At 39.8% G+C, this 72,089-nt stretch overlaps 2 protein-coding genes and 1 non-coding gene across 7 annotated transcripts; 1 reads left to right on the forward strand and 2 right to left on the reverse strand.

Annotated features, from left to right (window-relative positions):
* The first annotated feature begins 5,942 nt into the window (after positions 1 to 5,942).
* On the forward strand, positions 5,943 to 23,130 carry LOC133142148 (T-cell differentiation antigen CD6-like). 5 transcript variants are annotated; one of them, XM_061263186.1, is made up of 18 exons: positions 5,943 to 6,197; positions 13,016 to 13,093; positions 14,238 to 14,525; positions 14,678 to 14,989; positions 15,797 to 15,841; positions 16,387 to 16,545; positions 17,278 to 17,397; positions 17,520 to 17,639; positions 18,095 to 18,169; positions 18,297 to 18,431; positions 18,615 to 18,689; positions 18,892 to 18,969; positions 19,685 to 19,765; positions 19,966 to 20,055; positions 21,154 to 21,234; positions 21,380 to 21,493; positions 22,227 to 22,396; positions 22,495 to 23,130. In XM_061263186.1, exons 1-17 carry the CDS (start codon positions 6,146 to 6,148, stop codon positions 22,376 to 22,378), a joined length of 2,055 nt encoding a protein of 684 aa, XP_061119170.1. In that variant the 5' UTR covers positions 5,943 to 6,145; the 3' UTR covers positions 22,379 to 22,396; positions 22,495 to 23,130. The 5 variants fall into 5 exon arrangements, with proteins under 5 accessions (XP_061119170.1, XP_061119179.1, XP_061119161.1 ...); XM_061263195.1 differs by having other exon boundaries at positions 22,227 to 22,388; XM_061263177.1 differs by having other exon boundaries at positions 22,227 to 23,130.
* On the reverse strand, positions 22,574 to 33,063 carry cfap418 (cilia and flagella associated protein 418). The gene is made up of 6 exons (XM_061263226.1): positions 32,842 to 33,063; positions 30,145 to 30,241; positions 29,941 to 29,999; positions 29,562 to 29,627; positions 27,163 to 27,258; positions 22,574 to 26,361 (listed from the first exon to the last, which is right to left on the reverse strand). Exons 1-6 carry the CDS (start codon positions 32,973 to 32,975, stop codon positions 26,202 to 26,204), a joined length of 612 nt encoding a protein of 203 aa, XP_061119210.1. The 5' UTR covers positions 32,976 to 33,063; the 3' UTR covers positions 22,574 to 26,201.
* A 175-nt stretch (positions 33,064 to 33,238) lies between these two features.
* On the reverse strand, positions 33,239 to 33,320 carry trnas-aga (transfer RNA serine (anticodon AGA)). The gene has a single exon. It is a non-coding gene; the product is annotated as a tRNA-Ser (tRNA).
* Between the last annotated feature and the right edge of the window lie 38,769 nt (positions 33,321 to 72,089).

Consider the following 72,089-nt stretch of genomic DNA (forward strand, 5'->3'; position numbering starts at 1 on the left):
GGGTTGCCATGTCACAGCAGAAACAAACCAAACACTTGATATTGAGTCCCCAAGTATAACTCAGTCTGCTAGTATACTTTCATACACTTGATGTGGTCACCATAGTGGTGAATGTGTTGCCAGACCTGTTTCTCCCTAACGTACCCTGAGGCTTTTAAGGTCTTGTGTTTATCCGTGAGCAATTAACTCAATTTTAAGCAATGCCAATTTCTTTGAGGTTTTGTATCTCCTGTTTGAAAAAATGAGATTCTCTCCCCTTTCCCTCCTCAAAGCACTTTTTCTCAGATGAGGAACTACTGAAAGAACAACCCTTATTTCTGAATGAACTTTTCTCTTTCTCTCAGCAGAAATGCACAGTGGCCACTTTAGTAGGTGAACCTTTTCTAGTACTGGGTAGGATCTGCCTTTGACCCCAGAACAGGCTGAATTCTTCATGGCATGGATTTAAGATGCTAGAAACATTCCTTAGAGATTCTGGTCTATTTTGACACGATAATTGTAGTAGGCCTGTGAAATAGCTTTGAGATTGGCTTTGAAACAGGTGAGATTTTGAGGTTCAAAATGTGCTATTTCGAATGGAAGTGCCAACCAATGCAAACAAACATATAGTGAGTGTGGTAGCTCTCATTGTTTGACTTTGGTTGGTTCCGTTGGAACATTAATAAAGTACAGTATTTTTCACATGTTTAGAATTTTGAGTTCATGTCAGTAATCATATTTTTTAAGTATCTGTTGGGAATTGCCAGTCAGGGGTGCCAATTTTTCTGGAGCCCACTGTATATTATTATATGTGTTGTTTATTATATGCAGCCTTTTTTCATTTATTTGAAGGGTGCCAATAATTCTTGAGCCCACTGTATGTCCCCTCACCATTACACCACCACCCTGAACTGTTGACATAAGGCAGGATGAATTCATGTTTATGCCAAACTCTGACCCAATCATCATGTTGCAGCAGACATTGAGATTCATCAGGCTGGCCAGTTTTGGTGAGCCTGTGCCCACTGTAGACTCAGTTTCCTGTTAATCACTGACAAGAGTGGAAGCCGGTGTGGTCTTCTGCTGCTCTCATTAATGCATATTTGCCCACAGTGGATGTTTTTCCCTGTAAACTGTTGAGACTACCCAGTCTGGCTTCAACAAAAGTCACAAAATAGAACACATATTTGGTCTGAACAACAATTGAACCTCTTAACCATGTCTCATATCGTGGGTATATCGTGAATGTGCAATCTGAGATCAAGTATGCCCAATGCATATGAACTTTTGTAGAATAAATTAGCCAAAGGATTCAAAGAGTAAAATTCAATTGGTTTTAGTTTTGGCATAATACGTCATAACTGATGTATTTGCTATTATTTGTATTTATTTTCATTTAATAGCCCAGTGAAATTGGTTGACAAGACTGAAATAAAGAAGTGTGTTTTTATGTGCGTTCTTCGACTTATTCAAGCGCTGCAAGATCTGAAACTTGTGAAGGGTGCACATGCAAACAGTCAGGATGGCATTCCTGCCAGCAGGGGGAGCTCTAGACCAAGTTATGTCAGCAGGATTTAGACTGGGATACACTTGATTTTATCATTTATTTAAAAGAATTCACATATCATTTATATAATTTGATTATATAAAAGATGAAGAAAGATGGAGATGAAGAACTGACATTGATAATAGTTTGGCATATTTGTGGTTGAACAAAAGATAATTTTACCAATTTTACTATTTTCTAATACTAGTTGTTATATAAACGAATTGTCTTAATTTTAACTCCATTATCTATCTATCTTTCTCTTGACATTTCTTGGAGGTTTGTGCTGCCCTGCCCTGTTCAATAACAGTAAAAATTAAAGCATTATTTACCTTCAAAAGAAATTTTTAACGTTTGATTGGTGTACTTTGTGTTTAAGTAATACCATATTTTTTCACTGTGTAGGCTAATAGGAATTTTTTTTTGATGAAAAGAAAGCAGCAAAAACACAATATAAAATCAATAAACTGGTTTAGAAGCATTTCCCAACCCTGAGTTCAAAGCTCTTCACACAGCACAATAGCAGTCTATGTGGACCAAACTGAATGACTTTTTCATTGTGACACAAAATGCATTCAATGCATTCCATAGATTTCAAAATTCTTGAAACTCACTGAAACTCAAACACCAGCACAAACTGTATTTATAGCCCATTTTGCAAATCTTTACTTACTCTGTTTTTCTCATCGGCATCTGTGGCAAGGGCACGGTTTGTGGGAAGGAAACAGGGCAATCTGAGGATCACAATCCTGGTTGTTAAATGTGTGCTCCTTTCCGCAGTAGGCACCTGAGACCGGGGAACCACGAATGAGAGAGCTTCTGTATGAGAGAGAACTTGTGTGACCCCTTCTCCTTAGCAGGAAATGCGCAGGGCACAACTGTCAGCAGAAACCCTCTATGCATTTTCGCCAACCCCAATAATAGTAGCAACACAAACAGTATTTGCCAGAGCAGCCACAGACTCCTGGTGGCTTCAAGCTGGCTGGAGAGACCAAGGTTTCAACTGCTTCACAGGCTCCTCTATGAGATGCCGTGGCAGCTCCCTTACAAGTGTAATACCCACATCCCTGCCACGTACAGCGGCAGCTATGGCCCTTGAAGAGCCTATCACCCTCTCGAGTGTTACCACCCTCCCAAGTGTACACCATATTAATGCTAGAGCTCCCTCAACTAGGTTGCTCTCTGATTGTTGATAGAGACTGTTCTCTGAATGGTTCATCAGAATGAGCACCCATTCCACTGCTCAGTCACGGTGTTGCTGCACTTCCTCCAGACCTTGCTGGGCTCCGGGCGGTCAGCCTATGCCATGAAGGTACGCAGCTGCCATTTCAACCAAGCACATTGAGGTTGATAAGCAGATAAGCAGGCAGTTGGCGTGCTCGACCCCACAAACTGATTTCTAAAAGGGATGCAGCGAGCACGACCACCATGTCTCGCCTGCATGCCAACATGGGGATTTACCTTTGGTACTTGATCTTCTGTGTACCCCATTTCAGCCCCTGTCAAGGATGGATATGAAATGGTTGTCACCCAAGATGATTTCTGCTATTATCACTTCTAAATGTGTCGGTGAACCCCATGCCTTATCTGGGAACCCAAGGTGGTTGAGGTGGATTCAGGAGTGACACTCTGGCCCCACCCAACATTCCTACCAAATGTTTTATCCGCTAGCCATGCTATTGAGATAGCAACTCACTACCCTCCTCCTTTATATGATATGGAGGTTGAAATGGCTTTTCATACCAATTAAAGCACTCAAGGACTGAATCGATACAACTTTTGGCCTACGGAAGGCTGACCAGCCATTCTTCTGCTATGTCGGATATGAAGAGGGCCTCACACTCTCCAAAAAGAGACTTTCCCACTGAAAAGTGGATGTGATCTCTCAAATGTATAAGAGCAAGGGTTTCCCCTTGCCTTATGTGTGAAGAATCACTCCATAGGAGTATTTCCACATCATGAGCCATTTCCAAATAGGCCTCACTGGGTGACACATGAGCTGAGACTACCTGACCGTCACCATTCATGTTCCCCAGAGGCCATAAGGTTAACATTGCTGCTCTAAATCCTGTGGAGGCTGCAATTCTGCAGACCATATCTCTTCTGAAGGCGTGTGCTGCTTCCTCGTGACCGTGTTTGTATGAGTCATCCAGTAGTTGGCGGTGAGGCCTCTGGCAGTCTGGAAGAATGAAGTAGAATCTGAGTTACGGATGTAACTATGATTCTATGAGTTCCGGAGAGTTCTCTATCTCCGTTCTCTTGGGTGAAAAGATAGGAGCAGAAGGCAGGGCAACCTGGGCTTTTGTGGGCCACATTGCACAGCCCAGGTCACTCTGTTCTGCCCTGTTATGCCCACATCATATAATTCTCCTCTTTAGGTTTTCCTACTTTTCATAAAGTGAGGCAAGATGCCAGCTATTGATTCTACAGTTATGCCAGGTTGACCTATTGACTGACGCTGATGGCTATTAGTCATAACACCTTTTTTTGAAAACCCCAATAATGTTCTGGATCATTTTACTTTGAGTCTGCTTGACATTAATTTGCCTGAACGACGTTGAATTCCTGTCAAACATGAGATGTAGGAAAACGGCAGCTGACATTTAAATACAACACATCAAAAAAAGCTTTGTTGTCTTTCTCTTTTGCCATTGCACTCACCCCCGCACTAGAACATTCTATATCCTTTACTCACACTCCCCATCACCTTTGTCTCCTTTGCCTGATTCACTCACAAATTCCTCCATATTTCAAATACTAACACTGTTGATGTAAGCACATCTCACATTTTAATTTGATACTATTTGTGACCATAGTAAACTGTAACATAAAGGGCCCGAAATGTTTCTGATGTCAATGATGCCAATGCCAATGCATGTAATACTTTTAACACAAATTATCGACACCCCTAACAATTATTGTACATAGAATCTAAGTGAAATTGGCAATACAATTTTGCTTTCATTTTGTTAATCTCAGTCTAAATTAACTATATTGTGTCATTCCATCACTTTCTATAAAAATTTGTATCAAAATGAGATAACAAGCACGCAAAATCCCTTTGTCAACCATCAGCATGGGAAAAGCCAATTCAAAAGACAGAGGGGCAATAATTAAAAGGTTTAAAACATGGAATGTTTGCAGACTTGCCAGGGAGAGGATGCAAGTGGATATTATCCCCACATATGATAAGGAAAATGTTGAGAGAGGCCATAATTAACCCAAGGATTGCATTTTAAGAATTGCAGAAAAAACAAGTCAGCCCTTACTGAGTAGAATAAGCAAAACCGACCATCTTGAATTCCCCAAACCTCATTGGAATTATGACTGGAAGAGAGTGCTATGGTCAGATGAGACCTAAATTTAATGTTTTGGCCATACGCACCATCAACATGTTTGGCGGCAAAATGTAATGCATACAAGGTTCTATTTCTGATTCTTCACCTGATACCTACTGTCAAATATGGCCGTGGGTCACTGATGTTTTGGAGATGTGTTGCTGGCAGTGGTCCAGAGACACTATTTAAGACCAATGGCACAATGAATTCAACAGAGTACCAGGAAATCTTGGCAGACAATCTGGTTGCCTTTGCTAGGAAGCTGAGTCTTGGTCGTTTTAGTTTGCAGTACTTGCCAGTACTTAATCAAGGGTGCCAATAATTCTGGAGCCCACTGTAAATCAAATACAGCTCCCACCTCCATTACACGCATATCCTCATAGTTTTAAACAGAAACTATCAGCAGTGATGGTTGAAAATATGATTAGAAATGACAGTGATGTTACTACAGCATTTAAACCAACTGAAATGTTACATATATTCGTAAATTACTGATAAATTACTGATACTGATAAAGTATATTCCAATAATTTATCAATCAAATCTAACAATACAGGCGTACTTTGGCAACATTTAGCCCTTGCATGCATGACACTTCTGGGATCTTTAACTGTTTTTGCTTGTTTGCGTTTTTGCTTGTGGAACAGAACTTGAGCTGTTGAATATTTCAGATTTTGGGAAACACCCTTTGTTTATATGAAGCTATTTGTCTTAGGATAAATGCCATAAATTTAAAATGGTTAGCTAAAACCTTTTTTGAAGTGATTTCACACCTCTGTTATTTTGACCTCATTGACCCCACATCTGACCTTTAGAACAAATATGTATTGTTTTGCTTTCTGAATAGACTTGCTAAGTTTTTGCTTTTATTTTTAAGCCACAAGGTATAATTTAAATTGAAGTTAAGGCGAAAGGTATGCTAGTTTCCCCCTTTATTCGTTTTTCCAGAGGATGCCATGTTCATATCACCACCATCATAACAGAAACAAAACTTCTGAGGGAGAGAGAGAGTGAGACCGAGAAGACTGTACTAATTCTTCCAAAGGCACATGCATGTCAGTGCCTACGTGAAGTGCACACCCACGACAGCACCAAGCAGCGAAAGGAAACCACATGTTGCAGTGCAGACAAGCAGCAGCAGCAGTTGCTCGTTCACAAATGTTTTTCATGATTAAACAAAGGATACATTAGATCACGTCTTTTGTTGACTATTTTGAGTTTCAGACAAATTCTCTCACGCTAACAACAAATAGGGCCCCTCAACTGTCACGCTTGTTATCAGATGGAACTGCTGAAGGTGGCAATTGTTCTCCAAGCTCTAAGTCTCTGTCAAGGTAATGCACCCTATTTGTCAGGGGAACCTTTAATGATTTAAATGTGAATGTTTCTGTTCAGGCTGGTTAGTTGCTGGTTATTAGTTACTAGAATTGTCATGCCTCAACAAGTACATGATGACCATGGTGATGCTTGACTTCTTGAAGGTAGGAAACATATTTTCATTACTGGTTCACTACTAGTTTTATAAAACCTTCTGTTTTGGCTGGGAGTCTCCTGGGATGATGAGTTCTGATCTACAGTCAACTAAAGAAATCAATCTGGCAGAAGCTGGCAATATAATGAACATATACAAAATATACTGTGTATGGATGACTTTAATAGTTGAAGCACAAAGTTGTTACCAAACTCCCTTTTACATCCCCTGAAATCACAGTGACAAAATTCCAGACTAGATATATAGGTTAAATTGCTTTTTGAAATGAGTGTGTTTAAAAACATTTTTTTTTTTACACAACCTTCTTTCTTTGCTTTCTATTCTACATTCTTTCCTATTTGAGTCTTAGCCTACTTTCTCTATTTGCATTCATTTTTACTTCTGTATATGAAGTTGCACTACAATGGTCTTTCTGAATATTATTGTGCACTGTGTTGTAAAAAAAAATGGGTACTTACTTTTCTAACTCTTCTAAAATATATAAATATATAAGAAATTGGGTGTATCATTGCATTACCCAGTTCTGAACTTTTCCCAAGGTTTTTGTCTCATCTGCAGTACACTGTGCCCGATTTCCTCATTCTAATGTACCTGAACCTGAGACCGAAAGGTAATAGTGACCCAGGTATATGCATTGCAAGGATGTATACTGAATTCAATTATTTTTTAATTATTGTTATTTTTTAATAGTGTATTGGTTGGTCTTGGTTCGAATGGCACTTACTCATCATCAAACACAATATGGTACAAAACACCACCGATCAAACAAGAACCAGACCTGGCAATAATTCAGTAGTGAGCACAATTCACAATGTTTTCACAGGTGTCAGTTACCTAGCATCTGAAATATGCTAGGATGTAAAACAATGGCTGCTCAAGTGATGACATTCAAATTTTTCCCATCAAAATGGTCAAACGTGCGTACTAATGATTTCTTTATCACGCGTTTATGATTTTCAGATGATATTCCCTACATGTTTCAGATTTTGTGGTGGGACAGAAGGGAGTTATATTTTTAAATATATATTTAGAGGATGAGATTTCATAGCTTCAAATTAGATTGAGTAAAATTTCAAAAACTTCTTAAAGGTTTATGGCACCAAGGTGATATAAATTATGTTCCATGAGGCCTCAAGAATAATAAACTGCAATAAAACAGCACCCACTTTTACTCGACAACGGGGAATGTTATGTAAATTATGTAATGTGTTGGAATTACAGTGTTAAATAGCTGTTATCTTGCTCTTCATGCACCATTCATGAATCATGGCCTTTAATAATAATAATAATAATAATAATAATAATAATAATAACAATAATAATAATAATACTACTACTACTACTACTACTACTAGTACTACTACTACTACTACTACTACTACTACTAATAATAATAATAATAATAATAATATTATTATTATTATTATTATTATTATTATTATTATTATTTTATTATTATGTTATTATTAAACCTCTACAATTATTATTATTATTGTTGCCTGCTTCAATACTGACTTGATTGAATGCATCTGGAAACAGAAGTGAACAAATACAACTAGCCAGTCCATTCCATGAAATATATTGAAAGTGTATTGTTTTACAAAACTTCACTGTTATATGGGAAATATACCAACATAATTTTACATTGCTGTGATATATCTACGGTCAATTTTCAAAAACGTTAATGTACAGTATTTCCAAAATACTCAGTATATTCCATTACTGTAAGGGAACTGACAGAAAAACAGACACGATGAACAATGTGGATACTAGGCTCTAGAAGCATTTTTAATGGTGAACCAATATATCAGTCAGATAATAGTATGCTATCATAATTGAATGAGGAACTGTTGCAGTTCATCAAAAAACCCTCTGTAAAAGTGGCCAGGTTCCTGAAAAGACAGGTGATACCGTGTACAGGGAATGAGGTGACCTATTGAAATTACTTTGAACTATGAAATTATATCATATATCGAGCATACAGAAATCCGATTTGGTGGCTGTATTAGCAAACAAGGCATTGGACAATCATGCGTGGCTTTCATGAACTGGTGTGATTACAGGGGACTGATTGCAATCGTGCCGTTTGTATTATTGTCTCAACTGTAACACTTTTCTTAAATCTTCTTAAATGACACCAGCACTGGTACCACCAGCAATAAGCCAGGATGTGATCTTACCTATCATCAGATCTTACAAATAAACAATGATTATTCATGGCAAAATGACCTGTCTAATAAAAATACAACACATTTGTTATCATTGCATTTTTATTTAGCAATTTCGTCAAGAAAATGACATCATTAAGATATTTTCCCCATTTTAAGAATAACATACGCTTAAATACAACTAACTACTTTGGATATACCAATGTTATTATTGCCCTTTTAGCGTACATATTTAGAATTATTTTATAAATACTTATACTTGAACTAGGCCTTTAGTAAATGGAAGGCTATTTCAACTCTGAAATATAGTATATGCACCTTTACAATGATTTTGTGACTTTGAGCGCGAAGCCGTATTGTGAAAAAGCCTTAGTTCATGAACATGGCAAAAGATAATAGCCACTGGCTAAACATCAAATTAAAAATGAATTATAATACAAAAGTAAATGATTGATCATGGATACTTCATTGAAAATAATTATCTAATTTAATAATGAATTATTAAAGACTGACCTTCTGCTTCAAAGACTAAGAGAAAGAGGCCGAAGTGAAAATGAACAGCGACAAGCTGATAAAGATATTCTATAAATTCTTATTCTTCCATAATCCAAATGTACAATCATTTGTTACTCAAATCAAATCTGAATCATAAGTAAGGACAAGCATTAATGGTTTAAATTGATTTATTAAATAAATGTACTTTATAAAGGCTGCTATCGCATCCAGGCTGCTATCGCATTCAGATGGTAAATAACAGATGAGTTATTTACCATCTGTCGGGTAAGTCTGAGCACCTACATGCATTTTAGATAGTTATGGTCAAAAGTTTACATACACTTGTAAAGAACAGGTATGTCATGGCAGTCTTGAGTTTCCAATGATTTGTACCACTCTTATTTTTCTGTGATGGAACGATTGGAACACACACATCTTCTGGAAATATGACCGAATCTGCTGGGTCAAAAATGTACATACAGCAAGTTGAATTATCAATTTTGATGATATAGTAAGTTGCGTCAATCAAATTTGCTTTGTGGCAAATTCAATCATTTCTACAACTCTTATTTTTCTGTGATGGAATGACTGGAGCACTTACTTCTTTGTCACAAAAAACATTCGTGAATTTTGGTTCTTTTATTAATTTATTATGGGTCTTCTGAAAATGTGACCAAATCTGCTGGGTCAAAAGTATACATACAGCAATGCTAATATTGTCCCTTGGCCATTTTCACCTCAATTAGGTGCTTTTGGTAGCCATCCACAAGCTTCTGGCAAGCTTCTGGTTGACTTTGACCACTCCTTTTGACAGAATTGGTGAAGTTCAACTAAATTAGTTGGCTTTCTGACACAGACTTGTTTCTTCAGCACAGTCCACATGTTCTCGATGGGGTTTAAGTCAGGACTTTGGGAAGGCTATTCTAAAACCTTAATTCTAGCCTGATTTAACCATTCCTTTACCATATTTGATGTGTGTTTGGGGTCATTGTCCTGTTTGAACATCCAACTACATCCAAGATCCAACCTTCTGGCTGATGATTTTAGGTTTTTGGAGGTAATCCTCCTTCTTCATTATTCCATTTACTTTCTGTAAACTCCAGGTCCACTGGCATCAAAACGGGCCCAGATAAATTTTTGTTTCGTCTGACCACAGACCTTTCCTCCAGAAGGCTTTTTCTTTGTCCATGTGATCATCAGCAAACTTCAGTCAAGCTGCAAGTAAGGGCTTTCTTCTTGCATGGCAGCCCCTCAGCCCATGGCGATGTGAAACACGCTTGACTGTGGACACTGACCCCTGTGACCCATCAGCTTCTAATTCAGCAGACCTGCTTTTTGGTGGTTCTTGGCTGACTCTTGACCATCCTGACAAATTTTCTATCAGCAGCAGGTGATAACTTGCATTTTCTTCCTTATTGTGCAAGGACACAACTATGCCATGTACTTTATACTTTTTGTTTGCACAGTTGATCTTGGGACCTGTAGCTGCCTCCAAATGGCTCCAAGTGACTTTCCTGACTTGTTCAAGTCAATGATCTGCTTTTTCAGATCTGTGCTGAGCACACTTTCCCACATTTGTGGCTGAGTCTAATAATAATGTATCAAACAAGCCCTATTTAAATGGGCTCAGAGAAGTCACCTGCTGTAGTCACTAATAACTAATAAGAAGTAAAGAGGCCATGCCACAAAGCAAATTTGATTGACACAACTTACTACATCACCAAAATTGATAATTCAACTTGCTGTATGTACATTTTTGACCCAGCAGATTCTGTCATATTTCCAGAAGATGTATGTGTTCCAATCATTCCATCACAGAAAAATTAGACGAATCATTGGAAACTCACAACTGCCATTGATATACATGCTCTTTACAAGTGTATGTAAACTTTTGACTTTTTGTATTTTTGAAATAACAAGTTGTTGCGATTTAAAGCAAAATGCCTTTCCATAAGACATCTTTGTCTTATCTAACCATTATCCTGAAATGGTTCTGACTCATGCAACTCACTTTTCATTATTTTCAAGTGGGAATTATAATCTTTTCATCAGGATATGGTCTACGCATATATAGGGGTCCAAAAATATATCCAAAACCTATGCAAAAATTTATACAATGCTTTTTGTCCATTTAAAATTTCAGTATTTATGAAATGTAGAAATTTTATCTGTTCATATGTATCCTCGCTAGACTTCATGCTTCATTACGTAACATTATTGCCATTTGGCAGACGCTCTTATCCAGAGCGAGTTGATTAAACTAAGCAGGAGACAATCCTCCCCTGGAGCAATGCAGGGTTAAGGGCCTTGCTCAAGGACCCAACGGCTGTGATTGGGGCGACATGGCTCAGGCAGTAAGAGCAGTCGTCTGGCAGTCGGAGGGTTGCCGGTTTGATCCCCCGCCCGGGCTGTGTCGAAGTGTCCCTGAGCAAGACACCTAACCCCCAAATGCTCCTGATGAGTTGGTCGGGGCCTTGCCTGGCAGCCAATTGCTGTCGGTGTGTGTGTGTGTGTGTGTGTGTGTGTGTGTGTGTGTGTGTGAATGGAGAAGCATCAATTGTACAGTGCTTTGGATAAAGGTGCTATATAAATGCCTGCTGTGTGGATCTTATTGTGGCTACATCTGGGATTAGACCCACCAACCTTGCGTGTCCCAGTCATTTACCATAACCACTACACTACAGGCCGTCCTACTCTGTCCCTCTGCACCGCTCCCCAAATCCATGTCGTGTTCTTTTAAATGGGAAGCAGTCATATTTCATGATAAAGGAGTTCCACAAGGGTAAATCCTGGGACCACTGTTATTCATTAGTGACCTCTCTGTTAATTTGTTCTGACTGTAGTATTACAGACGATACAATTATTTATACATCACATTCACAAATAGCACAAATTCAATCCATTCTTCAATATGATATAATTTGTAATGCAGTGCAGGGCTGGCTTTATTCTCATAAACTCATTGTTAACGGCAACAAGTCGTGTAATATTATTCATATTAAACAGCATTTTAAAAATTCCTAAAATAATCTGCTGTAATGTTTAGTGTTTTTTTTTTTTTTTTACTTACAATTGACAATAAAATATCTTGCTGTTTTTCTGGTGATTCACATCTTTAATTTAGTATACATATTGATGCTGTTGTGAGAAAATTTTTAAAAACATTTATTTCTTTCAGTATTACAAAAAAATGTATCACTCATCTTACTGCCTATTCTGGATAATGCTGACATTGTTTATCAAAATATGACTAAATCTCTTCTTTCTTCTTTGAATAGTGTTTATAATATCAAATGCAACATGGATAGAACTTATTAAGATATTGGACAAAATAGTACTGTATAAGTGGGGATTTACCTATAAAATAAGCCCAAATTAGAAGCTGTTAAATGCCTGCTTACATTCGCTATGGCCTATATTCACTAAACATTTGTCTTTGGCTTTCACTTACAATTAAATTAAAGCATTTGTTTTTTCTTCATGAACACAGTTTTCTCAGTTAACATTGATTATTACTGAACTTACCTAACTGTGTTGGCGAATATAAAAACAAACATTTTCTATGAATTGCTTTACAGAATTAAACAAATATTTATTCCGAGCCCAAGTGTTACGGAATGTATGAATGACAGGCGTCGAACATGTTTTTTGTTTAGTCTCATTCTCAGAAGCAGTGGTACACAATCCTTTTGAGAGCTTTCCGAAAGGATTATGAGCAAAGGATAATATCTCACATTTCTCAGGTCTGTGTTACAACAATGTGGGTCTCCCTCCAGCGCGTTTCTTTTCCACAGGATATTACACAACATCCTTTTAGAGCGAATGACGTAAAGTTTTGCATCCATAACATAAATTAGTTGTGCTGCGTTGATTACTCAGATGTAAGGTTTTGGTAGGAAGTCTGAGCCACAATTCAAAGAAGAGTGTGGAGGCGATCGTAGCTGTAAGCCTACTATAGTCTCAAACGTGTCTTGTGTTTGCTTCTCCTGTCCTGTAGGCCTTCAGATCATCATTTCCCCTTCACAAAAGAATGTTTCACAGTCAGAAGGGACTGATGAACCTGCTATAAATGAAAGTGAGTCTGTTTTTGTTCAGCTATAACTTATATTAAGCATAACACCCATCTGTTAACCTCCCACTGTGTCTGTCCAGCACAATCATTCCATCAGTAGTGCTTGCCAGTATTCTTCCTCAACCTCCCACCACTTCAATTCATTCCTATTTCCCTCATGTTCAAGATTTTGTGTTTATTACAGGCTTGTGACACATGCAAAGAATACAGTACATGTGTGGAATTGCTTATCTACAGAAAGTCATGAATGCTATATTTTGTACAGTTTTGCCTGCAGTTAGTAATGAGGATTGCTACTGATGACATACAATACACCTTAATTGTTTATGAATATAAACTCATCTACAAATACGAATTTGGGGGGAAATTTCCATTTTGTATTTGATTCACAGGGATGACTTGTTTGAAAAAAAAATTGGATACATTATGGAAAACCATAAGAGGTTTGAGAAGTAAAATAATTGTATTAATGAATTATTCACTAATTATTCAGTAATTCATTAATAACATTATTTTATCTCAAACCTCTTCTCATGGCTTGCCATGATGTATCCCATTTTTATAAAAGAAAATGGACATCAATGTCATCACAAGAACTGGCAATTTGAACACTCCCAAACAGAGCACAGGAAAAGCACATTTGCTAAACCGCATTGGGGTTATTTGGTGCAGGAGTTTCTAAAAACAGCTCCTCTCATCGGGTCCTCCTTGGATCTAGGGTAAATTCTCACATTTCCACAGGAAGTGAGTCACAGGATGTGGCATGTGCTGCTTTGCATTACTGTGCAGCAGTCTAGCACAGCAGGGTTTCTCTGTGCGTGTTTCCAAGCCATGCAGCAGTGTCTAATGACTATGCCTCCAAAATATAATAACCAAAATCCTACCATATATTGTTTTTACATTAGGCAGGCCAAATATGACCACTAGGTGATTCACACTACTGACCTATTAAAGGCAGTAGTGGCAGGTGGTTGGAGAAGCTGGCTGTCACTGGGGTTGGGGGCAAATTTATTCTAATCCAATCTACTGAACTGAAAATCTTCAGTTAATTGAATTTAAATTAAGTTCCTGAATTGGCCGATTTAAAATGGAATTGATCCCAGGTCTGGCTGTTCCTTTGATTCCCGTGTTAATTCCTCTCCTACAGTTGATGCCTTCACACCACAGCTATCCGGCAACTGCTCTGGGACACTGGGGGTTTTTAACCACACGGAGTGGACTGCGGTACTGCTGACTCCTCAATCTGTCAGGAAGGTGGCCGATAAAATATGCAGACACCTTGGATGCAGGAAAGCATTTTCAGTCAGCCATACTGCACTGCACAATGCCACCTGCCTCACCAACTGCACCTACAGCGACTCCAAACTGATGAACTGCACTGAGGTCTCTCAAAGCAGCTGCACCAATGTGACCGAGATCGTCTGCAAATCCTCATGTAAAAGCATCTCTACTTCCTCTTTTTCTTTATATAATGCAGAATGACTCAAAACATCCTTACATAAAGTATGTTGGCTATTTTTGGTGTTGAGAATTGCATCAGGTTATGACCTTATGGTCATCTTATTGGCTGACGAATCTGCCTTTCAGTGAACAAGACTGTTCGGTTGGTAGGAGGCTCCAACCGCTGCGAGGGACGGGTGGAGCTGTGGAATGCTGGGAAGTGGGGGACGGTGTGCAATGACAGCTGGGATCTTGAGGACGCGAGCGTAGTCTGCAGACAGCTGAACTGCGGTTCTGCCTTCCGTGTGACGGGAGAGGGCGGAGGCTTTGGAGTGGGGAGCGGCCCCATCTTCCTGGATAAAGTCAACTGCACTGGAACGGAGAAGAACCTATGGAACTGCTCTGCCCTGAGGAACTCAAGCTGCACACACAGGGAGGACGCGGGGGTTGTTTGTTCAGGTACTACTAAAATTCAACAGAATGTTATCTAATTTTAAGATTCAAGTGCTTCTCTGAGACAAATGATGTATAAAATGCATTTGTCAATCAGCCTTGTTATGGTAGTCAGTACAAACAGCAGAATGGGGAAGAAATGTGATCTAAGTGACCTTGACAGTGGAATGATTGTTGGTGCCAGACTGGTTTGTGTATCCTGCTGGGATTTTCACACACAACAGTCTCTGGAGTTTACAGAGAATAGTGTGAAAAACAAACAAAAGACAACCAGTCAGTGGCAGTCAGAGTGGCATAGTCTTACTGGTTCAAGTTCAACAGGAAAAACACAATGGAAAATATTGTGTAAAATATTGATTGTCCATTTTTTTCATCTCTGCCCCTGGTTGGTAGGCCCAACTGTGTTTTTGCTCATTACAAACAACCCCTCTCTCAATTCATCAGAGCGCAGACAACAGTTACCCCAAAATGTGATATCAGCCTGAAATTATTTTCATACATCAGTCTGCTAGTCAGACTTTCACAGACATTGAGTCAAAGGTCACTTTATATCTAACTTGTACAGACAAACTGTTTGTACCCAACTGTCCAGACGCAATGGTACGCAATGAGACAGAAACTGGGATCCCTTCTCTGGCTGAATCTAAAAAACTTTAGCCATGTGAAATCCAAGCACACTAGTAATATAGTAATGGGCACATTAGCAAGGTTCACATCCTCAGCAATGCCTGATAGTTCATTTTGGACGCTGGGGTTATGTTTTCTGTTGGTCCTGTAGATGTTTCATAAATTTGTACATTTGTTCCTCTCTAGAGTCACCTGGAGCACAACACACAAGCACTGTTGCTGTGACCACTGGTAAATACCATCTCAACTGCAAAACATATGCACATCACTCATGTATAAGGGTATTGAGCAGCAAGCAGTATGACATGAGACAGAATAGCACTCACACAGTATTTATCCAAAATGTTTTCACCTTTTTAAAAAATGAAAAATGTTTTGTGGACCTGTCCCTTCTCCCAAGGTGACTTTGTAAACTTATACAAATTACAGTATGGACCCATGTTACATGGCTGAATTCAGCTTGAAGCTCTGATAGTTGAAGAGTGATAGTTGAATCTTCAGTAAAGTGCCTTACTTTATTTAAAATACTTTAGCTCTTTACACACTGGTTAACTTCCAGTAGATTACTGACAATAATTTGGAACCAAAGCTTTTTTTCATACAATTTTTTCAAACGGTTATTTTGAAATTGTTCGGTTAGTTTACTCAACTGTTTTGCTTAAAATGCTGAGGGATTGGTAGAAGTAAATGTATACTTCTTTAAATGTAAAAATGTAATAAGATAAAGAGTTGAAGTATTCCAACATGCAGGTCTGTTAATCTGTGTGCTTTCACAGGCGTCTGGTCTACCACCTTGAGGACCACAGTGCCCCCTTCCCAGGGCCCCAGACTTGCCCCTGCGGAGGTTGGCTGCATCATCCTGTCTGTCCTCCTGGTGATGGCATTGGCTGTGAATGCTATCTTCTGCTGGCGTTTCAGGAAGAGAGAGAGAGGCGGTGAGTCATCTCTCACACAGCCTTGCCATCAATGATCACGATTCACAGTGGCCGGGCTACATCTGCCCGCCACGCATGCATCACTCAACAGCACCTGACAAACGTTTGTATAGGATCTGGTGAGCATCATAGTCACCACACGCATCAATGTACAGTGTGTGGTTTATGAGTCACAACAGACAATGCATTAATATTACCATATTGAGCATGAAAGCATATTAAAGTAACAAAAAGCTGCTAGGAGTAAAGCTACCACTATTCATAACAGCTGTAGGAAAGTTTAATTCACATTCATAGGCTCATCTATAGACATAGGACTAATTCTGTCGGCTAAGAGGAAATGTAGTAACATGCTTCGTTCTTCCATCGTTGAGCATGTTACCTGACCCTACTGAACCACAGCCGGGATCAGCAACACATATACATCATGTGCAGTGCATTCATGGTGTGGAGTTGTATTTGGGACTAATGGCAGAATAGATTCCCTGCCAGCTAATTACAGGTTTGGCCAAGGTTACCATGCCTACCAGATGTTTGTCTGAATCGTCTTTCTGTTAGCGTGCAGGAAGCAACCTCTTAGATACAGACTGATCTGTCAATGTCAAGGACATTGTGCTCTTCTGTCTTTCTGTGACAGTTTCAACTTTTCCTGTGTGAAGGTATTTTCCCTTAGACAGACAGATTTTGGTCTGAGCTTTTTAAGGTGGTATGAACTGTTCTAATTGTTTATAGTCTCCGGAGCTGTGGAGCAGAGCAAGCACAGCCTGCATTCATCCACAGGACAGCAGGAGAATGACTACCGGAGTGCAGACGATGCCCACAAGCTCCCCACTGACACCACAAGAAACGACGGTCAGTCAGTGCCCCTGCAATCCTGCCCCCTGCTTGTCTCTGTGTTGGCTTTCATATCGAATGGAAGAGAAGTCATCCTTCTTTTCACATAAGCTGACACATTTGCATTTATTCACTTACAGTCCTCCTGAACCCAAGAGCCCTGTGTGCCCAGCAAAGCCTTGGCAACTACTCCATTGACTCGGACTACGAGCCCTACGACTTCAGCGTAGAGCCTTCCGTTGCCTTGGCCACCTTCAAGAGTGAGTTTATGCTGTGAATTCCCTGCTCTGATGCTTCAATAGGTCCCCTTTTAGTATCTGGCATTTTGGCCAGCTGTCAAATAATGTCAGCTTTTACAGGTAGTTTTATAAAAGCTGAAATTATAGTGGGTGGTGTATACTGCTTTAACACTAACCATTTGACAAATGATCCACTCAGCAGTTTGTGATTAAAACTGTAACTGGGTCGTTGCCCATGATGGGAGTCTCACAGGGCAATGTACAATTGCCCATAGTGATGCCCAGAGAAGCAGGTTTCCAGTCAGCAAGCTATGCTCCACTGTATTGCCCCAGAGCAACTCCATTGGAGTACTGTGAAATAGCAACCAACTCTCTTAACATAACACAAAGATAAAAAATGAATTAACTGGTTAAAATGGCTGCCTTCAAGTCACCCTTGAGCTTTTCTTTTAAAGAAAATGCCCTCTTTCCCAAAGATTCTCTACGTAACAGAGGTGACGACAGGAGCCCCACACTGAAGCCTTCATCCCTATATTGTCTTACTGAAGAAGGTAAGACCTGTCTGTTCCACTGCATAACAAATACGCAAATGGGTCAGCTTCTTGTCCAAAAAAACCCCAAACAAACAAAAAAACGAATATGGTGATGAAGATTTAACCATAAAAATGTACATTTCAGGGACTGATCACACCAGTGGTCCAGCTGACAATGCAGGACTTCCTGGATGCCACGAACAAGCAGGTGGACCCCCAACATTAGGGGAAAACCACATGAGCGGAGTCAATGATACAAAAAACCATGCCATCCCAACTGGTACGTATTTCCGGGAGGAAATATTACTTAATAATATGACAATACAATACAGACAAATTTCTTTAAAGCAGTAGCTCGTTTTTGAGATGTTGACATGCAAGAGAAAGCTAGAAGGTAAATGAGCAGTGATCGCTGATCAGCCATTAACAAAATAGAATCTAAAGGCTTGTATCATTGTTGCAGCGGACTCTTTTGATTCCTTCCCGTCTTCTGAAGAGTGCTATGAAAACACAAGAGAGGCAGAACTGCACACTCAAGGTCTGTCGCATCATCACTGAATGTCTAACACACTCTGCTGGACAAGTGGTCATCACTGACCCCAGCTAAAACAAATCTATAGTAATTAATAAATTCATGAAAGGAATCTGTTGACAATGTGACATCAGCCAAGTGTACAAATGAACAAAGGTCACCCCCTCCACCTACACCTTTTTGCATTTTGCAAATGTTTTTCTCCAAGGTGATGCACTTCCTGTAGAGATGGCAGAGAGAGGGGAAGCCTTTCAGCCACAGAGAGCAAAGTGTGGCCCTGAACTAGGTCGGTGGATGTTTCATTTTTTGCCTTCATAAAAATGTAAAATATCTGTATTCAAATAACTTGAGGTTTAAATGCAATAATGAATACTGCCATGCAAAATCTCTAGTGAAAATGACATACAATAGTGTTCAAATAGCCGCAGTTAATATAGAACATTTAAATGAATGCCCATCGAGTCCCTTCAAAAGCGATGAAATCATTCCTTGGAGAGATTTTAAAAGATGATTCTGTAATATACAGTAAGCTCCGAAATGTTGGGACAAAAACTTTGATTTTAGGCTTTTGATGTCCGACCGTGTGAAAATGCAGCAAAATGAAAAAAATTTCATGAACCTTTATCCCCATTGCATCGTGTTAACATTAAAACACATAAATACAAGTAATGTGGGATGAGGTATGTGTTTAGATGGCCAATATGACACAGTGAAGGAATAATACTCTTTGCCTACCTTACCTACTCTGACCACATATTATTGGAAAAATATATATTATTTTTGACCAGCAGTTGACATCGTTTGAAATGCATTTTCACTGAATATACCACCATAAAACATCAGAACATTTTTGTGCATGCAAATCCATTATTGAGAATTAAGAAATCTTTGTAAATAATGATTCAGACAAAAATGAACAGCACTAACCAGGGTACACTGTTGTAGGAAAACAGGCCTGACGTTACTGATAGGAGAGAATAAAGGTTGTGTCCCTATTGCAGACGACTCGTTTGACTCCTCCAGCACGTCTTCTGGAGAATGCTACGAGAACACAGGAGAGGAAGCTGAGCGGCACGTACAAGGTATGTCGCATTATCCCCGTGTGCACCCCCATTTCTGACCGCTCAAAATTGAGATTATTGCATGATTTTATAAGTAGCTCTCAACATTTTCTGTTGGGTGTGCAATTTAAGCCAATGGAGATGGCATACTGCCTAAGTACTCACTATGTTTATTGTCACTGCTCGTTGTATATGTTTGGATTGTGATGCACTTCCTGAAGAGATGACAGGGAAAGAACCCCTCATCCAGCCACAGAACAAACACTATAACCCTGGCCTCACCAACTTCCAACCAGACCGGCATTCTCAGGGTAATATACTTTTTGACTTATTTAACATAATGTGACTTATTGTAGCAGACAAGTGTACGGTAAGAAATTCAGTAAGGCATTGTTACAATTGTACAATTATCCCCTATTCAAAACTTTTTCTTGTCCACAAGTAGCAATGATATTCTGTGACCATCAGTAATTACAAATAAAGTATACAAGCCAAATCTTTTATTTTCTATTCAATGCAATGTTATCACTTTATGTACTAGACTAACTACTAGACAAAGAAATTAACAATTATGTTGGTATGAAGCAATATATAATAGTAGGTGTAATGATTACTTGTTTAAAACAAATCCTAATTAGTTCTGAATTTTATTTTTGTTTTATGTTGATATTAAATGTATTACATATTACATTTATTATGACAAATGGGAAATAGTTGCAAAATATAGCATTGTCAAACTGTTTATAAATGCAGCCAATCCATAAACTGTGCCAGCACTGTAGCTATCATTTTAACAATTCACTTCATTAAAATGATTTAAATGCTTCATTCTCCTTACAGACAGATGTAGGAAACATAATGAAATACAGTACCCCAGGGACCACAATGTAGTATAACAGCCATAAATGATTACAAACACAAATAAATACAAAAAAAAAAAAAAAAAAACAAGTCTGCATTTTTCCAGCTTGTGGGATTTATATCAAAGACAACCTGGACAGCATATAATCCATGAAAACCATCGATTGGTTTTAGAATAGGCTGATTGAATTGCACGAGAAAGCCCCGGAATTAGCAGTATGTCACACACACCTTGCATATCACGGTCAAGACTATTTCCTGGTGTCATTTTTACTATTTAAAGCATAATGGCTGGCCAACCTGTCATGACCCATATTGTCAGAACCATATGGACTGCAATAGCTTGCATTTGAGAGTGCAAAAAACACAAATTAATTATATCTGTTAGAAATACAAAATATTTGAAGTTGTACCCATCATCAACTTAAATGTTTTATATGACAGACAGAAAAGGTAAATGCCAAACTAGGAGACAGCAAGGAGTCAGAGAGCTGGGATTGTGGTGAGGGACAGAGAGAGGGAATCTAACGCTTGTGTCACTGTTGTAGTGGACTCATTCGATTCCTCCAGCACGTCTTCTGGAGAATTCTACGAGAACATAGAAAGAGAGGCTGAGCTGCACATACAAGGTCTGTTGCATTGTCAGTGAATTTGATGCAGTGAGCAAATCCAAAGCCTCATAACCAACCAATTATCAAGCTGAATGTTCACTGCCAAATAAACCAACATTCACTTAAATTAACCAAGAAATACCCTGTTCTATCTCCCTACAAGGTGAAGGAACTCCTACAGAGCTGGCAGAAAGAGAGGACCCCATCCAGCCACAGACAGAAGACCAAGACCCTGGCTTCACCAGCTGCCATTTCCAACCAAGTCCCCAAAATGACGGTATTTGCTTTTATATAGCTGTGCAGTATTAAAAGTAATGGTAGAACTACATCTGAGATTGCTTCTGTAAACATTTGTATGTACACTGCCACTTAATCATCTTGTAGTATAATGCATGCGCCATTCATACTTAGATACAAACTCATTAATACTAATAATGAGAATATAAAATAAACTAAAATATTGAAACTAATTAACAGGAAGTAAAAACCAGTGAAAAGAAACAAAAGATTGGTGGGGGGTTTTTTTTTTGTTTCCCCCTGAGAGTGGGTGTTGTGTGTGGCTTTAATAGAAAATTTGTCACAAACAAACTGAACATAATGAAAACATTCCACCAATGAAAGAATATTAGTTCACAGCTCTTGGGCAATAAGCAGCAAGAACTGCACTCAGTTATGTTTTATTTGAAGATTAAAAGTGCATTTTTTCATAGCTTCTGAAGCCAGGGGGGAGGGATTTATTGTGCTATGTGGAAACAAGATTATAAACCTGTGTATCGTGTGCAGACAGAAAGCCCAGCACATCATGGAGGGCTGGTAGTAATGTATCAGTTCTCACACCAGTCTGACATGAAACTCTGTAGAAACAGACTGTGAAACGAAAGCAGTATAATTGAACATGAAATGTAACCCAACATCTTTAAAGTGCTGACAGATTTTTGATTGCTTTACGACGTGATGTTCGGTGCTGTAGGTGAGTGTAATAACATGCCAGAAATGTGTTTTTACCTCAGGGGACTCGTCCAGCACGTCATCTGGAGATGACGATGATGATTACGACATTCCTGAGGGACAAGCAGAGCCACTATGCCCAGCTGTGAGGGAAGACTTTGACCAATCGTCTTCAGACAGCGACTATGATGATGTTGCAAACTATATACTGTGAAATGCAAAATGTTCAAAAGTAAGATTGCTTATAACAACCCAGTGAAGCTGTTTTAGTGTTATTGTGTTGCCAGCTGTGATATATGACTGTGTTAACCTTAAAATATCTATTTTTAGGTTTTAGTGGAGGACTTTCCCGATGTCATGTCTTTCAGCAAATGCAGTCTCAAGATATTCCGCCACATGAACGAAAACATGACAAAAGGAATGCTTTATTTATTTGATTTTACACAATTTATACACTGTAAAGAAACTGACACTGTAAATACATTTTGTACAGTTCAAACTAATTTTGGTGCCCATCCTGACATGGTTATTCACACAGCCATCGGATATGAATTCCGATCAGACATACATCAAAGCAATATGCAATACAAATGTACAAATATTTTACATATTTCTGTCAGAAAATACCAACCCATTCTTTGAAGGGCAGGAAATCATTTCACCATTTTCTGAAAAATAAATATTTGTGAAAAAAATGTAATACAAATAATGAATAATGAATAACAAATCTCTTATACCTTTCACACCACTGCATTTTTATCTGCGGTAAAGCTGCGTGTATAGAACTGCCATCCACCTCATACAAATGATTGATGCCAACAAGAACCCAGACAGCCAAATACACTAAGGGATAACTTGGCTACCAGACTGAGAATGTGATTTTTAATGGCAGCACTGATTCAAAAGGTCGGGATTCAACTGTTTTCAACTTTGTCTTGCTATTAAAATTTTATTATCTTTTGCTTCAGTTTGAGGGGTCATTTTGCTGATCGCCATTTAATTAAGAGTCAATGTCCTCATCACAAGAGCGTTACTTTTCATTAAGACTAAAGGGGAATATTTTCCCTATTGTCCACTAATGCTACTTTCAGAAGAATCCTGTTGAAAGTTTCTCATTCAAGACCAGACTTAGCCCAGACTCACACCTGGATCCAATCACATTACCCTGTTCAAGGGCATCTGCAGTTCAATCAAACCAAAATTAACCTTCCCAGATTAATTTGGCACCTTATGTTAGTTTTGTCCGTTTTGCCTGCCGTGTGGAGATCTAGCAGTGGAAATTACAGCTTCTTGCCAATGAGGATGGATGCCCCCCCTACCGAGTCTGGTTCCTTCCAAGGATTCTTCCTAAATGTCTGCCAAGGAGTTTTTCCTTGCCACTGCTGCCTCTGGCCCTATGGGGATCAGGCCAAGGTAAACTCTGAAGCTTATTGTGACAAAGCCTATGTAAAATGCCCTCAGTGCAGTCCATATGTATTTTGACATTTGGTACAATTTCTGTTCTTTTGGCTCTGTAGTCCAGCTCTTTGGATTTGAAATGAAACCATGAATGTGAGGTAAAAGTGCAGACTGTCCCCTTTAATTTGAGGGAATTTACATCCATATTGGGTGATGTGTGTAGGAATCACATTCCTTGACTGTCACTGGCACAAATCATGTTGACAAACACCAATAACCTAGAATCAAGATACTGAAAGCTTTCTTATACCTGCACTAAGGAAGCGAATAAATACACCTGACTATTCAGCTGAGAATTGACAATTACTTTTGGTGATCACCCGATTTGGATGTAAATTCCCTCAAATTAAAGTGAACAGTCTGCACTTTAACCTTACATTCATGGTTTCATTTCAAATCAATGTGCTGGACTAGAGAGCCAAAAGAACAGAAATTGTACCAACTGTCCAAACATATGCGGACTGCACTGTAAGAAAATCTGATTGAGAGACGCTAGTAAAGATACCCGCCTTTTCCTGCTTTAGTATAATTTGTTTCTGGTTCCACATTTCTAGTCAAATCCAGCTTTCGGTTTACATTCCCGTTGCAAAATATTAATAAGATATCAAATGATGGGAAACAGAAAGTTGTAAAGGAATCTTCCTGCTTCGAAATGACCTACTACCATCCTGGTAATGCAATTAAAAAAGGTTGTGGATCTGTTCTTGCTGTGGTAATTACAACAGTAATGGGTATATTATTTTGTATTTGGACCCATGCAAACGAGGCTGAGAGACGCTATATCATACAGGTATGAAAAGACAACATAAAACACATATTTTGGTTTTATATGTTTCTCTTGTTGCAGTAGCTACCAGTTGTTTTTTTAAAGTTAGTTTGGCAGGAAAAAAACTAAACCTGCAAGTTGTATTATTGTTGCAGTATTATTTGGAAACATTCTAGTAACTTCCAGTCCTTTGAATAGCCTGTTTTGCTTTTATGTTATATAACAACCAGGCAAGCAACTTATATTCAGGAATAAAAAGGCACTGCCCCAAACCATGAATAGTACTCCACTAACAAACAACTGATTTTTAATTTTCAAACAGCACGGTTGATGTGTGGTATTCTTCAGGAGGAAATGATAACAGTTTAAGTTCTAGACACAAGCTACATTACGTGTATGTGATGCCTGCATTGAACTTCACAAAATACTTGAATTACTGATGAATTATGCGGAATACTCACCCAATGACATTTAATGGTAAATTCTAATGTTAGCAATTGAAATATCTCTTACTCTGTACAACTTATTTTCACATAGCAATGCTTTTCCCTCCTATTTATTATTCCACAAAAAACAAACAAATTCTATATACCATATACCTCAAACATTAAAGTTGGAAGTAGGAAATAAAAACCAACTGCTCTATTCATAAAATGTTGCACAGATCAATTATGAATAGTATTTTTTTACATCTTTGATTATGATATATTTATTATTTTATAAAACGGGGAGAATGGTAAAGTTGGGGACAAACAGATTATTTTCAAAGCTCAATTGACCTTTAAGAAAAATACATGCTGCTTCATGTTTCTTTTCCTGAGATTTGAGTCTTAATTAGTATATAATTGGGGAGGGAGGAGAGAAAAGAAGGGAGAAAAAACAAAAACAAAAACAAAAAAAACAGTTTGGTTTGATTAAATTGCATATGCCATTAAAATGGTGAAGTGCATCTGATTGAATGTAGGAAAGCATGTGCAGGATCGTCAGGTTCCCACCTAAGGAACCATTCTCACAGGCCGCGGTCATCTGCTTCTAAAACTGGTTAGCTATTTGTCAGAGGCAGATAGGCAGTTGACCAGCAGCTGACCACAAAAACAACAATGGAGAGAACTGGAGCCCTTGTAGTTACACAATATTACGGCAAGAGGCCAAGCGGTGAAATTTGGGGGCAGCGTGACCACGAGAAGTTGCAGTCCGTTTCAAAATTCTCCATCTCAAGCTTCCCACTGAAAAAAAACAGAGGGGGGTCGCAATGACCCTGGCCAATCAGAAGGGCCCCAAATCCGACAGCTAGCATTGACTTAATGCATCAACAGAGCTAGGGCAAGCCTGGTCCGGCCTTGACCAATGATTCACACTGCCAACGGGTCACACTGCCTTTACAGCAGCAGTGCTCATGTGGCACAGCAACAAAGTACACAATTTGGAATTCACCCTGCATATATGTCAAAACAAAAAAAAACCTGTCTTGGTGTTTTATACAAAATGTCTGACATGATTTGTGATGCAATGTAACAACACGTGTCACATATACATTGAAAAGTTGCCACAGGTACAGGACCAAAAATTGTCTGCACACTCTTGTAATGCTCCTGCGAGACCTTTTTTTACTTGTCGGCATGGACAAAGGTTTGATTCCGGACAAAACAACCTTGTGAACGGAAATACTGCCCATGCTTTCAAACCCATCACGGGGCATTACAGAGGTGTGCGAATGTGTTTTTTGCGCATTAGTTCAGTGATGTACGCCAATTAAAGGTTAAAAAAATGATTATTTAAAAAATAATAACCCCCCAGACACTGCTGAGAGCCCTTAGGCCTCGTGTTTCCCGCAGACCCACTTGAGGTCGGGCTGGTCCCTCAGGTCGTTGAGGCTGAGTGTGGAGCGCCAGCTGCACTGGCAGGCGTAGGCTCGTGCGGTCCTCTTCCTCCTCAGCTTGGCCTGCAGCTTCCTGCGGTCGGGCATGTTGTTTCTAACAGACACATCGGCAGAGTAAGCATCATCAACCCCACTAGGCCCCTGCCTTCTCCACGCTGCGCGTGAAAATACCTCTCAGCCAGGCTATGTCACTAGTGGGCCATTCCTCCGTTCTCTGAGCAGCAGGGAGAGCTGAATTCGGAGGAAAGCTCTGATTTCCGGGTCAATTCATTTCCAATAAATATTGTCAGTGTAGAAATGTTTTTTTTTTTAATACGCTCAGCATGAGCTGAATTGTCAGAGGTTAGCTAGTACTTTTAGTTAGTGAGCAAGTTCAACTGGGCAGCCAACCACTGTCGGCCTGTACAAGCTACACAAAGTATCCAACTGTTATATCAGTGGGGGTCCACAGCCAGAAGGCGGCCTTTTTAGAGTCTTCCATACAGTTACCAAGGCTGCAGGCCTTGAACCAATGACTTGGTCAAACTGTAATATCACAAGTACCGCCCCAAGGGGGCATGTACAGGCCCAATGCAGGTCCCATTCATGCTGACACATTCACTTCTGCCAAACCGACAGGTTGACTCGATCTGCACTACAGCCCTGTTGGTTGTCTCTGTCCCAGTGGTCTGGCTAGCATGTTGGACACTCGCTAAACTAAAACCACCATTTAAAAGCATCTGGCTTTTGAGCTTTTCTGATTATTTATTTTACTGCTCCAGAAAAGAGCCAACACTGCCCTCTGGTGGTGAAAAAATAAATAAATAAAAAACTGGCAGGGAAAAGTAGTTTTAAAGCTGTACTGACAAAAAGATCTTCGGATGTTCTCAGTTTCCCCACGGCAACATGAGCTTACCTGAAAAACAGGTAATTGCAGGAAGAGTCCCATTCCTGATCATCAAACGATATCACACGGAAGTCACAGGAAGTGCATCTCAGCTGACTGCAAGCCCTGTGAGGACGGAACAGAACCATTCAATAAACATCCTCAGTGATGCCTGACACCACACGGAGTTCAAATGAATCCGTTATTTCCTAAAAGGCCCATATTTTACAGGTTAGTGTTAAAACAAATACATATAATGCATCATAACTCGACCACGAAAGAGTCCTTTACATACACCAAAGCAAAGAAAAAAAGAATAAAAACTGGATATTTATAGTCTCCTGTTACACTCAGTGCAAATGTGTTTAATGTTTAGAAAGAATTATGGTTGCCTCTGGAATGAGTGAAGGGAATGTGCAGCGGAAACCGAGACCACGGTGAAGAAGTAAAACAGTCCTGTGTGGACGTCTTGCCGCAGTGAGCTTAAACACAACATGGAGGCACATTAAAACCATGTTGCCTTTTTTGCTCTGCGACACTTCCCCTGTGCGTGTATCCAAACACCAGCGTTCCCTTAATGACGGCCCTGCTTCTGGTTTTTGCTTCCTAAAACAACAGCCCATTCCTGACAGAAAGTGAGCGAGATTGTGAAAAAATAAATACAAGTGACCCTGTTTTTGTGGGGAGATATATAATTCATATGTATGTGCTGGGGCAGAGGGGGTGTGCATGGAGGTGGTTGACCTTTCCACAGAGACTTTTCTGATTACACTGTTCTACAGTCCTGTAACTATGTATGCATAAGCACTCCAATGTGGGAGTAGGCCCGATTAGCAGGGCCGGAAATGTCCACCACAGCATGGTGAGAAGTGGTTACAGTAACATGGGGGTAAAGGGCGCTGTACACAGGTTAAAGTGCTTATCCATTAGTTTAGTGTAGCATTAGCCAAATCGACTAAGATACATCCCCATTAGGTTCAACAATATATTAAACATTGTTTTCATATGCACCGGCAGTATATTTGCATTCATTCCGTCTTTTACTGTGAAATTTCCATCAATCTGGTAAACGCTTATTTTGTAACGAGGGGAGCCGGCTATAGCAACAAAACCCATAGTTTTTGTTCCAAAATTTCGCTAACTCTGAGAAACAATATAATGTTCTTTATTGACTTTGTATTTCACTGTATTGGTACCATTGACTTATATTGAAATGGGTGGCTGAAAGATCCACACTAGAGCCAACCACAGTTATCAATGTCTCTCAAGAATACCAGGAAGTGAGCTTCAAAAGCCTGTTTTAGCCACTTGGTGAAAACGCTGGCAACATAGAGCAATAACAGCTATCCTTCAGAGTGCCCTATAAGGGCATAACCTATATAAAACATTAAAAAAATAAGCCTTTCACAGTTAGACATGTAATATCAATATTTCCAAAACAGTGCTAGCTCTACACTGATGACATGTATTTGTCTTTTCAAGAGAAAGCAAATAATAACCCAGTGGCTTTTCCTCAGTGCCTTATATTCTCATATTCCACAGAACATCATTAATTGCTCTGGTGTGCGTGATGCTGATGTTTCCAGATGTGTGCAGTCGTATAAGAATAGTGTCACTTCAGCAAAATAACAGCTGTGTCAATACCTCATGTACGGAGCCTAAAATGTGGTCCCCTCTCTCGAGTCTCTGCAGTGTTATCATAGCCTTTCCTTTGACTTGGCAACAAGTAGAGTACAATAAATACTTTTCATAAAAACTAAATACATGTAAAGCAAAAAATCAACACGAGGCAAATGTGTATCTCATAAAATATTATTGGGGGGAAATCGTATTTAATGCAAAATCTGTTCAAATAATGTAGTCTTCCTAAAAGCATACAGCAGTCAGAATGAAAGGCAAAAAAGGCCAATTACTTTTATTCTCCTTCAATATTTATAATGGGATTTTTAAATATCAGGATACATGTGCTGTTCCATGGCCTACAGCCACAGTATATGGAAACAGGCAATAAGAAAGACTTGGCTCTGGGGTGCTGGGTAGCTGGTTTACTTAAGGTGCCATGTGTAATTGCCATTGCGATGCCCAGGGTACAGGAGGGTCAGTTGGTTAGGGGTCCCTGTTTTACCACTCCTATCAAGCGACCTCTACGGGTGGAGCAGGCATCCACCGTATGAGATGTCTCCCTCCGATTCAACTATGCAAACATGGCTCAGGGCTGCGGTGTAAAAAGAAATAGGCTGGCGACCATGTGTTCCGGAGGAGATGCGTGACCGTCTTCACTCTCCCAAATCGGAGGCTGGAACTGGATATTCTAAATTAGAGCGGGAATTGGATAACCTCAGCCTCGCGTTCAGCGCCAATTTCATTAAAAACGAAGAAAGGCTTAACACCGAAGCTCGTTCACCACTACAATGAAGCACTGTTCTTGCCTTTGTGAAGTACTCGTTCCAACGCCACTTGCCACAGAACTTCCCCCAAGAAAAACTGGACAGCACCTGTAAACGATAAAGAAATATTTAAAAATACAACAAAATTTAATAACTGATGTTCCGACATGTAAGGAGTTCTCATATTTTTGTAAAGAAACATGAATGAAGCAGTGATGTGAAATAGAACAGAAATGGGCTTGTGACCAGAAGGTTGCGAGTTTGAAGAAACAGACGTTGGCCCCTTGAGCAAACCATTTAACCTGCAAAGCTTCAGTGCATCACATTGCATGAACTAGTAAATTGCACCATGTAGAGGCCCTGGATACAATGGTCTACAAATAATAAATAAATAAAAATCTACTTTGATGGCTTGACATACCTTCTACCTTCTGGCTGCGACGGAGAACTCTTACAGTCACTCTTTGTTGCTTTGGGCATCTATAAATTTCACAATAAATGAAGAATAGTATGAAACAATTTAACTGGTATCTCCAGGATAGCTTGTACTATCCCACAGGAAAGTATCATCAAGGGTTAGGCGAAGGATTGGGAAGAGAACTGTAAAGGACAGATAAACACTTACATCCAAGTCAAGGGGGTCACCATCATCAAGCAAATCCTCAAGAAGAGAATCAATGTCATCCTCGTCAAAGCTTTTATGTGCCACTTGGTTTGTAGAACTGAAAAAGAGTATGGTAGGATTAGTTGTGATGTGTTAATCAGTGCAAACACAACTGCAACTAAAGATTAATGAACACTTTTTTCCCCAGTTCTGGCAAAAGCACCTTACTTACACACATTGATAAAAGGTTACTCCAAATGAGCAATTTTGGCCCCTCCTGTGAAATCAATATTTTTTACCCCAGATTTCTCTCATTTCATGGAACCAATGCATCTATACTGCAAAAGTGTGTATGTGATTTTCCACCTTGATGATTTGACCAATTTCCACAAAACATGCCATGTACTTGCAAATATCTTAGCAAGTTATAAAAACAAAGCTGCCATGTTTAAAATGTGCCTGTAATACTTAGATTGGACTCCATTACGAAGTTAATTATATTTAATGCCCATCAAGGGAACCCACTTATCTGCAACAAATGCGCTATTCCAATCATTACATTACATTACATTATTGGCATTTGGCAGACGCTCTTATCCAGAGCGACATACAGTTGATTAGACTAAGCAGGAGACAATCCTCCCCTGGAGCAATGCAGGGTTAAGGGCCTTGCTCAAGGGCCCAACAGCTGTGCGGATCTTATTGTGGCTTATTGTGGCTACACTGAGATTAGAACCACCAACCTTGCGTGTCCCAGTCCTTTACCTTACCCTTACCTTAACCACTACGCTACAGGCCCCCAATCATTTCCCCAAAGTGAACAGCAATGCTTGCGGGCAGTCTAGGGAAAAGATTTTAGGATCATGAGTTCTAGTAATTAATCCCCTATTGAAAAATATAATCATTTTAAATCAGTTGTTTAGAATAACTGGTGCACTTTGGGTAGCTTAGGTTACCCAAAATGATAGCAAGATGATATGATATAACAGAATTGAGCTTAATTGCAAAAAGCAGAAATTGCTGTTTTGTACCTTGCTTGATGCTTTTGGTTGGGGCTTATAGGGTATTCATAGGGTATTATCTAGCTCATATCATGGCTAACCTGCCAAAGTAATGTAGCTAAGAAAAAAAATATTTTTAGCTTAGAAACAAATGTTCATTCATTCATTCATTATCCTAACCTGCTTATCCTGAACAGGGTCGCAGGGGGGTTGGAGCCTATCCCAGCATACATTTGGCGAAAGGCAGGAATACACCCTGGACAGGTCGCCAATCCATCGCAGGGCACACGCACCATTCACTCACACACTCATACCTATGGGAAATTTAGACTCTCCAATCAGCCTAACCTGCATGTCTTTGGACTGTGGGAGGAAACCGGAGTACCCGGAGGAAACCCACGCGAACACGGGGAGAACATGCAAACTCCACAGAGAGGGGGGGATTCGAACCCAGCTGTGAGGCGGCAGCCCACCCACTGCACCATCCGTACCGTCAGAAACAAATGTATTAATTGAAACACAATGGAATGGGAGAAGTCCCTGTTGCTGAAATAAAAATGCTTTGCGCAGCCTAAAACATCGCCGAAAGGAAATGGAACGTTAGGCTATTAACTTAGCACAGAAAACCCTCAGTATCTAGTTGAGCTTTACTCCATTGTAGCTGTCAAAATGAGATGGCATCTGCCTTCAAACAATGCAATACAGCACTAGGCTAAACTAAAACTGATATGTATCATTAATAATCTTATTTCATGCGCCAGGGGGGTGGTAATGGTAAACTTGGATATGAGTTTAAATTGAAAACCGATGGAAAAACGGTACACGCGGCTTTGGAGCTATTTTAAAGTACAAGCGATCATCAGTAACTTCTATAAATAATTAAACTAACAAGAAAGAGAACTTTTATGGGTTGAAATTAGGTTTTACACTATGCAAAGCACAAACGTACCCCCATGTGTGTGCGTGTATGGTAACCAAATTAGTTTTGTGGCAAAATAGAGCTTTCATTTGAAAACGACAACAATTGAAAACGTAAAGCCACGTTGGGGCTCCGGTCAGCTGCTGGAACAGATTTTCTGTAGCCATTTCGTCATAATAATGTCAACAAGCTACACAACTTGCATACGGTATGTTAGGTGAATCGTTCCAAATTCAGCTCATTGGCAAATCAATAAGTTAGCTGGTGTGTCGTTAACTTAAATTTCGTATATCGTAAATTTAAAGCAGAATGTCACCTGACGATCAAGTATGCAAGTCTGACTGGCCACTGGCTAGCTAACGTTAGCCTCAGAACTTAACGAGGGGGCTTAACGTTAGCCTTGCATTAAATAGCTACCACTAGCTAAGCAATTGCTAGCTACCATTGTAGCCTGCTGTTAACTATTGTTGTGCAGGGATAGGTAGCTAATATGTTAAAATAATAACGCTAACGCAAACGTTAACGTTAATTTAGCGTTTTCAACGTAACAAATGGCAACTGAGCGAACGAACATTACCTCATTTAAGGCAGCTAGCTAGCTAGTTTGCTTAAGTAATAGGTAACTCTCCTGTTTGGATTTCAGAATACCGTGGAATTCTGTATAACTGCCTAATTTACACAGGGAACTCATTGAAGTCATTGTCAACGTGGATTTAGCTATTTGAAATCCTGGTAAAATAATCCATTAAAACCCGCGCGTATCCTTGAATATAACTGAAATTCAAGCGAGCAAAATACCAGTACGTTCCGCTGTTTCCCTCTGTTTTTCTTTTGGTCTCTTTAATGTCGGAAGGAGACGGCGATGTCACTGAAACATTGCGGCAGAACTTTAATTCCACCTCGTCCAGCAATTCATCCAAATCATCGGCCATGCTGAGTGAGCCTTTGTTGTTGCTATGATAGCAACGCTATCCGGGACGTTTCCATGTCCATGAACCCTCGTGCACGGGCACGCCCTGACGAAAAACAGAGCGCGCAGTTTAATTTGCCCTTCAGGAACCATCTTATGAGTTCTTAAATCGCAAGTAATGTTGGCTACTTTTTCTTCCGTCAAGTCCCGCAACGACTGCATATTACATCAAGTCAGATCTCAGATTTACATTTCTTCGTTTGACTGAGCGCCTACAAAACGCTCCGTAGTCGGCAGGATTCGAACCTGCGCGGGGAGACCCCAATGGATTTCTAGTCCATCGCCTTAACCACTCGGCCACGACTACATACTATAGTTCGAAAATTCCACACATTTCAGCATGGAGCAGGTCGTTACTGTATTATAAATGTAATATAGAAATAGTGTCATTAAAAAGTATTAAAAAAGTATACTTCTTGATTTCCTGTAATATTGCATATTTGTCACATTGAATGCCATTTTGTTTCAAATCTTTATAGAAAAAGCAGAAGTAGACTAAGGGAAACTGAGTAAACACAAAGTACATGTGTAAATGATTTCATTAATTTAATGAAAAAAGGTCAAATAAAAAGTAATTGCCCTCTATTAGGCACCCAATCAAGCAATTGACAAAATGTAATTTATAATTAGATTCAGCAAATTGCACACAGCCAGGCTTGTTTGCAGGTAACCAGCCCAGCCCTAAGACTCACGCATATTAATTGTACCATCAGAAGTGAAGTAGCCACCACAAAGTTTCTACAAGCACACTGTATGATGTCAAAGACTGATAGCAACTTATAGGAAGCATTTCATTACAGTTATTGCTCCTGAAGGGGGTACAACCAGTTAGGATTAATGGGGCAATTACTTCTTCACATCGGTTTTTGATAACTTGAAATGAAATAATAAAGATAATGTTATTGTTATTAAGAATTTGTCAAATAATACATTTTGTTCAAGGATCTGAAACTAGTTGATCGATACTGAAAGATGATGTGACGCTTTATCACTAAAAATAGAAGCATGCAGCTGGCTTAGTTAACTTATATCATGCAGTTAATCGTGCCTGCCACACACAGTTTAGGTATTATTAGTGTTCTTGTACATCTAGATATATTGAGCTAAATGAAAAGTAGATATGCAATGTCGGGGAAAGCTATGCTTTGAAAATATATAAACCGCAGCTTCTAGCGCAGCTACCATGGTTACATGGCGAGGAATGAAGGTGGCTGGGGATCCACCGACGTGGGGACAATCTGGCAGTTTACCTACTAATGGGTTAGTAGGTTACAACTGTTATTCTTATAACATTAGTAGGACTACAGTATAGTATTATTACTATATTTACAATACATGTCAGCACTCATATCGAGGGCAACTTCGAGTGCTAATTCGATAATAGGCGCTGCACGCGGAAAAAAACTCACAAAAAAACTGTGTGGCCATTGAAAATATTTTCGAACCTATGCAAGGGGTAATGAAAAAAAGGGGTAATGAAAAAACCTTCGGAGGATAACAACGGCATTTTCTTCTACATAACTAGGTACAGAGTGTTAACAATATTGCGGACAGCACTTTGTGAAAGGACGCCCAAAGGAAGAGTTAAACGGCATAATGTATGGTGAATAATGAATGGTATCTGATCTCCAGCAACAACATAATTTATTGTGGTAGCTGGCTTAGTGATATGGGTAACGTAAACTCACCGTCTTCCGAACACCAAGTTAGCTCACTATGTTCGAAACAGTGCAACTTTCATGACGAATAAATAAACAATACTATCAAACAGACTCCAATTTTCATAAAAACTTGTGAAATGGTAACTGTGATCCACTGTGACATTGTGGTGGGGAAGCTGTTGCTAGCGAGAGACAAACCGGGCAGGCTTATACGGATCACCCTGCCCTGCATAACAGTGACATATTTGTCAATATCGGTCCAATTCACATCAATCAAAGTGTTTTAGTATCTGGGATAGTCAATAAGCAACAATAATCTTAAACTACATTCCTCGGGAGAAAAACTACCATTGTACAGAGGTTAAAGCGTCCGCTTCCCTGTGTTCTGTTCGGAACAGTTTATGTTAACCCAATCTGGACGGAATGTTTTGACAGTAAGTGGGCGGGGCTTACAAACTGTCAATTAACATATTACATTACATTAATGACATTTGGCAGACGCTCTTATCCAGAGCGACGTACAACAAAGTGCATACCCATAACCAGGGATAAGTGCGCTGAAAGACCCTAGAGGGAAGTACAATTTCAACTGCTACCTGTACAACAAAGACAAGGACCAGGGCCTATTTGAATATATATATATATATTTTTTAATGAACAAATAAACAAACAAACAAAGCAAAAGTGACCAAACTTAACTATCCAAACACTGCTTACCTAGCCAACTAAAAATACCGATACACAAAGTACACCGATATGTCATTTTCCGTCACCACTTAATTTGCAAAGCTACAGCTGATGCATCAGCAAAGAAAAATGTGGAGGACCAACAGGAAATGCGACCATACTCGGTAGATTTTATATTTAATTTTTTTATAAATATTTTCTCATTGTGACGCGTAATGGATTTATAGCTCAATGATAGATTTGTATTTGAAGATTCTAAATCTGCCCTTATGTTCCTTTTTGACCAAAATCGAATCTGATACAGTTTTTTAAGTATTCTGCAAAACTGAGAACTGTGCGATGTTACCCCCTTTTCCACGCGGCGACACATATAAAAGTCATTAAGATGTACATTATCATGCTCCAATTTATTGAAAAGCATAATGGAAATTATTAGTGGAGTTACACATTTTGAGAAAGTAATCTGTTATATAAGGAGATACTGTACACTAATTCATAATAATAACTGCTAAATGATCTCATCATGTTTACATTGCTTTTCAAGCTCAATGGCAAAGTTAATATTTTCTGTTAGAGGCAAACACAAATACAATAGCAAACATACAGTACACTGTATTTAGCCGCAGGTTTTGTGCTGTATCCTAAATTTGTAGCTTAGAAACTCCATGGAGTCTCTCTCCAAAACCAATCCCTACCAAGGTCATGTACAAGTCAAGAAATGTCTGCATTCTTTTATTTTATTAATGTTCTTTGGTGTTCGTATATGTATGTTATGCTTTATGAAATTTACTTTGAATGGCTTGGCTAAATTTACGAGACATGCAACATGAGGTTACAACACATTGGTGCCTCTGCTCTTGGCCCCTGCCATTTTCTCTGAAAATTGACACGGACCCGACTCTGGTCTGAAATGTTTTAAATGTATTTACACCCTGTCGTGGCCACTGGGAACTGTTTTCCATAAGCTAATGAGGCACCAGCACAAGCTCTGTTCTGTTATTCCTGGCATAGGCTGTCCAGTCATAGGCATACTTCTCCACTTTTTTCCTTCAGTAGCCTAGTGCAAATAACAAATAAGGGGAAATACATCACCCCTTTTAATTTCAGAGCCTAGCCAGAGTCTGCCAAAGTTAACACAAAGCAATCTTAGGTAATAATCAGCAAATGTGTATAAAGTTTCATAGAGCATGACTGCACATTATTCTTGTTTAGCTCATGCTGGCCACATCTGAGTTCCACTGGAGCTAAGGTACAGTAGGCATAGGAGCTCAACAGCTGCCTGTAGTTTTCTTTGGTTTTTCCTTACTATCAGGTTACAGGACAAGTGCAGCTTTAATGAATTAATTTTGTTATTTGTAACGTGGTTCTTTAAAAAATTTGTACCCTTTCTGGCCATTGTGTGGGGCCAGCAGCTGAGGCCTACACACCTATTCGTTAAGTATCTCAGAGTAAGAATGCTGACCGAGGATCAGTTCTGTCCTTTACCTCATGGATAAAGTTAAGATATGTACTGGGGAAACCTGATCCAAGATCAACACTCCTGGTACCCCATTCAGACACTATAAGAATATGAACCCTCAATTGTTTTCTGATGATCCCTATTCACTTTTTCTGTGCCCAAAACAGACTGTAATGCGTAAATATGTATGGTATTAGCCCTCCATGTGAACAGATTTCAAGTTTCCATTTGCAATCTCAATGTCCTGGCTAATTAACAGTTTGTGCTCAGCACGATTTCATCCTAGACCATTGCCTTAAAGGAGCACTGTCACGCTTGTTTCAATTGAGATTATTTGTATTAAATGCTTAAATTGTGTAGGCATTTTTAAAATCACCATCAATGTAGCCGTTTCCTAAATATGGGGTAGAACTTCTAAGGGCAGACACATCCAGTGATGTCATTGGATGTGTTTGGCTTGAATCTCCAGCCTGTTTCCCAGAAGGTAATGGGTGCTCAAACTCCACCCTTGAATGCAGAGACTGGTTTATGAGCGGTCACCCATCCAGATGATCACATGACACTCCCATGAAAATACAGTAACATTTGTTAGTATACAAATATCACGTAACATAACTTTGGTAGCCTGAGCGATATGGTGGACAACTCTGACTTCAACAAGTACAACAAGGACAAACTTTTCGATTTTGACAAAGAAATACAACCTTAACCTTAACCTGTGCCTACAACACAGAAGAGAATAATTAATCTCACGATTTTCTCAGTCAAAAATGTTAATTGACCAGTATTTAAAGCACAGTACCTACAGCACTTGACAATGTCTGACTGGAAAACACCTGATATTGGAGAGTGAAAAAACACTTTTATTCATACATTTTGTAATATGATTAAATTTATGCATAGATTCTGGAACATATTGTGTTAAATGGGTCCTATTCATTAAATAAAAGTATTTTTGAAGTGAACAGCATGCTTGCAGATGTGTAGTCCTGGAATAGATTCTTCTGTACTTACGCATCTGAAATGCACTCGTGATATAACACAAGCAGAGAAGGCCACGTTTCACAGTGATGCAAAGAGGCCCAGACACTGCCGTGGGGGATTATGACACACCCGGACTGGCAGAATGGTTTTAGTTAAGAATTTCAGTAATCACTTTTAGGAGTGTAATATATAGCTGGCCTTTGGCGGGGACACACGACCCCGCTCCCCGGCGATTTGATCAAAGGATGCCCTGGTGACTGTGCAAACAGCACTATCAGTGGATTCAGTGGATTTACTGCCTGCCCCTCTCTCCTGTCTGTGCCTGATCGTGCGCTGATACCACCGAATGGAGGTGTCGCCTTACAGAATCCCCCTCTCCGCTGATTTACGGCCCGGTGCTTTAACTGGCGATGGTCTGGCCGAGCCAGACAAGTCAATGGCTGTTCGGATCTACGGCAGGGGTTTGCTTTTAAGTTCTGGGTGCCACTATATGTGGGATGTTTCTGCCCTTATCAACTGCTGATCCCAGATCAGCATCAAAAGTGAAAAACAAAGATTTTGATTCTGATAGAGGAGTGGACCAACTGACCTTCTGCTTTTGAGGGCAGAACGTGTGGAAGTGAACAGGTCCTCAGTATTTCAGGGAGAAGCACAGGATCCCTAGAGTGGTGATGCCGGCTGTGTGCTGTCCTCTCAGAAATAAAAAGACAGGGTTAGGCTGAATCATGTTGATGTTTCAGCCTAAAGCCAAAGTCCCAAAATAACAATCCATAATGTTGATGTGCTTGTACAGATTCCAAAACGAATTTGTTGGACTGAAAGTCTGGTGTGGTCAAAGCCATATGCTACACTAATATAATTTATCATCAAATAATGAAGTACTTGCATCTAATTGTCTCTCTTCAAAACATTGTTTTTGCAGGGTAAACATTTTTGTTTGGCTATATGATATATGTTATAACTAACTGTTTAATATTACACTAAACAAAATCAGCAAGATATACAATATCTAAGGTATTCACATTTGCTCATTTTGATTGTTCTGAAATAACTAACGAAAGAATCCAAACAAAATGCTTGCACATTGTGCGCTCTGCATTTTGATTCAGTTCTGCTCAAAAGGCAGGACTGAGATTCCTTTTGGTTTTATACAATTCATATTGTCAGCTTTAATAACATGTATTATGGGAAAGTGGAGTGTAATGTGCAAGCAAGTCATATTTGAGCAAATTATAATGGAGTAGTTACACGTTTCTCAACAAGGAACAGGTGGGCCTTTGCAAATGTCAACAAACAACCAACATGAACATATTGGCTTTTTGTCTCATTGAAAAAATATTTATTTTGAATATTTGGTTATCTCCCAATGGTCTTTGTTTTAGGTGTTATGAACTTCTCATGAACTTTAATGATCTCAGTCACATACATGGACAGTAATTAGCCTCGACATTAGCTTAAAGTAAAAAACAATGCTTTTAAAACATTCATAAAAAAATTTTTTTTGACAATGCTCAGACCTGGCTCTTGATGCACATTTTGAATACACATTTCTGTGACAATAAATATGTGTGCCAAATTATAAGAAACGTATTATACATACACTCAGTGACCACTTTAATAAGTAGACCTGTACACCAGCTTGGTATTGCAAATATCTAATCACCCAATAGTATGGCAGCAAGTCAATGGATGCAGACATGGTAAAGAGGTTCAGCTGTTGTTCAAACCTAACATCATAATGGGGAAGAATATTGATCTAAGTGACTTTGACTGTGGAATGGTGCCAGACTGGGTGGGTAACTGCTGATGTCCAGGGTTCTTGACAAACAAGAGAGAATAGTGTGAAAAACAAAAAATCCAGTTCTGTGGGCAAACATGCCTTGTTAATGAAAATGTTCAAGCTGACAGGAAGGCTACAGTAACTAAAATAACCTTGCATAACAACAGTGGTATGCTGAAGAGCATCTCTGGACACACAACACATTGAACCTTGAAGTCGATGGGCTACAGCAGCAGGAGACCAATACGTCTAATTAATAACTCTATATCTAATAAAGCGGTCACTGAGGATATGATGATTTTATTCATTCTAAACAATGTACCAGGTGGGATCCGTAATATGCACAGTAGTTACAGTCTTTCCCCACCTGATGGTGCTGCATGACAGTTGGAAGGAGACTCAAAGAAAAGCAATTAGTCCATGGTGTGACTAAGCATAGCAAACACTTTACACCTTATGTTAAAATGGGGTTATGGACATATAGAGTGTTCCCCTTACACTTGACTGGGGGACATCCTATTCTGTCCAGTATATTATTTGTTTTGGAAGATGACACCAGTTGCACAGCTGTTTGGCATGTCTTGCAGACAAAATCAGCATGTTGGACTGGTTTATAGGATGGTATGACTAAGTGTGTTTATTTGACTCATTTGTTTAGCATTTCCACTGTGTCATTAACTGACCACAGGATGTCCTGAGTTTTTTTATGAGGTTCTTAGGTGAGCTACATTAGAAAAAATCTTCCAAATTCCAGCAACCACAAAATAAAACAGCTTGAAGTTCTGTTTACAGCCACAAGAGTCACCCATGCTCACAACAAACATCAGAATATTGTCCAAGCATTCCTCAGTTTGAAACCATTTCAGGATGTTTGATTGAATATAGTGTATAGAGTGTTAAGCATCTATCTGACTTTAATTTTTGCATTACACTTTTGCTACAGTAACATGCATAAGCTCAGATAAATTGTTTAAGAAAATACATTTGTTCAGGTTCGGTATGCAGGGCTGTTTTCATGAGATAAATTATGAGAGGCTTTACAGTATGAATTTGTGGCGTTATAAAATTACAAATATAATGATCAAAGCATCTTTTCAACTGGACTTATTTAATCGTTTTACGTGTGACTTCATTTTGTTCCAAATCACAGCCAAACAACAGCTACATTTTTTGCTTACATAAAGTCTGCCCTAGAAAATTAGTCATAAAGGTTAAATTCTTTTCTCCTGAAATATTTCCAGTACCACAGAACAGCTGATAAGCTCTGGTGCTCAGTGTGTTAACTGGAGAAAAGGTATCTGCAATAAATGCCAGAGAGGGACCACATGCTTTACTGAGTATGAGTGATGCCATAAAACCTGTGCGATAAAATTCCAATTCTGCCCACGTGCAATGGCATTACTGTAACTGGATGTGTGATGTCTGGTGCCAGGTGGAAGATAAGAATTATTAAACTTGAACTTCCAGTGAAACTTACTCGTACTCTTTGAGTAGGGCTTGTGGTTGTTCTGAAAAGGATGCATTGGCACCTGCATTGGACGAAGGTGCTTAATTTGCTTTTCACAGAATCAAAGATAATTCGATTTTTTTAAATATTATGTTTTGGTTGAAAAAAACAATGGTTGAGATGGTTGTTAGCCAGATTTGTAAACCCTGCTTTTCAGGGCTCGATGATATTCACCCTACCAAGGAATATGACCCACAGCCTGTACAGTAAATTAATCAAAGTTTGTTATCAGTCACAACTAGCAGCTTTCCACATGATTTCGCTTCAATTTAAAATAATCCCCAAAGACAATGTTCAGCAACCCTACCAATTGTGTCAATTCAATTTGGTCAGCATGCACGTGCTAGGCACTTAAATCTAAGAAACAGACATAGAGAAAGAGAGCATATACTGTATGTTATTGCTTTTATTTCTGGTCATGAATCTGCTGAATATATATGTAAAAAAAAAAGAAAAAAGCAACGGCTCTTTTCAAATATAATGCCAGAGTTACTCAGGAACATCAAGAGAGCTCTACAATTTTGCCAACTAAAGCCTTCATAGCTCGCTAAGATGTACACTTTTATGTTTCTATACACAAGCCAAGCACAGCAAACAGCTGGCTTAGACACTGACCAAATTAATTAGTAATTAATTAGTAATTAATTAGTAAGTAATTGTGGCATTATATTTGGAAAGATGTTGCTGAAGTAAATTACATGTAAATTTTTGGCGGATTCATTACCAGACATAAAAAAGGTCTGTAGGGTCCATTACAGCACAGCAAACTCTAAAAAAGTAATCAAATCTAGAAAATGTGTCTCAAACATCAAACATCTAATCTAAACTATCTGGATGGACAGATACTACTCTGGGCAAGTGGAAACATACAGTACTTCCATTTTTGGGTGAAATGCCCCATTAACAAATTCAGTAATAACCCAGTGGCATGTCTTGACTGGTTCATCATTACTGGCACAATCATCATATTGGTTTAACGAAGGTCTGCTTGCTAAGCGGTGGCCCCGGTGTTGGTCCCATCAGGTGCTTGAATCAGCTGAGCCTCATGTGGCTAGCCTGGCCCAGCTCCTCAGGACCCAATGGAGCTCAGCCTTTAGCCGCCTCCACCCAACACACATTCTTCTTTTATTCCGCAGTCCACCTCTCAGGCATGCAAATGAGGCCAAAATGCACTACAGCCCTCCCCCATCCCCAACCCTCCATTTCTCTACCCCCAGCCCCCAACACCAACACAGACCCACAGACACAGGCACTTGCACATGCACATGCACACCCTTTCCTCCAGACTCCAGATCCCTGTTACAACAATCTGAGAACAGCTGTCAAAACTCCAGTGTTTCCCATGTGATGACAGACGGAGCAGGAGAAAAAGATAGAGAGAGAGAGTGAGAGAGGGATGGAGCAGGAGAGGGGTTGGGAAGGAGGAACGTAGTGTCAGGTTTGACATGACAGAATGATGCCTCAGTCAGGGGTGGCTGTGTGAATCAGGCTGTTAACTTCCCATCTCTCTAGATGAGTCATACTCACTCAGTTCTCACGTTAGCTCCTCCGTGTGTGGAGATCAGCCTCTGAAAACCTCCCCAGCGTTGAGCTGGGGCAGCCTAGTGCTGGCATACACTGGGTCTAAATAGGATCATATCAAAACATGCAACCGACAGAGGCTTCATACTGAGCAGTTTTGCAGGGCCCAACATAGGATGGTGTCTGGTAAATGATAGCACACATTTTTAAATGAAAAAATACACATGCAGTAACTGAAGAAATAAATGCTCTGAGATGGCACTATAATAATGCAATGAAAAAATACGGCATTGGCACAGTGACACCAGAATTCCTCAAGGAGACAATAAAAATGTTATGACTGTCGACAGTCATACAGTAATAATGCAATAATGCAATCTTACTGCCGCTAAGTGTCAAGATCATAAAACAAAAACTGTTGCGTGTTAAAATCCAGTTGACGACAAATATGTAGACAAGTAGACAACCCAAAAGAAGAGAAAAATATAAAAGGATTATGATACTTGTTGTGAAGTTTCTTTAATAGTTTAGATTTGGTTTGGTGCTGTATTAAGCAGCTCAGTCCAGAATATAGACCACTTGCAAGCTTTCCAAACTAATGGGGGACTCTGGGTTTTCCATTACAGATGAAGGTTTCTTCCACACCACAGCCACTGCGACCCACAAGGGTTTTTCCATGCTGTGCAATCAGCCAGCCTGGATTAATTTCTATACCGTCACTTGTAGATTTTTATGCTCTTCTGGATAGGAGTCCAACAGTGACCTTGTTTACCAAACCACAGACATGAGCCAAATTCACTTCCATTATGCCATCAGTATGGACCCACAATGCAATAATTGAAGGTAATTGTTACAGAAATGCAGTAATTGCAATGGTAATAATGAGGAATGGATTAATTGTTGCTGCTTTGGGGATTACACCAGAACAATGGTATTTATGAGAAACCTCCACTATGACCACTGAGAAATCCCAAGCCAGGACTAAAGGGAAAAAAAGACCTCACATGTGGAGAGGTGAATAAGGTGGATTATAAAAATAAGCTATCCTGCATCAGGAACAGTGAACTATCTACACGAACAGGCAGTTATCAACAAAACAGAAAAGAGAGCCCATTAAGATCCAAGATTCATAAGATGAAGCCTCATTCACCCACTGCCAATTGTAGCACTATAACAGAAGGACCACAAGTACTAAGCAGAAACTTCTTTGGAATTGTCATGGAATAGATCTTAAAAGCTCTTTTACTGTAGATGTGCTGGAGTATGCCAGTATTTCAGGGCAATTCTTTAAAATTAGTCCGGTCCACCGCCATTTCACCACAAAAACATGTTCACTGGGTACTTGCTACAGCTTAGAGCCCACTAGTGAGCCATGAAAAAGTCACAAGACACATGTTAAAAAGTATACGCCCTCCACAGACATTCACACAGACTGAAATAATCACAGCACTGGTGAGTGCACAAGCAGTTATAATACAGTATATTGATATATTAAAGAAAAATGTGCTTAAACTGATTTGTTCTATATTTAACCAGGTTTAGCAACAATTGAAGCTCACATAAAATGTATACAGTCAGAAGGTGGGCCCTGCCTTGGAGCAACAATTTAGTATCACAGCAGTTCTGTATTCAACAGGTACCCAGGAAAAACACACAAGTTGGTTTAAGACAGAAAGGTCACCATTTTAGTCTTGGTCAAAAATCTCTGCTGATGCATTTTATTCACAGTATGCCTATGGAACATAAGGGTCCTGTGCAAAAATACACAATGCACTCGTTCTAAAACAAATCTGGAGGGATATCCAGATTTGTTTTGATTCCTCATTAGTCGTATAGTGTGGCTCCAAGTAATTTCAGACATGACACTGATAAGACTTGGACTTAGGGTTAATTTGATTTATGTGGGAATTTAAAGGAAGCATGTGTGACACTGAGATACTGACATTTATTGACGTACAACTGGTTGTAAAACACCTGAACCCACAGATTCCGGTCACTCAGGGCATAGTTCCAAGCAAGATAAGGGTCCAGGAAGTTGGTGATCAAGCTGCTTAGTTCAGACAGGATCCTGAAATACCCCTTTGGGATTTTTTTTGTGTTGGTTTTCAGGTCAGGGCTGCCTACAGCAGATTGTTGTAATGAGTCTCTAGGAATGTTCTGGAAATCTCACATTGTTTTCTTTGTAAGAGATGAGGCAGTGCTTTGGGATCACATTTTGAGGACCTAGTCAACAAGCAGGTCAGGTAAATCAGAGAGTATGAATTCATTGTTGTAGCATGGTAAATTACAAAATCGTTCAAAGTGAAGGTCACCTCTTAAACCAAGCTTCTCCTAAAAGAGAGAATGTCATTGGACTTCAGCGTGGTTAATTGGTAGTGAAGCTGTCAGATTACTTGAAGGAAAGCTGGCATGGTGATGTTACATGCCAATTATTTGGGAAAAGCATACTTTTTGTCTGCCTGCTGAGGGAATCAAAAACAGTGTGGTTTCACAATTTCAGGATTATTATTGAAAACTTAAGTTCCCCCCACCACATTAAGTGGCTGTGGTGCACACACAAACCCGGAGAGACCATAGAAACACATACAGCGGTTTACTTTTGGTCCTTAGCCAAGACAAATGACTGCTTCAGGTGAAAACAAACCCTGGCCAGGACTTTTTCCATCCATAGTGTTTCCAGCAGGCCTTACACATGAACGGTCTCTGCTTTGCCGGCCTGCACTGTTTGCTGGGCCTATGAATTAATCAAAATGAAAAATTAACATTGATATTTTTCCCGAAGGAAAAAAGCCATTTGACAGGTGTTTCAGAGCTCAAAGCAAGTTATCTCTTCAAGTCATTGCAGTCTACTCTGCACAGATTTTTGTTATGCAAAAGATTTGAAGCTAAGGAAAAAACTGTGAGGCTACCACAACCACAACGTTACCACAACGTAAAAAGAAGTGGAAATTTTCACACGTTTCCTCTCTCCCGACATCCAGCTGCTTATGATCCAAACAGTTGTAAGACCATAATAAAAGTATTGGCTATACACTCAGCAACAATAAATCTTGGAGAGGGAATTTACCGTAGTTGTCCGTAGGTCATTTCTCAGTATGTCATATGTCACTCAAATTTATATGTTTATGAACATGCAATACACATTACAGTATGTTACGATTATAGACAGCAAGATAACAGCCTTATCAGTTTTCACCATCTGTGCTGAGAACTGTTAGGTGCTTGAAAGTGTGATGCAAAAACATCATTTTTTCTGTTACCCACATATGTCCGTACAGTGCTGTTCTCCTAATCTCACCATATCCCTTCATTAATCTACATCCTACCCAATTCTGAAGCTTGGGGGCGCTTGGCCATCAGGTTTTGTAGGAGTCCTTAAATCAGCGCATGTACTCCACCTGGGAGGGCAGGGGTTAACTGCTTCAATTAAGGGAACAATTGTTTTAATCGCACTATTATAGGCTCAGAGTGACAGAATGCGGAAACACCCTGCAGGGTAGCGGCTCACATCCCGTCAGTCTGCCTTCCGCCTGCCGATTACTGGGGCATCGGGGGTGGGGTGGGCGCTGTTGTACTTCAGTCACGCAGGATCACCTGGGGGTATGACACACAGATGATACATGACAGGTCATACTGGGACAAAGAAGAACTGCATCATATAATTTCATGTACAGTTTGGGGCAAAACATACCTTAATGTGAAGGGTTGTGATTACAGTGTTGTATTTTTGGAGCAGGTTAAGAATGCTCCCGGTAAAGAGGATACAGCTGGCCCCAGGTTGACCTTATTTTATCACTGGGCCAGTGCTAGGTTGACAATTAACAGATCCAAAAACAATGCTCCAACATTGGTCACAATGGGTGAGCATAAGTCCTCCAAGCTGACCTTAACTGTCGTTTGCTTGTTGGCACACAACCTCCAACTAATTACTGGGCTCTACAGAATTTTCTTGTTTTGGCTCTGTACTCCACATTGGGTTCGAAATGAAATTATGAATATCAGGTTAAAGTACAGACTTTCAGCTATAATTTGAGGGTATTTACATCAGTGTGATCCATATAGGAAATACAGAAACATCTTGTCTTTCAAATCCTGTACTGAGGTATATAGCCAAAACAATCACAATTGTGTCACCCTCCAAACACTTATGGACTGCAATGAATATCTGTCCAAAGCAATGTTTTGTAGGGAGGGGCTGGGGGTGCTGATGGGTCATGTAGGACAGTGGGTCAAATCTAACCTAAATCTAGTTTCCCAACACTCTCTGTGAAGACAATTCTTAAGAGGTGGAGGCCATTAAAACTGGATTGTCAGGAAGGTGCTTGTGTAAATAGGGTTGGCATATCTTGGAAAGAAGACAATAAACACGCCTTTTGTAGCATGCTTGACAAACTCTTTAGCTTGTTCGGGAATACTGGGGAAACTGAGAGGAAGTGAAATCATCAACTTCACCCCTTCACTGGCTATCTACAGCTCACATCAAGTTTTAAACCTTGGTATCTGCCTATAGGGCACTAAATACAACAGCTCCACCATACCTCAAATCAATGCTCATACTCTACACCCATCCAGATCTCTGTGTTCTGCCAGTTTAAGGTGAATGAATATCCCCTCCCTGCTACCATAAGTCACTTCTCTCAGGCACAATGCCTATGTGAATTGTTGGCCCACCTCTTCAGGCTGTATCCTGGCTCTCCACCCATACGCACCTGCTAGCACTCACACCTTTTGTACAAATTTAGGTTATAGATTTATATACTGTAGCTTTGGTAATATTTTCATGTTTGCTCCTCTTCCAAGGTTTTGTTATTGATGCAATCTGGCTCCATTCAGAATCGTATTTTGGTATGTCCTTAGCATGATTAACTTTATCTTGTAGCTATACGTGCTGGTGTGGGAATGTTTGGCACTTTACTAATATCAATCAGGCAACTACACTGATGTTTCTCCAACATTGTAAGTTGCCTAGAATAAGAGTGTCTGCTTAATGAATGTAATGTAATTTCAAGCATGTCATACTTGTGCAGACTGCCCTCAAATTTGACCATTGTCTACAGACATATCGCTGGTGTAGTGATTTCTCTTGCCGACTGCTGTTCCCAGATGGTAAGTCAAGTCTCTCGAGATGTGACCATCTGGGGTCTGAGATTATCTTTACAAGGTTGTGACTGTTATGGGCTTTCTGTGAACCTAGCTCACTTAGGTTTAGCTGACATTTGCCCCCAAAAGAAGCCCAGATCTTCAGCTCACAGAAAGCTTTAGATGAATTATTTTAATCTTTTAAGATATGTATACAGTTTGTTGTGAGATTAACAATTTAATTTGATCCCCTTATACACCACAATCTCTGTCACATGTAAAAGAGTCTCTGAACCCAAGGACCACACAGTAACATTCCACATGTCTCAATACGTTTGTGTTTTTAAATACAATTGCTTTGATTCATTCTTTGTCACCAATGAAACAGCTCTTAATATTTTCACCTTGTGTTCACTATGATTCAGTTCTGTGAAGTTAATTCAACTAAATTGCAGGTTGTGACAGATGTATACCAAGTAGACATTTTTACTTCTTCTGCACGATTACATTATTACAAAGCAGACAAGGAAAAAAACAGCATGCAGATATTTGTGCACATACAATATGTACATAGCACACTTTGAAAGCACATTTTATAGCTCTCTGATGGGCTTTAGGAGTCAAACCACCATAGCAATGCAGAAACTTGTGCCCAATTATTTCACAGATCATAAACATAGAAAAGACATAAACCTTTTTTATTCATCCTGCCACATCTTTTAATGATGTAAAACAGGAAAGCTGTGCAAACATTTGCAAACTAAATTGTTGAGTGTAACTACAGTATCTTAACAGTTCCAATATATATATATCATTTAGTTGTTTAGTTGCAAATTATTACTGCATAATATTATTTTATATATGAGACAAAATCCTGCAATAAAAAGTGCAGCAGTAACTAGTGTCAGCCATCCTGACTTTTAAGGGACACTGAATTCTGTCAGGTCATAAGCTCTATGTACTGCTTTATTTCCGTGGTTCTCAACCTGGGAGACCATTGCGAATGTTGGTATTCGTTCCATCCACAATTGCAATCACAGTCATCTATACCTGGTTAAGACATCCTCGGCTGAAGCTAGAATATGGAATGTGCACAGTAGCTTGATGATAGTGAGCATGAGGACGGCCCTGGACAAGAGACAATGCACTGCCGGTCATGCCCTGTGCCACCTTGCTAATGGGACTACCCCTGAAGGAAGGGCGGCACTGTGACTAAACAATGTGAATATGCTTTACAACCCACCCCAAAGGCTACAGAGTGGTCACATCACCTGTCTTCCAATATTGTTATTTACAGAGTCAACTGTAGCAATTTATATAAAATTGGGAATGTCTTCATTAACCATCATACCAATCATAGCATCCATTCTAAATTAGAAGCCTTGGGGGAAAAATTGTGTACATCTTTTGGAGTCTTCTCTCTGGACTTCTTTTGGTTGGCTGTAGACATTTATAGCTTTTCAGAAAAACCATAAAAATCAAGATGCGGTTGACATCTATTCTCTTCCAGCGGTAAGCGGCAGCACACGGGAACCATAATCGTATTCGGTTTCATTTCTCCCAGTACTCCTTTGCCTGACTGAAGTCCGCAGCCTGATTGACTCCAATGGGTATTTGTTTTTTTACACGCTGCACGTGTTATTCTACCGCTCAGCCTCATCTGCAACGTCCGTCTTTTCAACACATTTTTTGGCTCTGCTTCTGTTCGCCTTCTCTAGGGGATGTTAGACTACTGAGAACGATTTTGACTAAAGCTGCAGCTGTGTATCTCCCATGTTCTGTTCATTTCCTGCCTCATTTGCATATCGGGATCTGAAATTAATTTCTGAAAAGGACCACAGATAATTACCCTCACCGAGGCTGCATCTTGGTGGGAGACCAATGATGAAAAGAACAGCTAGAGGCCCACTCTAAAGGATGTCTGGATAGAGAGGGCATGGTTTGGGTGGAGAACATCACTGTAGAGGGCAGTGTTTTGGTGGTGGACTTCACTGTAATCCTACTGTAATCGCATAACATTCGCAGAGCTGTAGGTATAGCTCCTGGTTTTCAGAAAAATGATGTGGTAGCTTGCGAAATATAGCCAACAAACTAAGCACTATTTTCAGGCTGTTTCATTTTCCGATCGCCACCTCGTTCAAAATTTCGAAATTTCAAACAATACAGTACCCTCAAAATTGATATTCATGGACTTTATTTCAGCAGCCTCAGACATGAAAAATTAAACTCCATAGATTTTGGATTTACAGGCCATAGCAATAAGAGAATCGCTGTTCGCTCCTCGTGGTGTCATAATTTATGTGTTGTCATAATTACAAATTGTCCAACCTTTTAATGATGGCCTTTGTAGGCTATCCATCAGCAACTCACCATTACTGTTGACTCTGCATTGAGTAAAATAACTTGACTTATAACTTTGTTATTGAACCATGTCAAGGAAAATCACTTATTGTTACTTAGCCTTAAGTGTATTATGGACATAACTTATATTATGCATTATATATGTACCTATTATGGGCATAACTTAGCTTAAAACAGTATATTATTGTACACACCTTATTTTTGTAGAAAAAGGCGGGAATTATAGTCAACAGTAAATTGAGTGGTGTGGTGCAAAGGACACCATATTGATTTTTTTCAACTTCAGCAATAAAAGCAAGTAGTTATGTCCATTCCATATCATAGACTTCAGTGGTCTGACTTGAGGACTTCACTCTAGAGGGCAGTGCTTTGGTGTAAAACATCACTGTAGAGGGCATTGACTGGGTAGAGGACATCCATGGAAAGGGCAGTGCTTGGGTAGAGGACATCCATGGAAAGGGCAGTGTTTTAGTAGAGGACATCCATGGACAGGGCATTGATTGGGTAGAGGACATCCATGGAAAGGGCAGTGTTGGGGTTGAGGACATCCATGGAAAGGGCATTGATTGGGTAGAGGACATCCATGGAAAGGGCAATGTTGGGGTAGAGGACATCCATGGAAAGGGCAATGTTGGGGTAGAGGATATCCATGGAGAGGACAGTGTTTGGGTAGAGGACATCCATGGAAAGGGCAGTGTTTGGGTTGAGGACATCCATGGAAATGGCAATGTTGGGGTAGAGGATATCCATGGAGAGGGCAGTGTTTGGGTAGATAACATCCATGGAAAGGGCATTGATTGGGTAGAGGACATCCATGGAAAGGGCAGTGTTGGGGTTGAGGACATCCATGAAAAGGGCATTGATTGGGTAGAGGACATCCATGGAAAGGGCAATGTTGGGGTAGAGGACATCCATGGAAAGGGCAATGTTGGGGTAGAGGATATCCATGGAGAGGACAGTGTTTGGGTAGAGGATATCCATGGAAAGGGCAGTGTTTGGGTAGAGGACATCCACGGAGAGGGCAATGTTGGGGTAGAGGATATCCATGGAGAGGGCAGTGTTTGGGTAGATAACATCCATGGAAAGGGCAGTGTTTGGGTAAAAGACATCCATGGAGAAGGTAGTGTCTAGGTAGAGGATATCCATGGAGAGGGCAGTGTTTGGGTAGAGGACATCCATGGAGAGGGCAGTGATTTGGTAAAAAACATTACTGTAGAGGGCAGTGTTTGGGTGAAGAACATTATTGTAGAGGGCAGTGTTTTGGTGAAGAACATTACTGTAGAGAAGGGATCATCAGCCCTCAAATCCAAATCCAGTCCTGGTTCGCATCAAATTCAAAACATTGGTGCTAGCCTTCCAAGCAGTTAAAGGGTCTTCCCCAGCTTATCTACAAAAAATCATCAGACCCTACACCCCTGCCAGACCTCTTCGTTCAGCCTCCACAGGCCGCTTGGCACCTCCCCCTCTCCGAACCTCCACATCACGCTCACCACTACTGTCTGTTCTGGCTCCACGGTGGTGGAACGAACTCCCCATTGAGGTCAGAACTGTAGAATCTCTCCCCACCTTCAAGCGCAAGCTGAATTGTTGTCTCTGTGACTTGCTTTGTGTATCGGTATTCTTAGTTGGCTAGGTAAGCAGTGTTTGGATAGTTAACTTTGGTCACTTTTGCTCTGTTTGTTTGTTTCTTTGTTCTCAAACAAAAAAAAAAGAAAAGGCCCTCGTCCTTATCTTTGTTGTACAGGTAGCAATTGAAATTGTACTTCCCTCTAGGGTCTTTCAGCGAACTTATCCCTGGTTATGGGTATGCACTTTGTTGTACGTCGCTCTGGATAAGAGCGTCTGCCAAATGCCAATAATGTAATGTAATGTAATGTAATGGTTCTCTTTTCTTCTCACAGGTAATTAAGTGAAGAATTAATGCTACTGATTGGCCAGACTGTCTTCACACCTGACTCCTAGGCAAAGGGAGGGTGGAAATCCAACAGTTCTTGGCCCTCGAGGACTGTGACTTGATGATCCCTACTGTAGAGGGCAGTGTTTGGGTAGAAAACAAGACTCTAGAGGGCAGTGTTTGTTCTCTGCATGCAGTACCTCTACTCACTAGGCTGCAGCAATCCGTTCTGGCGAAAGGAGCCAAACTTATTGCCTGCAGCATCACCCGCATACTTTCCACTCTTTAATGTGGCACTGTACTGACAGGCATGCTGTGAAGGGCCTTCTCCCAGGTCCCACTTAATAGATATTGCATCGGAAGCCTGTAAAGTACATAGAAAAATCTCAACTGCAGTGCAAGGGGCAGACTTTTAAGGGACACTAATGCAGGGGCTAAGTCCCAATATAAACAGCATTTTTCACATGAAAAGGTCAGGCTCTGCCATTTGAAGTGGTAGTGCTCATGATTCCATACTCTAATGGATACTTTTTATTTTGTTGTTTAAACTTTTGAACTGCCATTATCCTAACATAACAATCAATGTTTCTGTATTTAAATGGAATTTGTTTCCCCCCGACCATACCAGCTGTTAAAATATGCTCCAATCCATTGTGAAATACCAAGTTGTGTGAGCATTTTTATTTCCTTTTAAGCATGTAATTTACAACCACCCAGAGACTGCTGTTGGCTTCAGCTTTGACTCAGTCAAAATTATTAATCCTAGAGAAATGTTGGCCTACCATTAATAAATAACAGAGAAAACTGTGGTAGTCAGGTCCTCTACTGTCAATACATTGAATCCAAATATCATCAAAATTACAAGTTAACCTAGAAAATGTTGCTGGTCATGCGTACATCCTCTTCTGTTAAAAAGCAGAGCAAATGTAAAGAGAGAAGCAAAGTAATTCATACTAGACAAACAGCAGGGCAGTAATGCCAGAGTATCACTGAATTATTCATTTATTATTGGTTTTAAAATGATTCATCCTCTCCATATATAGAAAACACAGTTTGTTCTTGGATTCCAGAATTTCTTTTCAGTAAGACAAATTGCGTTTAAGCCCATTAAGAGTCAAATCTGGCCCTTAATGTCTGGGTTAGATCAGTGAACAGCAGGACGGCCAAGCTGGAGACCGAAACGTACATTTGGCAGACTGTGATATGTCTTTTCAATGCGTTGACCAACTTCCTCTTAGATAACAGCCTCAATAGATGAAAGTCTCAGAAGTTGTCCTGGCAACCACCCAGGACATGTTTATTATATCTTGTTGAAGAGATAATGAGATATACAGTATTGCACTCTTAATTGGCTGTTGAGGGTGGTGATGTAGCATAATGGGAAGGGATCTGGGTTGTAGGTTTGGTTCCATGGTGGGAAACCGCCATTGTACCCTTGAGGAAGGTGATTAACTTGAATTGCTTCAGTAAATATCTAGCTATATAAATGCATTGTAATGTAAGCTGTGTAAGACATTCTAGATAAGAGTATCTGCTAAATGGCTAAAATGTTAAATGTTGATTTAATGCAAGGTAGGAGACTTCAGTGGTAATGTGGTCAGTGGTTGATCCCCAGTCAAGGATATAGCCAGTCACCAAATATTATACACCCCAAAACCCCTCTTTTCATATAAAAAAAAGAAGAAGAATTAAATTAAATTGGCTGAGTAATTATAGATGAATGAGCTTTTTGGTCAGGTGATAGTGTCAACAAGGGCAGCAGGCCAGCGACTGGGGTGGGCATTGCCCCCCTAACCTCCATCAGAGAATGAGCATCCATGAGCAATCACAAACAGCCACCACTAGCAATAAATTAACAGCCTCTGACTAAACAGTGGCAAAAAATCTGATGTTATGATGTCCTAATGAAAAAATCAAGATTTTAAAATTAATGAAGAACTAATGTTGCATGAGAATCAGCGGGCAGGAGAGACTGAATGGCTATACTGACAAGAGTGTCTGACCTCGGTAATTGAAATTCTGACGATTTTGCACAATTCATGGCTAGTCAGATGCCCTTCAAATGAATGAGTAGATAAAGTTATTTTCAAGTTGTCTTGTTTCCAATTATTAGAGTTGGGCCATCATCAACCCCGGTTCTAGACTGTTCTGATTGGGCAGGCAGTCACAGATTTTAGGGGGTTACTTTGTGTTGAAGGCACAGTGTGCTTTGGCTCTGTACTCTAGCACATTGGATTTGAAATTAAATAATTAATATGAGCTTACAGTGCAAACTGTTAGCTCTGATTTGAGGGCATTTACATCCATATTGTGGATTTGTGCAGGAAGTTCAGGCTTTACTTTATATGTAATGACTCTGCATCATCATATTATTAAAACGTCGACATTGGCAAAAACATGTCATACAATTTCAGTATATAAACATAAAATTGGAATAGAAGGGGTAAAGGTGTTAAGTTAGTTAATGACACAGCCAGACCGGCCTCACTTAGGCACCACCTAAGCCTCTTTTGGAAGCCAGGAAAAACCCTGTAATGAGGAAAAATAAAGATTAAACACAAATACTTTTTCTGCAATGGAATAAAATGGAAGTGCAATTTTCAACAGAATCATTATGAATAAGAAAAGATTTTCTGTTTGGCAAGGAATAAAGGATAGGTACAAGGAATCTTTGTGTGGCATCTTGCAAGCGAGTGAATGGAATACTCCACCGCATTTACACAAACTTTCAGTCAGACAGGTTAAATCCCTGTCTCACAGAATTGCATTAGGAGTACACCAAGTGGAAACTGGGAAACTGAATTCAAGTCTTGTTGTCACAAATGGGTGAGATTGCAGAAAATTTCCACATTTTTTATTTGGTTTCATCACCCATATTTTCTGTCATTATAAAATATGGTCCTTTAAAACATGCTATAAAAAGGTTTCACAGCTGCAGTGTATTATCTGTACCCTTGCAGCGGCTGATGTAAACGCCAACTCCCACTTTCTATTTGCATGTTCATGACAATTAACCACTGAATGTTGAAAGGGACATCTCTACTACACACAGTGGGCTCCAGAATTATTGGCACCCTTAATAAAAATGGAGAAAAAAGGCTGCATATACTGTAATAAAAAAACATGGATTATGATCTATATTTCATGTTCAAACATATGAGAAAACTATATATTCTATAAAATGATTGGCACCTCTAACAATTATTGCAAATAAAATCAAACAAAGTGAAATTGGCAATACTATTTTTTATTTACTTAATCTCAGTCTCAAGGAACCACATTGTGTCATTCCAACAGTTCCTGCATTACTAGAGTATAAAAATTAAATGAGGTAACAAGCATGCAAAATCTCTTTGTCAACCATCAGCATGGGAAAAGCCAAAGAACTGTCAATTCAGAATGCACAGATGGTAACTGACCATGGCAAGTCTGGTAATGGGTACAAAAAATATATATAAACTACATGCCACTTAACACTGTAAGGGCAATAATAAAAATGTGTAAAACATATGGAATGGTTGCAAACTTGCCCGGAAGAGGACATAAGTGTATATTAACCCTAAGGACGGTAAGGAAAGATGGTATGTGAGGTCATAAGTAACCCATAAGAATTGCAGAGATTGGTCACCAATTGTTTTGGGGTCACAAAGTCAAAAAAACAAAACATATAATGCCTCCCCTAAACCAACAAACTAGTTGGAAGTGTGGCACAAAGACAACCCTTACTGAGCAAAGTAAACAAAGTCAAGCATCTTGAGTTTGCAAAACCTCATTGGAATTATGACTGCAAGAGAATGCTATAATACAATTCTGCATGGAGGAATGTTCAAAATGTATTCTCTAACCTTATCAAAAATTATAGGAAAAAACTCATGGCTGTCATCTTTGCCAGGAGAGTTTGCACAAAATTTGGGGAAATATTTTTTTCATTTGGAAATTGTAAGACTTGTTTGATTCCACTGAATCATTAAGAATACTTTTTACTTCACATTCTAGATAAATGCACAATAAAAGAAAATGTACAGAATGAAAGGTAATATAGAAAAACGTGGCCTGCTTTTTTTGAGAGGAGAATGTCTTCCTTGGGACAGGTGTAGGCCTAGTTTCTGTCTGGGTTTCAAACACAGTCCATTGGTTCAAACATCCCAGTCCTCAAAAAATTGTAGACATTCAGTGATGCACTCACTTGCTGTACAGTTTCACAAACCCTTCCAGTTCAGGAAACTTTACAAAATGTTGCTGCTTACTCAATCGCAGAAGAAAATCTCAACACGATTCCCCTTTCCTCTCAACACGAAACCCTCCCTGACATTTGTTTTAAAACAAAGTAACAAACTCATATGAACATCCAATTACATTAAAGGTCACATAAAAAAAATAAAAAAAATGTGATCTGTACCAATTAATCAGTTAGAAAAACATGAATGATCAGAGGGGCAAACCAAAGTTCAGTAGCACAAATAATGAATATATTAAAAAAAAAAACAAGAAAAGAAATGAACCCCTTGCAAAACTTACAGCCCCTAAGTATGGCTTTCTTATGCATCGTACATACACTCACCGAGCACTTTATTAGGTATTTATTAGACTTGTTTTTTAGACTTCTACTGCTGTAGCCTATCCGCTTAGTGTTATGAGGCATTGTGTGTTCAGAGATGCTCTTCTGCATACCACTGTTATCCCAGGAGATTCTGAGACACTCAAACCACCCTGTCTGCCACCAACAATCATTCTACAGTTAAAGTTACTTAGATCAAATTTTTTCCCCATCTGATGTTAACATTAACTGAAGCTCCTGACCCGTATTTACATGATTGTATGCATTGCACTGCTGCCACACAATTGGTTGATTAGATAATCGCATGAATATGTAGATGTAATAAAGTAAAAATGTTCCTAAAAAAGTGCTCAGGGAGTGTATATATATTTTTAAACTGTGAAGGGGTAACAGTTTGACACCTATGTGGGTATGGGGAGCATCATGCCTTCCTGAAGAGGAGCAGACAGGTACGCAACATGATCTTGGACACAATGGATTGTTTTGCACTAGTCACATCTGTGTCAGGCAATACGATGGATAGGTGACAGAGGTCAGTGGTGACAAGGCTGGGGGGGTCACATGGAGTAAGATCCAGAAAATACTAGAGCGGAATCTCACACCTCTGCTAACAGATTGTCCAGATACTGAAGATGGCTGCTGCCTGGGTTTAGTTGTTCAAGCTAGCTATATCTAGGGGGGCAGTGGGTAATAATGTTGCATCACAACAAAAAATAAGTTTTAGCTCTTCTTCTCCAATAAAATTCACTTATGGGTGGTACATTTCTGGAGGAGTTGAGAGGGAAGGTGGAGTGGCAAAGCAGTCCAGACCATGCCCATACAATCCAGATGTTATTTTCAATACAGATTCTATGTCTTACTTGAACGTTGTATAGTTATAGATATTGACAATACTTTTAATATATGTTTGGTATATCTGTAATGCATACATCCCTCTGTGATAATTTATCATTATTTCAACTATTTCCTGCCCCTTTACAGTCACTTTATGTTTAACTGACAGCCTTCTGACAGCTCTCACCAACTACATGTCTCATCCCTAGCTTGCGCTGAACATGGAGTTTGCCCTGTGCGTTCTAGCACTTCTCTTGCTTAATAGGTTTCGATTTCTTTGTAATCTAAACACATAGACTACATTCGCCCATTAGCACAGCACTGCAAAAGGCAGGGGGAATGACAACCAAAAACTGTTGGTGACAGTGCTGAGGTCCTGGGGGAAGATGCACATGCTATCAGCTTTTAATAAAGCAGAAGGGCCAAGTGCATGGCACTGTACAGTAACTACCTCAATTGAACCTTTACGACTGACAGACAGGGAATCTGGCAGAAGACTCATATCAAGGAAACTGGATTACAAGCTATTAGTGTCACTGTTTCCTCTACCGTGAAAACTGTGGCCGTGTTATACAAACCTAATCAAGCATTGGTCACACTTATCATAGCACTAACTCTTCCAAAAGAGTGTGTGTGAGGGGAAAAAAGAAAGGGGGCTCCTAACGTAAGTGTGGTTAATCTGGTATATTTACAACCAATTCATTTTGATCCTTCCAACAAAGGTTTTTTTTTTTACTGTTTAACAGATATTGCAAGCACATACTAACTGCCCCATCCTACAAACCTACCCCTATCCCTCACCTTTGTCACACACACACACACAGACACACACACACCTCCACAACACGGCCTTCCTCTCGCTAATCCCGGCTACCGCGTTGAGCCTTCCCCTGGGCGGGCCAGTGGCGATGGGATGATGTGATAAGGCGGAGTGGAATTCCAGTCTGGGTGTTCTGTGTGTGACCTGGGTGGCAAAGGGAGTCAATGAACATCACTCAACACTTGACTCAATAATGCACCCTCTCAGTTTTAACCCCCTCCCCCCTCTTTCCATTTTCTTGGTGTTTTGTCGGGTACAGAAAAAAGGGAAAGAAGCAAAGAGAGGGGGGAACAAATCTGAACTTTTTACCTCCTGCAATAAATGAAGAAAAGCAGTAGTTGAAACAGGTTAACCAGCCATACAGTTACTAATTTGACGCTAATCAAGGGCTGAGATTAGTGTTAAAATGGCATAAAACTGAAGGAAAGAATGTAATCACCAAAGCAAATCCTATTTCTTGAAACCTTGTGATTATTAAAGGCATTTGGCTTTTATTAGTATTTCACTGAAACAGAAAATGTTTAAATGTTATGAACGAGACACCTACCTTGCAAGTTATTTAGCAAACAACACTAATTTGCATTGCAAGTTGCCATCACAACGGGGATACACATACAGTCTTATAAAGTCATCAATCAGTTGAGTTTATGTGTCTTTCTAAACCATAGTCTTGTGGGGGTAGAGGATTTCCTGAGAAGCATCCTGAAATGGAGAGAATGGGATGACTTGGAGCATGGTGTATTGTCGAGACGGTTTTTGTGCCCCAGGAGAAGTTAATTAGGAAGTGAAACCTTAAATGACCAGACGACAGGCAGCTTTGTTTGGCCCTAAGTGTTCTCAGACAAACGGCACTGAAAGGTACTTCACTTTCTTTTGTAAACAGAGAGCCAAGGAATTCCAGCAAAAATGTATTTTGCGAAGCTCTAGCTTTCAACAGATGTCGACCCCTGGGTAAACAGTAAAAATTATTTGTTTTAATGAAATATGCCTCTGAAACATGCATGAGTTCCGGATCTGATGGCCAAGAACATTTCCAAAACTCAGATATAATTCATCCTAAATAATTGTGTTAGCAAAATAGACAGACTTGGCCACTGAACCCATACATGCTTAACAGTGACAGAAATTAGAAATTGTTTTATAAAGAGAGAAATTGTCATATTAAGAACAGAACCGTACTGCAGTGCAGGATGTGTTTTCAACGGGTCAAAGAACAGTTGTTCTGTGGATCTTACACACACACACACACACACACACACACACACACACACACACACACACAGTGTATAGCATCATGTATCATGCAGAATGGGTGAGGTGATGAGATGTTTTTATTACTCCTAGCCTCAATGATTACTGCAAGTTTGGTTTGAGTCACTGGGTTGCGCACTACCACAGAGGCTGTAAGCCCCTGCATAATGTTGTGAAGCAGTCGACAGCTTTAATGAACTTACACAAGCTGCAGGTGCTTCCGCCAGCCCATAATCAGGCACAAGTGTTTCGGTTCACACTTTGGCCGCAAGGACGAGCCAACGACATCAGAGCACCGCGGCAGCGCTAAAGCCATCAGCCCCCACTCCAGAACGTGCTGCGAGAGGTGTGAATAGCCGCTGCAACACTAACACTGCCTGAAGTCAAATAAACTGAGAATTACAGCAAGAGTTACAAGTGCAAAAACAAGCATTTCAAGACAATTAACCCAGCAGTTTTCTACAGGGCAAAATAAAGGAGGGAGACTGCGAGCTGAACAGCAGTAATGAGATGACGGAACACCTGAGAGATACCACAACTGGAGATAGTCTTGCTTTTGGACTGATGCAAACTGTTTGGAGGCTTTATTGGAGGTTCAACAATAGATACTCACATATGAATTGCAAGGCTTTGATGGGATTTATGTCTGGAGACTAAGATGGCCATTGCAGAACGTGGATGTTGTTTTCACCTAACCATTTCTGTGTGGATTTTGATGTTTGGAATCATTGACATGGTCCTGCTGGACAATCTACCTATGATTTCCTGGCAGAGACATTAACATTATTCAGAGAGATAGATTAAAGGAGCACTGTCACACTTGTTTCAGTTGAGATTATTTGGATTAAATGCTTAAATTCTGTGTGTAGACGTTTTTAAAATCTTTCAAATGTTTCTAAAGGGCAAACACATCCAGTGATGTCACATGACGCTCCCACAAAAATAGGGTAACGTTAGCATACAAATATCACGTAACCTAACTTGGGTAGTCTGAGCGATATGGCCGACAGCTCTGACTTCGCCGAGTTAGAGGACAAGTTTTTAAATATTGACAAAGAAATATAACCTTACAGTTTTGAACCGGAGATTTGTGTATATTTTTTGATGAACTATCATGAATGGAACAAATGTAGTAATGTGGCACGTTCAAGCCTTTGCGCAATAACCTCCATGTATGCGTGTGTGTGTGCGTGTTTGTACGTGCATGTGTGTATGTGTGCATGTGTGTTGCAGTAACAAGAAAAAGAATGCAGGCTGATCTTGCAAACAAAGCCCTCTGATTAGTCTTGTATAACCTGAACACACAACCACAAGAAACACTTTTTTCACCTTGCAGCTAGTCTATAAAGTCCTTAGCAGGAAGTGCAGAGGATGAGCGTCTACAACCCATTCTGCCAGTCCTCAGATTTCCCTGTGTTCTCACTCATTAGGCAGTCCTCAGATTTCCCTGTGTTCTCACTCATTAGGCAGTCCTCAGATTTCCCTGTGTTCTCACTCATTAGGCAGTCCTCAGATTTCCCTGTGTTCTCGCTCATTAGGCAGCGGTGATGTAGAACTATGGCCTAGCGCAGTCATGTTCTCATCCAAACCTTCCTTAACCACCCCCTCCCCCCCTTCACAATTGCATAAACAGAGAGCGATGCTCTGATGTACCATATTATGAATCTGTACTATATCAAATCCACCCATTAACTAGGTACAAACAGGAAGAGATAACTTTATGAACACATTGTATTTATCAAAATAAAGAAATAAAATAACTTTCATGGATTCCTATGGGAGCTGCTCAATTGTGTGAGAAGCCAATTATAGAGGCTACCATGTTTGACTATGGGCCTTTTGGCACCCGAGCATGCACAGTGGGGCTGTTTTTGGGACTGGAGCATGCACACTGGGTACCTAAATTAGAAATGTAAATTCAATTTGAGAATTTAAAAGTACTGTCCAAAATAATATAAATCTGCCAGGGTAAAGTTCTAGTTTTGAATGGACTTCAATGGGGAAATTTGCTTTTTGGCACCAGAGGCTTAATAAGCTGCAGTACCTCCAGTAACCTGCTTCTGGGGGAATGTCAATCCCTGGCCCCCTGATCATATTACGTATCCTATACCCAGTGTTTATGACAAATTCACACAAAAGGAATTAGTCACCGTCTGACATAAATGCCGATAAACAATGTTCACTTTAACGGTGGGATTATATTACATTACATTTTATTTAGCAGTCACTTTTATCCAAATGACGTGCAAACAAGTGCGTGTCAAGGTCATAGAACAAACAGAACAGGTTGGATAAGGTACAATTCACGTACGATTGCTTGTAAAATACCCTTCCATCATCCACCACCTTCTGCACACTGTCATTATTGCAATGAATGAATATTTCTTTTGAATATTTTGGCTACCAACTAGCTTGCTGAATCACAATCACCACATGCATGTAGCTAGCCTGCAATAGCATTGGCGGCCATGTTTCCTTGGTCGTCTTCCTGAAGCATTTCATGAAAATAACTCCAAGGAGTCTTTTTTTCTGTGGGTTCATCAGCTACTTCACCCTGGAGGAGAGGGATACCCAATTGTAAGGCTTTTCCTGGCTAAAGTAGGGTCTTCCCTTACTCAATGTCACTTCAAGCCCAGGCTGGTGACAGGCCCTCGACACCAGTCAGTCTGCAGATGCATTTGCGCGTTTGACATGGGGGAGCATTGAGCGGGCTGCATGGACATGCCTTCCTGGCGCACAGCCACAACAATGACACTCAGAGCCCAGCCACAGCCCCGGAGTGCAGGTGCTCCATTATCGGAAAGAGGAAACGGCCCCTCCAACCTCGGAAATGCGCCGGGCTTGTGAGAATCCAAGCCTTGCATACACTGTCGTGGCATTATCTTCCCCCCTGCTTCTCAATCTCTCATATTCACCTCCTATGACATATTCAATCATTCACTCAGTAGCCGTGTAATGACTGTGGAGGCTGGCTGCAAGGTGAGACACAGGCCACATTCAAACCTCTGAATGAAATTAAACCCGCCTTTTCTACCGCTTCACTTACCCCACCCCACCCATGCCAGTTATTTCAGGACAGGACACTAAATTACCTGCTCACCTTTGTCAAACACCAGCAAAATCTCACTGCCAAAAAACTACACTTTCATTCCTATTTTGTCCATAACACAGGGTGGGTTTCTTCTGAATCTTACACAGCTCATGGGTTTTTCATTAAGCACACCACCGCTTTGCAGAGAATCTGGCCAATTAAATGCTCTTGCTTTTACAAACTACAGCAGAGCAAAAAGTGTCAGTGGGCATATGAGTTAATGATGGATTTTGTACTCCGGTATGACATCACCACAGGATAGGTGAAAGAGAGCTGCCAGGTTCCACCCTGTGAGAGAGCTCTCCAGTTGCAAAGCTCTTGTATATTTCTATACGCACACATGTTGCTTCGAGATTCTTATATCTTCTATGGGCCTAAATATCAGGCCCCTGTCAACTGGCTGTCAGACCACCCCCTTCCAGGGTTATGTGCCATAGTCATCTGTTTAACTCCAGATGGATGAACAGAAACCAAAACGAGTACCATCTGCTTTAATTCAACCTTTTAAACCTTTTTTTAATTCAGCAGCATTTGAGGCAGGGCTCAGGCACCCTAATGTCATAAGGCAATTTTTGAAAAGCCATGGACAAAATATGGAATATTTTACTTACACATTAATACCTTCAGGAATTCTTGAACGGGAACGACACAACTGGTTGAAACACAAAGGTGTTGGGGTAGTCAGTAGTTAAAATGAGTTTAACTGAGATAAATGAGATACTGTCCCAATTTTGAATGTCTAATTTGTTACAGTGTACATGTGACTATAACTGTCAAAACTTCAATATAAATAAATATCAGCTATTCCTAAAGTCATCACAAATTATGTTATTGAGAATACATAAAACACTGAGGATAGTGCCCTCCTTCATCAAATTGATTGCGGGAATTGAATTTTGTCACTTTGGCTTTGACAGAGCCCAAACAGAAGGCAGAAGGCAGTGCATCAAGGCCAAAAATAGACTGTAAATGGATTCAATCCAATTGATACAATCAAAAGTCACAAAATAAAGAAGCATAAAACTGTTAAAACCAGAAAACTTCACTTTTGCCATAAAACAAAATATGGCAGGTACTGGGAAATTGTCAGATTGTATGTAGCTCTATATAACAGTTCTGGACGTACAGTGCTATGAAAAAGTATTTGAGCCCTGTATTTGATTTAGTCTATTATTGTATAGTTGTCACACTGAATGTTTTCAGATCTTTAAACAGAATGTAATATTAGACAAAGGGAAACTGAGTAGATATAAAACACTATTTTTATCATTTTATTTATTTAATGAAAAACATTATCAAGCACGCTTATCACTCATGACTAGGACTAAGAAGTATGAGCATATTACTCCAGCGCTAGCTTCCCTGCACTGGCTACCTATCAAGTATGGGACAGATTTTAAGGTCCTGCTTCTGACTTTTGAAGCCCTGCATGGTCTTGCACCAGTCTACAGAACTAACCTGCTTTTACCCTATATGTCCACAAGGTCACTCCATCCTGAAGATGCAGGCTACCTGGTAGTCCAAAAAAATTTTTTTTTTAACTGACGGGTGGTAGAGCTTTCTCATACAGAGCTCCACTGCTGTGGAATGACCCTTCCAAAATGTATAAGGAAGTCATACACAGTCTCAATATTTGAATATAGATTTAAAAAACTCACCTTTACAATCAGGCTTATAATCAGTTATAGCTTGGCGGGGTGGCATCATAAATAGTGTTTCATTCAGGCAATGGTTGCCGGATAAGGCTAGTGGTTAATTAGAAATTCACATGGAATTGGTGGCACTGAGCATGCATCGACAATACCAGTGGGGTTAGCTACAACCTTAGTCACCGGGTAGGTCATGTGGTGTGGTACATGCATTCTGCTCTGAGAATGAGGAAATGTAATTCTATGTACTAATACATCTTAGAGCCTAACATCTTTCTTTGTTTCTTTTTCCTGCTGCTCCCCCAACCGGACCCCCGCTCTGAGGTCGTGGACTGCGGCAGCCCTGCTCCTCCCTGGTCCTGCCCACGCTTTGACACATCCTGGAGCTACAAGTTCATCCTCCTCCCCTCTGAACTCCAGACTCTACATCCCTCTATATGGACTTTCTAGTTTACATACTAGTTTAATACATCAAACTTATAGGCCAGCGGTGGATGGGCATGCCCCAATAGCTGGGTTCCTTCTGAGATTTCTTCCCATCTGGGAATTATTTCTCACCACTGTTTGAGGGTTTTTCTCCCCATAAGGGAGTCGTTTAGCTCATATGCCATTTGGGGGCAAAGGGCTGATATGTTTTATTCCCTTCCTTGTTACTCTGTAAAGTGTCTTCGTGACAGTCTTAAATTTATATTTGACATTTACATGTATTATTTACATATAATTACCATGACCAATGTGGATCGTATGCAATTTTAACATTGAAAGTTTGTTGCATTTGATATTTCTTTATATCCTATATGAAAGTGAGATCTCTTTCCCTTTCTTACTGTTATTTCAATAGTCTGTTTCATGCTTGAGCGCCGATTGATTTTCACGCCTAAGGTATAAGCTTTTAACACGTCATGAATATCACTAAAATGAAAGTGGCAAGTAAAATCATTCTTTCAGGTACACTTCAAAAGACATTACCAGTCAGTGCTCCTGTGTATGGTCTTCTGCTGTCAATGCTGCCAACCACTACACATATAGTCTCTGTTGGAATTGTCCTGAATGGACAGCTGTGCTGAGTACTGTATTAAATTGAGTATTAACTGTATGAAAATATTAGCAAGAGCAAGATAATGTTATTAATTTGATTTTAATGTAATTTATATTCATGAAAACAAAGATAAGAGAGAGTCCTATTTCACATAGTTTTGGAGTGCAGGAGAATTACAACCTGTTCCCCAATTAGTCTTAAATAGGTTCTGCTTTTGTACATGACACAGCTGATTAAACATGCAGCCCATTGATATTTTATTTTACCATAATCACTGCTTGGTTATTGCCTACCCAAATGCAATCATTGATTTTCTGTAGGCACAGGTGCTGCTTGTTCAATGACTTCATGAGAAAGAAAAAAGTCTGACATAAAAATGTGCAAAAAACAAGGTCACAGTTGTTTTTGTTCCAAGTGACTCTGTCAAACATAAAAATGACCATGCTTTGTGTTGGACCCTCTCTCTTTGTGGTGTATGTTTATGTAAGAATTTCTGTCAAAACAAGGGAAAAAGATGAATGTGGCTAATTAAAAGAACATTTCTTTGGTAGTCAATGTAATAGATACCCCATTGTGAGGTCTAGGGGCAAGGCTTTCTTTAAAATCAGAGCTACTTCAGAGATTGAACCTGACTCTTGCAAAAGCAGTTGATTTTTTAAATTTCATGAACCAACTGACTTACTTTCTCCCTTGCTCTCCACCCAACCCCCCAGCAGCTCTACAAAAACAAGTCATCCATTATATATAAAATAAATGTCACAGGCGTTTTATGGTGTATCAATTCACGGCCCTGCATAATTTGTGTACATACTGTGAGTTTAAAGGCTAGGCCTTGACGGAAAGTATGAGGTAGATAAAGCTATTGAATCATTGCACTGAAAGCTATTTCTCTAATGCTCCATACAAGAACACACCTGCTGTACCTTGAGCATACTGAGTATATGAATATGTTTTTCCTGGTGTCAAAAGCAATGGAATCCAGCTAACTGCAATTAAACAGTAAACTGGAAATAATTACCACAGAGTTTGTAGTACATAAATTGTTTGAATATTGTTCAAGGGAGGGGTCCATTACCTCATTATCCAGTGAGAGGTTGTTAAATTATCTGAAACAGATTTGTCCACTAAGAGCAGAATGTCATTCCCTGCTAACATTTCAGAGCAGCGTTGTGAGGGCCAAACCTCGTCTGGAAAGCTGCTAAATTCTCCTAATCCGCAAGCTTCACAATTAATCAAAGGAGCTATGAAATGCGTTTGCTGGAGGCAGGCTGTAGCGGAATTCTGAAAGGCAAAAAAAAAAAAAAAAAGCTTTAAGGAGAACAGCTAAAGGGTAAAGCCAAATGTCCTTGTAGCTGTCTCTGTTGTATTTATGCTGTAGGAACAGGAGCAGAGAACTGCAGCAGACAGAGTGTGTTAAGCTCAGAGTGTCATCAGTTGAACTGTTACTCGATCATCTCTGAAAGTCCTTTTCATTCAATTTCATCCTTTGCAATGGCAGACTGGAGGTGTTCTATGGCTAAGACCAGCCCTGCCTCTGCTAGTTATTCTTCTTTATTGTTCGTGATTTACTTAGCAGCATGTCTTCAGTTATCAAACAATTGAGATTAAGTACCTTGCAATAGCCTTTTTTGGATCTGAGCCCTAAGCCCAATCATTGACCCACTACATAACACTGCTGTCTAAGTGTTGCTTCTTGAGCACTAATAATATAAAATCTGTCCTTTCTCCCTTTCTGGTGTTCCCTAAATCCACTCTAAAAAGTGCTTATAATGTGAAATCCCAGAGCTACGTGGTCATTTAGGGCCACAATCATCCGTGGACCACACAATTCAGGTTCTAAATGTATTTTTCTTTGGCATTGTTGTCACCTAGTTCATTCTTGTTTAGGTTCAGTGAAATCCAAGAGCTGGCTCCGTGAAATTCTGTAAACAAATCAAAGTTCTATAGGGTATCTGGGTATAAATTCTAGGCTTGGCATTATGCCTGACATATAAAAATGTAAAACAAATACAAAATGTACTCTGCTAACATTACATCACAAGGTATTTTAATTTTCTTTTGGTGGTTGTGTCCAATGAAATTATGAGAAAGCAGAAAAATTATCATTTCTAAAACAAACGAACAAAAATAAAACATAGACTTTACAGTATATTTGAGCTATTACTAGTGACCAATTTCTTAAAAGGATGGAAATGACATGACATGAGTACAGGTGATTTTTTTTATTATGTAACCATATCAGCTCCCTACTTTCATAATATTTTTTTATTATGTAATCTAATGTCTTCTGAAAACCATAAGTGCCTTAATTATTGATACCCCTTTACAGACTGTAAAGTCAAAATCAAACAAAGTTAAATTGGAAATACAATTCCTGTGGAGTATGAAAAGTAGGTAACAAGCATGACAAAGTCCCTTTGTCATCCATCAGCATGGGAAAAGCCTGTCAATGGAGCATGGGAAAAGCCTGTCAATGGATGGTAATTTACCATCACAAGCCAGGTAAAGAGTACACGCCACTTAGCACTGTAAGGGGAATAGGATGCAAGTGCACTTTGTCCCCACAGACAGTGAGAAAGATGACAAGGGAGGCCATAATGAACCCAAGGATTTAAGTCTTGGGATGACCAAATCTCTAAAATAACCATGAAATGGCACCTCCATACGACAAACTCTTTGGAAGGGTGGCATGAAGACAGCCCTTACTGAGCACAATAAACAAAACCAAGGATCTTGACTTTGCCAAACCTCATTGGAATTATGACTGGAAGAGAGTGATATGGTCAGATGAGACTAAAATGTAATGTTTTGGCCATACACCATTGACAGGTTAGGCAGCAAAATGGAATGCATGCAATGGTCAAAAATCCCTTCAAAAGTGTTCTCTAACCTTATCGCAAATTATAGGAAAAGACTTGTGGCATCTTTGCCAGGGGTGTTTGCACAAAGTATCAAACCAGGGGTGCCAATAATTGTGGAAACAGTTTTTTGGGGAAATACTGTACACTACTTTATACATGTTGGAAAATAAAGAGTATGTCAATAAGTTTTCCCATATGTTTGAACATGAAATATAGGTCATTATCCATGTTGTCTATTATATGCAGCATTTTTACCCAACTGTTATTAAGGGTACCAATAATTCTGAAGCCCACTGTATATCTATAAACCTCCCCACTCTGCACAAGACAAGTTTCTAATGGGAATATACCACTACTGTTGAAAGTTAGAAAATGTATTGTAAATTACCGCTTTTAAAAGAGTATTGCCCTTTTATTGCATAACTGCAAGCATGCCAAACATTGCCACAGGATTCCTCAAGCTAGAACAGACTTAATGTTAAATGAGGCACAGTCCGGTCGCTCTAATTCCTTGCCTTGAGGCCAGACAGGGTGAGGACTGGGACTGGGGAGGACAGGCTAGCAGGAGGCCTCAATGTCCCCACAATCCGTCTTACAAAGCTCAACTTTGGCATGCCTCTCATTAACGGAACAGCGTGATATCTATGGGAAGTGTACTGCGGTGTAATGACAAATGCCCCGGAACTACATATCCTCGAGGCATACACTCTCGACATCTCTGTAAATCAAGGCAGATGATAAGGAGAGGGGAAAATCCTTCTCTTTATTTCTCTTTCTGGGGAATTAGACTCTGTCTCATCTGTCTTGAAGTATTTTTATGCCTGGAAGACACATGGATTTTTTTAAGGTATTATACTTTATTAGTAGTAGGTCGGTCAAAAATGAAAATGTGTTTAAATACCAAAAACATACCAAGCAAATTGCCCTTACAAGGCACACATAAGTTCTGTATGTCCAACCAAATACTTTCCATTGGTGTTTATTTCTAGAACATGGTAATGCAATTCTGAAAGGAAGTAACCTAGTCTGGCCTATAATCAGAACTTTCAGCACAGCATTTTAGTTCTGCTGTAATTGCTGGAAACATATCTAAAATGTGAGTCTAAAACCTGAAATTATTCAGCGCACTTCACGGGCATATACAGTACTACTGAATATTACTGCTGATCTGCCCTCAAGACCACTAAAGCAAATTTGCAGAAGAGAAGCCATTTAGAGGAACCTGAAATGTTATTGGGTGGAATGTATTTAAATTTAGTACTGATCCAAATCCTAGAGATAGGGTGAGGAGCTCGGACATCCGGAGGGAGCTCGGAGTAGAGCCGCTGCTCCTTCGTGTCGAAAGGAGCCAATTGAGGTGGTTCGGGCATCTGATCAGGATGCCTCCCGGGCGCCTCCCTTTGGAGGTTTTCCGGGCTCGTCCAACTGGGCGGAGACCCCGAGGGAGACCCAGAGCCCGCTGGAGAGATTATATATCTCTCCTGGCCAGGGAACGCCTCGGGATCCCCCAGGAGGAGCTAGAATGCGTTGCTGGGGAGAGGGACGCCTGGAATACCCGGCTTTGCCTACTGCCCCCGCGACCCGACTCCGGATAAGCGGGTGATGATGGATGGATGGATGGATGGATCCAAATTCAAAATCCATATGTGGAATAAAAGTTGCCATTTATGCTGCCTACAGTTCTGAAACAAACAAAAAAAAGCATAATCAGCAATCAGCACTTACCCAGCTAAACAAAGGTTTCAAGTATATGTAATATGTTGTCATGGAAATAGCCATGGATTGTGAAATGTGCATGGGGGGGGGGGGGGGCAGATCTGTGGTTAGTCCCCCGCATGCACTCCGCCCCATCTATAGGGTCATGGTGGCATCTGTACAGGGAATCGATAAACGGTAATAGTTGACTTTATTTGCCCCTATATTTTTTGCATGGTATTAAGATGGCAGCATATTATTAATTATTTTGATCAATTCAGCAGATAAAATATAAATTGGATCAGAGCATATTATATTACATAGACATTACATTACAACATTACAACATATGTGGGTAACTGATCATTGAGCAAATGTTTATGCACAGTAATTGACCATGACTTTGTTTAATCTGTCAATTGCATTTGGACAGATATTAATAATTATGTATATACAGGCCCGTATGTATATTTACTTCTGAGAACACATTGTTCATTCATAATAATAAGTCATTAATTCCTTGCATTTATGTATACAGCACTTTTCTCATCCTCGAAGCGCATTACTGTGATGAGGGGGAAACTCAACCACCAAATCTCAACCACCATCAATGTGCAGGACCTGGGAAACACTGGGAACCCTTACTCTTTATCATGCGTATCATGGGATCATTAATGACCACAGTCAGGACCTTGGTTTAACGCTGCAAGACGGCATCTCCTGCAGCACAGTGTCCCCATCACTTCACCAGGGCATTGGGCTTTGTTTGATCAGAGGGAATATCACCCCCTACTGGGCCATCAACAACTTATTTTTCCAACGAAGTCTCCCGCCCAAGTACTAACCAATCGCACACATGGTTAGCTTCGGCCATTCAGCAGGAGCAGGGCGCATGTTTCAAGCAGCCATACCACTTTTATCTAGACCAATGTACAGTTTGATTGAATTTCCCCCCGGATTGAACTACCACTGCATTTGTATTGTTTGTACAATGCTCTACCAATTAAGCCATCAAACTAGTATTATGATACTTATGATTAAATGGTTATGTAACTATATGACCTGAAAATTAGATTCATACCATTAAGAGATCATAGCAATTTACACTCCACTCAAAACATTCTAATATAGGATTAATCATTTCATCACACTAGTTTGAAATTTGTATACTACATAATGACAGTTTGTGGACTTTGCTGAAAAAGTGTGCAAGTATAATATATTGCCTCTGGCTTTAATATCTGCAATTACCCATATACTGTACAGAGTATGAATTAGGCTCTTTGAGAAAGGCTTTGAATCTTAAGACCTGAATTCTACTTGCCTTATCTTGAAAGCCTGTGTGGTTCATGAAATAAAGAAAATTAACATTCATATTTTATTCAAATGAAACCAATCTTCTTTATATTTGGCTATGTATAGTAGATACACCATGTATATGTAGTAATACAATACGCTTGTCACCTAAATGCAATATTGGCTCATTTTCATTATTCATTTTAAATCCAATATGCTGAAGTACAGAGCCAGAATAACAGAAATTGTACTACTGTCCAAATACTTATGGACTGCAATGTATGTGGCCAATTAGTACATGAACATCGGTAATTAAATATGCCTGAAAGTGCTTGAACTTGCACTTATTTTTTCTCACTACAATCAACATTTGGTGATTGGGATAACACAAACAAGACAAAAGATTGATATGAGCTGGTTTTGTATAATATGCGTATAGAGAGGTTGAATTACCATCACAAACAACAATGATAAGGCGTACATCGAAGAATGCAGTTAAAGATTATTTACAGTTAAAGTTTACTGGCCTAAACAATCTTGGTTGCAGCAATTTCAGCACTGACTAGCTGGCTTATATAAAACATTAAAGACCTCTTTGTCATCTGTATCAACAACATGTATATTTTTTCATTGTGTTAATTTGTTAACAGTATTCTGGCCACTTCACATCTATTGGCTGGTTTACCCCAGCTTGCAATGTGTACTATTTCAACAACAAAAAACAGGCCTTACAAAGCTGGGGGTCTTGCCAGAAACCACCACAGATGGTTCCAGTAAAGACCAGGAAAAAAAATGCATTTCTTGCAAGTAAAAAAAAAAGAAAAGAATGGAACCATTCCCCCCCATTCTCATATACACACACTGATGATGAGCTTTGCCTGAATTATCTAAATGAAGGCTACTTTCAGTGGCTTTTAAAATGTCTGAATGCATCTGTCTTCAACCAATTAATGTCTTGTTGTTCTTGTACCTGTCAGTTCCAAAGTTGATACCTTGAGCCCAGTTTAGTGTCCATTCATTAGCTTTGGTCAGATACAATCACCGCAGTG

Source organism: Conger conger, chromosome 1 (assembly GCF_963514075.1).
Source record: "Conger conger chromosome 1, fConCon1.1, whole genome shotgun sequence".
In the NCBI taxonomy this organism is placed as follows: Eukaryota; Metazoa; Chordata; class Actinopteri; order Anguilliformes; family Congridae; genus Conger; species Conger conger.

Bases quoted from the DNA above. Each gene is read 5' to 3' on its own strand.
- LOC133142148 (XM_061263177.1), top strand. From the start codon at position 6,146: ATGGAACTGCTGAAGGTGGCAATTGTTCTCCAAGCTCTAAGTCTCTGT. The intron at 18,170-18,296 runs GTAAGACCTGTC...TGTACATTTCAG, and splicing joins ATATTGTCTTACTGAAGAAG to GGACTGATCACACCAGTGGT. The intron at 18,432-18,614 runs GTACGTATTTCC...TCATTGTTGCAG, and splicing joins AAACCATGCCATCCCAACTG to CGGACTCTTTTGATTCCTTC.
- cfap418 (XM_061263226.1), bottom strand. From the start codon at position 32,975: ATGGCCGATGATTTGGATGAATTGCTGGACGAGGTGGAATTAAAGTTC. The intron at 30,242-32,841 runs GTATTTTGCTCG...ACTCTTTTTCAG, and splicing joins GGAAACAGCGGAACGTACTG to TTCTACAAACCAAGTGGCAC. The intron at 29,628-29,940 runs GTATGTCAAGCC...TATCGTTTACAG, and splicing joins TCGCAGCCAGAAGGTAGAAG to GTGCTGTCCAGTTTTTCTTG.